The sequence below is a fragment of the Osmerus mordax genome, chromosome 10 (assembly GCF_038355195.1).
Source record: "Osmerus mordax isolate fOsmMor3 chromosome 10, fOsmMor3.pri, whole genome shotgun sequence".
Taxonomy (NCBI): Eukaryota; Metazoa; Chordata; class Actinopteri; order Osmeriformes; family Osmeridae; genus Osmerus; species Osmerus mordax.
In genome coordinates, this window is record NC_090059.1 from 6829106 (window position 1) to 6889497 (window position 60392).

A 60392-nucleotide genomic window follows, 5' to 3' on the forward strand; every position below is an offset into this window, starting at 1 on the left:
ATTGCCATCTCGCTATAAAACAGTTGTGTCATGTTGAGTACGATATATTAGAGCATCTTAGAGCTGTTTGACAAGAGTAAGCTTTGACCAGACAAAAATGTTGTATTGCATAAAAAACACTTGCAGAATGACAGGTTGAATATACCTGGGAGGAGACAGGAGACAACAATAGGAGTCAAAAACTGTATAAAATGTTTATTAGTTTCAACCCCAAAAAGTTAAATAGAGAAAACGTTTTTATTCACCTGCATATTAAAAATAATTTAAATATATTACAAATCTTATTCTATATGCAATCAGTATCCTATTGTCCCTAAGACAGAGATGCAAATACACTGTAAATCATATCACATACTCATTTATGATTTCTGGAAGAGTTGCATTCACTTCATTCAGGTAATGAACTAGGTAAGTAGCACCTAAAGTATTTGAAAGTTTTTGCTAATTGTATTTGACACAGGTCCGGTAGATGAAAAATACGCGACATACAGATTGTTATTGTGGGCTTTATGGTGCCTTAAAAAATCTTAAACAACATATTTATAGATCACTGATGTGTTGTCAGACAATTGGTCTACATTGTGAAGCACAAAACGGTTCTAGCGCCCATTTTACATTATATAGAATTAATTATTATTTTATCTAAGTATTTTTTTAATGTATTTATAATTAAATATGATTGTACATGGTTACGAAAGGATTTAAACTTCTTAGAAAATGTTGTTTGTTTAAATATTTCAACTATCTGAGTGTGAAATAAAGTAAGATATTAATTGTGAACTAGAAATGTAGTCTCTGCTACAGCAGTTTGTCAGATTGTGCACAGTTCCAAATGCACAATAACCTAATGTACTGTATGTGAGTATCACCTAATGTACTGTATGTGAGTTTCACCTAATGTACTGTATGTGAGTGCCTAAAAGCTCATAGCACATCGTTTCATCTCTCCATTTCAATCACATGGTGATTTTGTAAATAGTCAATTTGTCCAAGCCCAAGTACTTAAGTGTACTGTGCCAAATTTGAAATGGCAAAAGCTTATAGACTGATAGAGGCTTAGTGCTTCATGTGGTTCTAGTTGTAAACATCTGGCTTAGAAACTCCTCGCAGTGTATGTAAACTGTGCAGTTCTCCTCTTCAGTATCTGCAGTCAGCAGTGATGGGCCCAGGTATGAAGGATCAACTATCCCACTATGTTAACATGGGGTTAAGTTTGTTTAGCTTTGCACTTGTAATACATGCAGCTCTATTTCCACAATGGCTTAAGAGTTATTGAGAGGTGATGCTTAGTGTGTGTGTGCATGTGTTCTGTGTGCGAGTGTGTGCACATACAGTATGTGCATGCGCGTTCATGACTGCAGACTGTATGAGTGAGTTTGAGTGCTACAGAGCTGTTGCAGGGCGTTTCAGAGGGAGATGTCGGAGGACACGTGGAGCTGTTGTCCTGGCTTCCACTTAGCACTGCGCCGACCCCCGTCCGTCCGTCTGTAGGGCTGGTTTCTCAGGTCTGTGGGGAGGACGAGGCACAACAACACAACAAAGGTGTTCTGAAACATCTTCTAGGCTCATATCAACACTCTCCCATTAAATAAGAGTCTATACCTTATTATTTGGCAGGCTGCAGTCTATCGGTATGCAAGTGTTGTGCGTCCTAGTACTGTACCCACTTAGCTATCCACTTAGCTATCCATCCTCATTCAAGTGCCGCAGAGGCAAATAATACGCCCAGACTGACAGAAACAGAAGACTTGCCACAGAAGACCAGAGAAACGGACAGAGGGACCTACACATTGTCAAAGGAACTATGAAGGACTGTCGTCACTGAAGCCAGAGTCGCAGAAGAGGCGCGAGGAGCGCTTGCCAGAGCGGGCCGTGAAGGGCACAGCCTTTAAAGCTGAGAACCCCAGAGAGAAGAAGAAAGAGAGAGGGAGAAAAAGAAAGAGAGGAGTGAGAGCCGTGGGAGGAAAAAACATGAAGATATGAGAGGAGAAGGACATGCAGTAGTCACAAGTGACATACAGAAGAGAGGGCATCATTTCAGAGGGGAGGGAATGACAAGGCAAAGTGTGAAAAAAGGATGTAAAAAGAAAATGCGAAGGAATGTTTGAGGATGACAACATGAAATAGAGAGGGAGGAAGGATTATAATTTGAAAGATGTTAGGAATAAGAAGAGATGATTCACAGACTTTGCATAAAGTGAGGGGTTATTACAGACATCAACAAATTCAGAATAATGTGTATTAGTTATCTGCCCTTCCACTCCATATGGTATGATTATAATATTGTATCATCATTCATACTGCCATAAAGTTACATTACAAGAAAACTACAGTATATGAGGAAAGACATTCAGTAAAAATAGTTGACAGCACTGTATTTGTCCCAATAATGATTAGCTTTCTCCTAGTCTAACCATTGACCCCTTTTGCCACCATGCCCACCTGTGATAATGTCCTCAATGGCACCATCCTTGCCCTCGCGGACAAGTGGGGTCACCTGCCTCTTCTTCAGCTCTGCTATCAGGTCCATTTGAGGCAACTTGGGCCTCATAGGAACCTACCAGTCAAAGGCCACAAGGCATGATCATCAGAACATGATCTAGATTCAAATGATGTCTGAAAATCTTTTGAATCAATTGAGCACAGAAAATACATGGATCGATTCCAAATTGCGTTTTTTTGTTTCAGGTCAGAAAAACTTTGGGTGCATTTGAATCTTAACATTCAATCTTTCAAATTTTAATAGTTTTGCAAAAAGAAAATATATTTAAGAAATACATCTAGACATTTTTTTGTAGAAAATCACAAACGTTACAGAACAAACGTTTGAACAGAAATCCTTCTGCTCTTGAAGGTGAAGCATTTGGTTCTACACACCTTGGGGGCCATTGGATCAGGGCCAGGAGGAGCGGATGACACTCTGCCATTTCCATCATTGTTCAGAACATCCCTCTTGTTCCTCTGCTCATTGTCCTGCTCAGCTTGCTGTAAATTGATTGATTGTTATCACATGAACTGACAATCAATCAACCGGCCCACCAAATGATGATTATTATTAATGACCAAATCTATAGACTAGTCAATTAAAACAATGACACTGTTTGGGGTGTCTAACCTTATAAGCTTTGATGAACCGCACAAACGCAGGGAAGAACATGGAGGGTGGAGTGGTTTTGGGATTCTCTCCAAAGTACTCCACTGCTGAGTCATACACATCCTGGATGGAAAATGGTCACTTGTTCACTCATTATCTAACTACCTAAAAAATACAAATACATTCTTGCACAATGAACATTTGTTATATTGTACGTTATTGTCAACCAATCTATCAATCTTTTCGTTGTTGCTGTTTTCGCAAACTTGTTTATCCTCTTCAACTAAATGTCTCTGTGAAAAGATGTTTGTGATTTTAAAATAAGCAAAAGGAGGATTGACCTGGGCGGTCTTGCCATCTGTTACTATAGAGTCCAGCAAGTCGTTGTTGCGGTTGAGGAACTCTTGAAGCACAGGGTTGTCTCCTTCTATGGTAAACTCTGCTCGGGTCACTTCCATGCCCTTATTTAAGGCTCGGACATCTTGCAGAATGTTGTCCAAGGACACTGTTGGCGATATAACAGAAATCAATTTATTTCTTCTGACATTAATACAATATAATGAACATAATACTTAAGACCAAATAATCCAGCGTTTAGCTTTGAGACACCTTCCAGGCCCTATACTATGTGAAATGGCACACAAGTTTGTCAACATCGCATAAAGAGTGGGTCACTAATGTGAAGTAAACAAGTGCAAAACCCAGACACAATTCCCACTCCTTTTCTGCTCTAAAGATACAAGTTCACCGTCAGTACAGTACATACCTAGAGCAGCCTTATCCATGAAGTGCAGCTCAGTGTGGAAGGACCTCAGCTCCGGGTATTTCTTGTGAATGACACTGACAATAAAGTGCAGTAGTGTTTGTTTGCGGTCTGTAGACTTAGTGTCCAAAAGCTATTGGGAAGAATAAGGTAAAGGGAAACAAAATAAATTACATGGTTTATTTACAGTACATAATTTCTTACATGCATACTGATAGTGTACAGACAGGCTATGGCACTTTCTCCCAATGTTTTTTTACAATATATGTTGTAGACTATCATTTTCTAGATAATGTCAGGCTGAGTTATTCTATCTCTTATGATGAAAAGCCTTGTGGGTTCTCACACGAAGTATAGTTTAACTAATTACCCATCTATACAAATTTAGAATGTAATAGATTAATTAACTTAATTAACGATTAGGGTACTTCAGCATGTCTATGGTTTTGTCTGGAATTGATTGGTGTAGAGAGGCATCCCTCCTGGGTCTTGCAGTCCAGTCTGGTCAGTGACTAACGGAGAATGAACATGTCACAATTCATTGTGTCTCATTCTCCCGCTAAGGTGATGTGAAATTCAAGTAATTACTGGAGTAGAGATAACAAATTGCTGAGCGCTGGTGACATCGTTTTAGCAGTTGTAATGGAAGATAGCTAATTTTGGGGGCAGAATTTTACGTTTTAAATTGGTCAATTTGGAGCAAATACTGTTATCTTTAAAATACACGAAAGCATTTAAAGTTTCATAATATGCAATGTTTTTGCAGTGTTTACACAGCATTATCAGTAACATTTGTCCAGGGAAGTCAGTTTATTACTCTTCCTTCTTGACAGATTTTGCTCCAGTAAATTCAGGTTCGATTCCCGGCTGCGTCAAATGACGTTGTGTCCTTGGGCAAGACACTTCACCCTACTTGCCTCGGGGTAATGTCCCTGTACTTACTGTAAGTCGCTCTGGATAAGAGCGTCTGCTAAATGTAAATGTGTCCCTGATATTACAATAAGTCACATTTCCGATGCATTTTGTGTTTCATATTTGTACTGATCATTACAAATCATAACCACATTTTAAAAGCACTAATATGGTATGTATGAACAAATTTAAATGTTTTAGATGCCCCTTTACCAAGTCCAAACTCTGTAGCCGAAAACCATAGGCTGCCCCTCTTTTACTGCTGTTCATGTAGTTCCCGAACGCTAATATGATCTAGGAGGAAGACAAGGCATTAGAATCATAATCACAAATACTGTAGTTTTACTGTCTACAGGTCTGGACTAGAGTCAATACATTCTGGAAAGCAAGGAGTCTCCTACCTCGAGAATCTTCTTCAACTTGTTTGATGACTTCAATGACATTGAAGCAGCAATAATAGAATTTAGTTGCTGCAGAGAGATGGCAATAACTACGTTTATGAGAAAGCTGAACAAAAGCACTTGAAAGGGAAACTCAAATCATTCAAAGCATTCTAGTCAACAACAACATAAACTTGATGCACGTTTGAATGCGAGTCAATCCATCCCGGCAGTACCGTTTAATACGTCCCACACCATTAACCTTCTCAACGGACACTCACAGGCTGTAGAAGCTGGATGCTCTCAGGGAAGTTCCCCATGAAGGTGAGAGTGCTGATGCGCTGGGCCAGACGTGGGATCTTTCCAAAGCGCACCATGAACCGGTCCTCCTCAGACAGCTCGTCCAGGGACCTGCCGTCCCGCTCGTAGTTCTGGATGAGCTTGAGGTCGTACTCCGAGGGGATGAAACGCTCCAGCAGCTCAAGGAAGTCCAGGCTGAGGGCTTCCTGGTTATAGCTGTGGATGTATGACGTGAACAGATACTATAGGTAGATACTAAACTATATATATATACTCTAGTTATGATAGTGAAGAGTTGCTGAACTACTATAGACTTTTCCGTTTTGCACAGTTACAACTAAGTGTAGTGACATGCAAATTCTGAAAAACAGACCACCTCCCTTGCATTCTAAGTGCACCATTACTACTCTAACGTTCTGTATAAGGTAACACTACAAAACATAGCAACATTTGCAGTGCACCTAAAATACACAATTTAGTCATACAGCATGAAGGTTACTGAAATGCATAGCATGGAGAAGAACGATTGCGTACGTCTCTATGGCGATGCAAATGTCAGGGGCAGCCAGACCTCCCTTGCGTAAAGTGATGGCCAGGTTTTTGGCCCGGTTGGCCTCCAGTAGGGACACTTTGCTGGAGGTCTTTTGGGCCGCCTTCATTTTCAGGGTCCCCACGTCTGCTGGGGCAGTCTGGGCCTTGGTCTTAAACTGCTCCTCAAAAGCATCCATGTTTATCTCCTAAATAAATAGACACACCTGCTGTTATTTTTTGGTTCAAAGCAAATTGTTACAGCTTTGAGATAAACGTATAGTATACCACAATCCAAAAGAATGAGAAATATGGGTTCAACTGACATTGACGTACACTAAAGCAGACTTTCTTTTCCAAATGCAAAGATGCAAATGCTAAATATTGGAGAGACATGAGATGAAGTAGAAGTTACAGCAATGCCCAGCTGCTGGTCTCACCACTAACACTTTCTCATCATCCAGCTCGTTAAAGATTGTTCCCACCACCTGGTTGGGTTTGAGGGCCTGCCAGTTGAGCAGAGGCAAACGGTACTTGGTCTGAATGGGCTTCTTATGCCTGACACCTACAGGATCAAGGGAGAAATGCAACAACATTCATTCAGTCTATATGAGTTCTGACCTAAATGGACAATTGGCACCTTTAAAGGTTTGTGTACTGCACACAATGTTCCACTATGCTGTAGCTACTTTCGGTGAGTGAACTCACCTGAGTGTCCGTCAGACACACCTCCGAGCTGCAAGGGTGCCCCACCCCCTGGGGGAGGAGGGGGGGCCGGAGGAGCAGATCCTGGGATCAGCGGTGGAGGGGTAGGTGGAGCCGTCAAACTTGGAAGGGGAGGTGCTGGAGGAGGAGTTGGAGCCTGTCCCGTGACGGCTGGTAAGGGCGGCGCAGGTGGAGGGACTGTGGAGGTGGGAGGGGCCAAGGCGTCATCGACCGTGGTTTCTTCGATACCTGGTGAGGAAGCAAAACTGGCATATCATGTGCCATACTCTATTCTAGTCGTCAACTTTTCATCATTTAAGAGCGGAAACCATGCTGTAGAGTTGGTGTGAGCCCATCTCTGGAGCAGATTTTCCTAGTTGTATGCTATTAAATTTTTCAATCTTTGGATTATCATCAATATTACTGTGAATAATTGAATATAATATCATAAAGTTAATAAAAATAATGGATGTGGCTTGTATCTAACCTGTCTGTGAGCCGAGTGCTAGGACTGGGACCACGAGTAGCTCCAGGTGCCCTGAAGAGGTGCGCTCCATTCGGATAATTCCTTGGTCCACCAGCCCCTGAACCTTAGCCTCCAGCTCTGACAACGCCTGGGCTGAACGATCGCAATCCCTCTCTCTCTCCCTCTCTCGCTCAATTTCTCTTTCTCGCTCCCGCTGTTGTAGAATGGTCACCTGTGAGCAGGATTCTCGTAGACTCTCCTTTTAAGGGTTGGAAGTTTTGTATTTAATTTTCGATTGCACAGAATTAAATTCTTGAATTATAGATGTCTCGCGAATATATATATTTCTGCCCTAAGAGATACCCAGATGAGTAACTAGATTAGTTGAGACAATAGTTTATAAATAGACAAGCCAGTTATAAACTAAGGATGAAGACTCTGTTTGTTCATTATACCTTAAGGAGTTCCACTTCTTTGGTGGTCTGGATTAGCTGTTTTTCCAGCTCAGACACTTTCTCCATGGCTTCCCTCTCACTTTCTTGCAGTCTATTGCTTATCTGTGGTACACACGCACCAAAGAAGATTGATTTTGGTCAATAAGTTGTTCCAGTGTAATGTACTACAAGTGTAGTGTAGAGTGTGTGTGTGTGTGTGCAGTACTGTAAAGGGTAGAGGGTTGTATTCACTACTTACCTGTACATTGTGCTCTTGCAGCTCCTCCATGTGTTCCAGAAGGGCATTCTTGGTTTCTGCATCCTCCAGCAGTGCCCCAACATCAAACACATTGTCCAGATAGGCCTGTATCTGCACCAGCAGTCTGTCACTCTCCGTGAACTTTAAACTCTAAACAGGGAGAATTAAACACATAAAGAAATTAGAAATGTGTACATGGATTTATGGAAGTATTTTTACTGTATAATGATAATATTAATACTATCTGTTAATTGTATCTGTTTGGTGGGTATAAGAAGCAAATAGCATATCGCATAGATGATAAAACAGTAGGCCTACATGTTATGTATCTCCCGTCCCAGTACTTTCATACAGCACAGTATGGTCAGACAATTAAGGATCTGGGGCCAAATGTAGTGTAGTTTTTTTTAGATTTCGAAACACTGCATGCATAAATGGCATTTTTGTTTGTCTTTACATTTACTTGTGATGTCTGTTTGTCTGCCACTCTGGGCAATATCGGCCTCACTGACAATAATAACCATTGCAGACCAAGTAAATTATCATTATTCATGCCTGCACTTTCTTTGCCTTTCAGCCACATATCTCATTGACTCACAACATTGCGTATGGTGTCCAAACTCTTGCAAAGCACAGATTCTCGCACTTTGTTGTTTTTTATATACCAGTAGAAACACCCTTTGCATGTTTCGGTGGCTATTGAATGCCTACATGTCTTTATACATGTCACCCCAGGACTTGAAACTACACTCGGCACAAGTAACAACACGTCACTCACCTCCAGATAGTCATCCAAGCCATGGCAAGTGAACTCATATTGTAGGTGCACTCTGAAGTTCATGTTCTCCACTGAATGGACAACGATGTTGATGAACTGCATGCATGCCACCTGGGGGTAAAAGATAACTTGTTACTTCTGTACTGTGACGGATCTTCATTCATCAGCCATGCTGCGTTCCATATATTGCTTATATTTCTAGTATACTGCTGTTTGAGGATCCCAAGTTTCCCACACAGATTTTCCCTATGCTTTGTTGTTGAGGCTCCACTGAACACAAGGACACCCACTGGGAAGAACAAGCACTTCAACAAAATCTCCCTAGTGCCTTGTATAATCAAATGGAATGACTGAGAAATTGAACTTACCATGAAGTCAATGTTGCTGTCCTCATTGCAAAAATATTCCATGAGTTTCTCGAAGCGACTCTTCTCTCCACACACCTACAGTTATGCAAACAAAAACTGGTCATTTGGATTTTTAGAGTTTGAAGATCTAAAGGGTGTGAAGAAGTGTAAGTTACTTTTGGCCTCTTCCAGTCTTAAAATATACTTGCAAACAAAGTATTCTATTCCATATTCAATTTGAGTCTTTTCTATCATGTACTGCATGATGTGAAAATGTAAAAATACTTTTTACTATGCAATAATATTAATGAAAAGCAGCACCAGAAGTATACACATGGTGGCAGTGTGTACTTAAAGTATGAAGCTTATGTTACCCCAATTCCTAAGTCTTTATTTTTTTATCATTCCCACTCTTTTCTTATCATTTTCTACTCTCTCGTTCTCTCTGTCTCTCTCTTTCTCTCACACACACACAGAGACACAGACGTACACACATTGTATCATCCTGTGTGGCTTTCAAAATGTAGATTATGCTCTCTGGCATAAAGTACACATGTATTATTCATATTATTATTATTTGATTAAGTCTATAGAAGGAATATTAGTAAAAAAATAACCCACTGCTGATGTGCTGCAATGTGCATGCAAGTGTACTGTAGGTTGCACCTCAGCATATATGTAATCTCATTACAGCCTGGCCTATTGGCAGGTAACAAGATGAATTGGCTGGACTGTGACTAAGGACATTATATTGCTGGATTGGATCCAGAGTATCAGAATATAGTTCATGGACCAACTATTGGTGAACGGCGTGAGCTCAAATGAAAAGATTCATGACTTAATTAAACCTTCTCAGTTCTTCAATGTACTGAAATACATTTTTACGACTTCACTATGTTGTACAAAGAGATAGAAGGTATTTTGTACTAGATAGAAGGTAATACATCCCGTGTCTTGGAAATATGTGTTCAGGACTATTTATCCTAAATAAATCAATTGTGTCTGCTTTCCTTGACATCTTTACTTGACGTAGTTCATGCCGTATGCATTTGCTGTCATCTGCAAATATATGGGATGCATTCTAAGGAGTAAACACCCCTCCCCTCCTCCTGCCCACTCATGTCCACTAAATTATGTAGGGCTCCATCCTGCCGGCCTTCCGTACCCAAACAATGCACACGTTCTACCTCTGTGGGACATCTGAGGCAGTCCTGGCACAGTGCCCACGCGCCTCTACACTACTCTTCTCCTCCACTCCTCCACCATGAGCTCTTATCCTTCTATCTCTTCCCACTGTGTTCCGCCCACACAAACGCACCTTCCCTGGGCTTTACCCAAAACAAATGCCACTCACTTTGGCCCTCATGATGCCAGCTCAGTAAAAGATACCTTGTGACTGGTGTAGGATTGGCATTGCCTGGCTTGTTGGTTCTACCGTCTGGCTGGTTCTGGACACCATGGCCAACTCAAAAATGTATCATGCATCCAGCTTTCAGAATTGATATAAATATGTAAGAAATTGGCAAAAGAAAAAAAGTGTCAAAAAATAGTTCTGCTACATTTGGGGTTTCTTGTGCACATGATTACCATCAGGCCTAAAAGGTCATCTGAACAAACGGTTGAATTTTTCTATAAGTGTTGTGTACTATGCTGACTATACTTTGTCAAGAAGTCAGTACATTTTATCGACAGAATAATTTGTATTCTGTGTTTGTCACCATTTAAGGGCTTCAGAACACAGCAATGGCAGGCTATCACAAGTTTTTAGAAAGAGTGTACCATATGTGCCCTGAATGTGAGTGGCTAAAACCTTGGGATAGTAGAATTAATTTATGCATCTTTTCTTTGCAATTATTTATGACTTTTATCCAGTTGATAGTATTTTGAAAGAAAGAGGTGAAATCTGTAATCCCCAAAAACTCTAAATATTTCTAAACATTATGTGCATTGTTTAATGGATCCCTATTGGTGGGTGTCAAATGACAGACCAGTGAAGACTAACAACAATGGACATTGATACAGTTCTATGAGCTTTGGTATTTGCTATAAAATATCGTGCTTCGTCCAAAATGTGGTGATATTCCAATGTGTATTTAAAACAGTATGTTTAACCATAAAGTACATACAGTATTTGATTGGGTACCATCACTTATTTAAATACATAAATATGTATTCAGTACTCTGATTCAGTCTAATATCCAAAACCTCTAGTTAATATAAAGGGGCCACCAATTTGGAATATAAAAAATATTTTGGAACAAAACAAACATACAAAACCTTCCTGTTGTAGCTTAGCAGTGACAACAATTACTAAACAGAGTCATGTTGCTGGGGGCCAGATACTGTACTTGCCAGTGTGCTTTGAGTTTTAAATTGGCTAATGAAATAAAAATGTGTGACAATCGTCAGCAAAAGTGACTGCCTGGAAGCAAATGTGGCAAGATACGTATTCTGCTTGTGTAATTACCCTTTCCCAAAACTATTTGTACGGAAACATGAATGGAAAAAATACATAGCTAGATTCCACTATATTCCACAAACACAAGCAGTTTTACCCAACATTCTTGGGCTAGATCTTGGTTCCAGTCCACCCCTGGATACAAGAACTGCCATAAGATCAGGGCTGGCAGTCAAACTGGTCCACCAGGTGTAGAGCTGTTCAACCAGCCCTGCTAAGCCATAGCCTAGTTTTTCTGACCTTGAACCATCACTAATAATACCTAAGTCAATACCATTTTGTCTGGCTATTTGAAAGCTCCAGTCTCTATATCTGCTGGCAGCAGTTGCTGCCTCACAGATACTGTTGTGTGGAAGAGGACCACAGAAAGGTTCATCTGTCACACAGCCCCTACAAGTATTCTGAAAATGTGTGCCCCCCCATGATATTCTGTCTGTTCCCGGAACAACTGACCTCGCCAGCTGCCAGTGGGTTAGTGACTCAGGGAGTACCCCCCCCCAATACCTTCCCCCAAAATGTGATAAGATAGGTTATGGCAGTCTAAAGAACCCCTATGCATCTCAACCAAATTCAGACAGGATGTGTGTGGAGAGATATTCTGTCTGTCAAGCAATTCAATTGGAACACAATTCGGGGAGGGAGATTATACTAAAATTGTGATATTTATGAAAAATATTATTAATACCGTTATTTCCGTTTGAATTCTAAAGTGTCCATAGGTTTAGGTTCTATAATACCAACACTTTAATGTATTTATTTTGCATTTTGAAAATTTAAGTTAATTGTGAATGGCTATTATGACTTAGTTTAAGGAGGAAAGTAAAAAAGCAGTTCACTATTCAGTATTCATGCATCATGTGACATGGGAGATATGAATTATATCTGACAAAAAGATTAAGGGGGTTTGATCAGTTAAAAGTCCTCGCAGGGACCTCTCTGACCTCTTTGAAGTTGTCAAAGGCAGAAAGGATGATGTCATGGCCACCTCTCACCAGACAAACAGCAGCCAGCAGCTCTAATACTAAGGCCTTGGTTCTGTAGGGACAAAATAGATCATTTTCAGTCCAATAACACGTTGAATAGTGTACATCAGTATCCATCACAACCATTCACGAGACACATCATTTTCACCAGTATTACTGTATTTAAATTCGGTTGTTTTCACTCTCATATCCAAACATACATTATCCATACCTCTCATTTCATATCACCAGTTCATCTCATCCAAGGCCATGTCTTCATTACAGTAACATGTATAGTTGACTCCCCCTGACTGTGCAGACACAGGCCTCACCCATTACCCTTCCATCCCCAAACTGTTTCATCCTCATCCTCCTCATCCTCACCTGGGATTCCTGTTGTTGAGACTGAGTGTGATCTCGTTCACACAGCACGGATGGGTCATCACCAGGTTAAAGCCAGACTAAAAAACACAGACACAGTTTATGATTAAATTAGCTTTAAAATGTGCATCAACTCCAACAGCCTATCCCCAATGACTGACAATAAGCCAGTTCTCTAAGATGCTTAATTCAGTAATGCAAAAATATAGCGTTGCAGTCTGTCAGAAATCATGATCCACTACGATCCCTCTATTTCCTAGTGTATCTAGTCTTAAGATAATTGTGTAACATATGTGCCAGATTTCATAGTTCATAGTTCAAATTCAAACTGCTGGCTGATAAAGTTTAGCTATAAAAGAAGACCCATACCTGGTAGTTCATGATGGCACGTAAACACATGATGCAGAGGTGAACATCATCCTTTTGACTGACGATGCGTGAATTCCTCAATGCTTTCCTGTTGTGGAGAGAGTTGAATCTGCCAGGTGAGAGATGTTGCTGTTATTACCTTGTCAACACCAGTGCATAGCACCATGGTGTAATTGAATATTGTAGTTGTTATAACACTTGTTTGTGAAAGCCCCTTAAACATATTGCAATGATATGAACTGATCAATTACTGGGGAATTAAAATATATGGTATTTTACAACATGTCTAGCAATGTTTTGTTCAGTAGATCTGTGAGAAACCAATACATATACATTATTCTGATTATAGAAAATTGTAACATTAGATTATACATGTTTTATTAAACAATAAATGGACACAATAAATTGATATCTGAGAAACAAAGATGGGCTAAAGAAAGGTGACAGAAAAGATACAAATCCACTTTTAAGGCTGAAGTTGAGTTATGGTTGCAAACCGCCTGCTGAAAAGCATCAATGACACCAGTCCCAAAAAGGACTTCACTCAGGTGTCTGATGACTAGTTGGAATGTCAGCTGGTTTGAGTCAGACATTTTTCCCATTCAAGTTTACACCTTACTTTCAAACACATACGCATGTAGATCACATTGCTGATAATTAGACATGCTTCTAAGAACCCTCAACACAAGAATGTGGCTCATCCGGATTGAGTAGATTAGAGGTGTCTTCAGGTGTGTGGACCGGCTTATGTGTTCACAGTTTGTAGGAAATACATTTCAGCTTCCCTCTTTAATGATGCCGCATAGTATAGTATTCCTTTCCAGTTTTACTTGTTTTTTGTCTCTGTGTTGTTGGTATAAAACTACCACAGCGTGGAGCTATCTTCAACTGTATGTTACATACTTACTGTACATTAGGTAGATAATCTACCAAAGATCCAATTAGCTTGACCGCTCATGAATGGTTCAAAAAATCAGACCCATATCTTTATGCCAAGTGGTGTTTTTATCAGTCTGTCTCCTGTGCGTTGATCCGGTAAAATGGTGACGTCAATCACACGCATACCCACATACAGGGGATCAATCTACATCCACATCAACTCCCATGGGGAATCAACAGGGGACACAGCTGTGTGTGTGTGTGCGTGTGAGAATGTGTGTGTATACCAGTACAGCAGCAACATAGTAAGATAGAGGATGGTTGTAGGGGTTTTCAGTGGACAGTTGTGAAGCCCTTTGTGACTTTGACTTGAGAGAGAAAGACTACAGAACACAGACAACAGAGGAGTCTCTCTCCACTACCATACCTTTCACCACTGTTCCATCCTCCAGTGACACTCACCTGGTGGTAAAAGGTCGACCAGTCTTGGAGGCGCCGTGGGTGGGTGAGTTACTGGCACTTCTGCTCAGATCCTCCACAGACTTATCCAGCGGTTTGCCTTTGTCTGAAGGCGATGTCCCATTGTCCAGGCTCTCCATGTCGTACCTAGGCGGTACAGTGCAGTTCAATATACTGTCACATGATTTGTAAGGCACCTTGTTTATAGAACGGAAGGAAAGATGAATAGTGCTGAACTGTGAATACTGTGAAGACCTGGCACTCACATGACAGCACACTGGGCGAAAGACAGATAGTCTACAAGAACATCCAAACCACAGTTCTCCTCATTGAGGAACTCCTGAGCCCAGCTGGCAGAAGAAGAGAACAATTACCCAACAAAAAAGTTACAAGGTACATCAGCAGCTAGCTGTGGCAAGTCTAAAACAGCATTTGAATAGCATGCACAATTTAGGCAAAGGCTTTCATTCCCGTCATTGATCTAACCTGTTTGTTTAAAAATGTGTATAGATAAACCACATTAACATAATACAAAAACAACAAGACTAAGAACACATTACAACTCACAACTTTTCCAAAAACTGAAAGATTACAGTTTTGCTTCACTGAAGATGCATGTCATGTAACACTAAAACTACAACCTTCAAGTGTTTCCGCCATTTTCTTGTTAGGTGTAGGTGTTTCCATGTGTGCATTGAAGTGCAATCAGTTTCTATCATATCTACAGGACTGCTGATTCATGCAGAAAACTGATAGTGTCTTTCATGCAGCACAACCAAGGTAATGATGGGGAGTTGGTCTAACCCGATATGGTTGGTCCTCAGGGATATCTCCAGCTCTCTCAGAACCTGGGTGGACTCCTGGACACGCCGTTTGAACTAAGTGAACATGCAAGGTCATTGTCAGTAAAAGCCGGTGAAATGTTTAGTTAGGTGGAAAGTGTGAAATGTAGATTTTCTTTTTATACATAGAAGGGAGCAATTTCTATTATAACTTCTATTGACAGATAATGAAGATTATTACATGTCAGTGACTGATTATTATATTTCAGTGTACAGCCCCCAAGAAACCCTATTCTGCCTCACAAACCTTATTTACTGTAGAAACACATACATTTCGCTCTTAACTATGAATTGATTTGGGCACGCCTATTTTCAGCGAGCATTGGGAAAGGCCTGTGCAATGAAGGGAAGCGTTACTGTAGGAATGCACTTGTGGGCGTTGTGTATTTACTGTGTTTCTACAGTAGGTGGTTTGTTTAGAGATACATTGTGTGAAACAGACTCAAAATGCCAGTAAGCAGGAAGCTTGGGGAAGTGGTGGATGCAATCAAAGTGCATGGATTGTAATCTGTGTAATAAAATACAAGTTAGTTGCTCAAATGTTTAGCAATTCGATAATATGTATTGTCGGTGTATTGTACCTTTCGACTGACACCTCCCTGGTCAAGATAACTTTTGAGCTTCAGCAGGTAGGCAGACGGAGGATTTTTCACTTGGAACCGTTCCTGTAGGAAAGAAACCCACATGCCGACCCGCACAGACACACACATTTAAACACATGCACATACACTAATTACTGTATGCTTGAGTGCATGAATGTACTGTAGATGAGTGGGGGGGGGACTGATTACACAGCATTATATTATATTATATTAATTACATTATATTAAGCTTTATATGCATAGGGTAATGATGCTGCATGCATTGGACCTTACAGTATTTGGCTCACATTTAAGTCATTCAATCAATATGTGCTTTTGCCCTTTAAACCTTCAACCTGAATACCTTCTCATCTTGTTTTCCATTGATAATCCTACTCTTTGAATCCCAAATAAGTCTTAACATATTGATCCTAGTGTGTAAGATTTGGTAACATTTCAGTGGCAACACCTAGAAAATCCACACAAATGGATTACAGGTTTAACACAGTGTCGTGTGTGCCACATTAAAGCATGCCAAAGGTGAACCTCCAGCTCTGGGACACAGTGGGGATCCTGGGACAGTCTGTGACAGGTGTCCTCTGAGTCTGTCCCCACCGAGCCACAGGAAGTTGTGTTGGCCCTTGTCACTGTTGCCACAGCAACATGTAATATTGATGAGGTTCTCAGCAAGGTGCAGCTTGTCAGTCATTGTGTTAGTGTACTGTATCAGTAGGACAGTATTCTACCTACCAACAAAATAAGAATTCACTCTGAAACATGAACTTGACCCACACAGTAGTGGTCTGAAGTACTGATATACATATGGAAAATCTCTTGTTTCACAGAATCTTTGACTATATTGACAATTGAAAATATTCCAAACATGGAAACTGAACGTAGAGGGGTCTAATGTTGGCAGAAATTGCTTTAAGTGTAACTAAAGTAACAGGTTATTTCAACTATAGCCTATCTCTTAATATCTTTTAAAAAAGTGGGGGATGTCAATGAATATTAATGTATGGGGTTAAGGAAACGCTTTGACACCCCTAATAATGTTGATAATGCTTTGGGAAGTGGGACGTGCACATATACATGCCCTCCATTTTGTCCGCCGAATCTATTCTAATACGTTGTACTGTACCATGGTGCAATTCTACCAGAATCTTTGCAGAATTGCTGTTGCACCTTGTACATGTGCAATTACCCATTCTATATACAAATAATTTAGTAATCTATGATTCAACTAATGAAATAGAATCATTTATTGATTGGGAAATCTTAAATCCCTCAAACATATTGTATCATATCACCTGTGTTAGTTACGTTTACCTTGGAGTGTTACCAGATAGCACATTTCAGGGGCTGGCCAGTCTGTGTTCCCCACTGTCCCTTCTCTGTCACTTCTCTGTCACTTCTCTGTCACTTCTCTGTCACTTCTCTGTCACTTCTCTCCTCTCAAATGATCTGGTATTCCCTCTGCATCTAGTACTGCAGTTGTGGGTGTTCAGGTATTTTTGAGCGACTTGCAGACCCACCTGATCACAAACCAGCTCCCACTTCTTGTCATTGTCATATTGACAAAGCAGCTTCACTTTGTCGGGAGGCAGATTCATCGTATTCTAGAGAGAAAAGGAAGAGAAGGAAGGAATAAAGAGACAGGGGGAGGGGGGCAAGAAGGAGATGTTTGGTATCTCAGGACAATATCATGTTAACCATGCATTTGGTGAAAAGGAATCTGAATTAGAAAATATCATCTTTGCACAGGACACGAGAAACATTCCAATAATTGAATGACTTAAAAGGGAATCACATCAGTGACTGAATAGACGGATTAGACACAACATTTAGTGTAAAAGATGTTGAAAATAATGTTCACAAATATTTTTTGACTTTCGTTACCATGAACTTTGGTTCAAGTCTGCATATCACTTGACCAGAAACATTTTCGAGTTACTAACAAGCACATACTTTCCTTCAATGGCCCCCTCATAGCAAGACGCAATGACTAGCCTCTCAATAATGCAGTAGACTGCCAATGATTTCAATGCATGTCACTCATGGAGGACACTGCTGACTCCAATCAGCATATGACTCAGCTTGTCAACTACCATAAGCAATTCCTGTTGACAAAGGCCTGGTAATGTTACTATAGGTCTGTTGCTACAACATGGGACACTGTTTGTTGCCAAAGCAACAAGTGAGACCAATGAGAGTATGCAATCAAATGTATTTATTGTTTATTGTTTCCAAAACTTTCCAAAACTTTTAAAGGGATTCAGAAAACCAGTTATACTGTGCCTGGTTCCAATTATGTATTCCGACTTTAACCTTCCTGTAAGTGTTTTTGCTGCAAAATGTTTGCAGCAAATGGCTATTGACACAATGTAAAGTGATATGGTGTGGAATGCTGTTTCACAGCCTCAACATAACAACAACAATATAGGCCCTTAGCCTGCAAGTGGTCATGCCAGGTAAAACTCCTTTCATTTGCACAAAGAAGCTATTGTTTGTAGCTGTTAAGTACTGTACTGTAGGTTTGTCCTTCAGAATTTTAAACCCAAACTATATGTAAACAGCAAACTTGATCTCAATTGTACAATTGCAGAATTGTCACACCTGAGGCCACCACATGTAAGGCTCAGCTAACTAGCATAAACTGTATGCTAGTTAGCTGAGCCTAGCATGTAGTCTGACTTACAGTATGGTCCATTTCAAATGCCCTGCAGTGGCAATGCCACCTAAATGGACCATACTGTAAGTCAGACAGACAAACAGAAACACAAATAAACACATCCTGAATGTAAAAGTGGTGACACAGCCAACTAAACTCACACAAACCCTCACACACCCACACACAGACATCGTTCCCAAGGCTCCATGCTCATTAATACACCCACAGTGCCCTATATTATAACAATCAGGCCTCCGGCATCAGATACCCATTCTGTCCAAACTTAAATGCCTCCCTCAACACACATTCCCACACATGCATACACACACACCAGCTGCACTAATTATAGACCTTGAGTATATGGTCCTGTCACCCTGTGAAACTGGGCTAGGCAACAGGAGACTACCACTCAAGGACAACACTGTGCAATATCTCCAAAGTGCCTTACCCACTCTCTGCCCCCCCTCAGCCCAGCAGCCCTCCTGCTGTTGAGTTATTGTCACTTTGTACAAAGTTCCCCACAGACACATGGTGTTTTTACTTCACAAGGTCACTGAGAGTTGCTGAGTCAACTCTATATTTTCCTTTAAAAAGCATTCTCCGATGCTTAGCACTGCTTCTTGTTTTTCTTCAGATACATGGAACCTTCAAGATGGAAATAGTTGCACAAGTTCCAGGAAGGATTCTTGGGGGTTTGAAGACACAATGTTTATTTCATGTCCACGACTTTCACAGAGTTAACTGAAGATTTGTTTAATGTTTTATTTCATGTTATGGTGGAACAATCCTTGGAGAAGGCTGATATTACTTATCATGTGTTTTAAGTTCATTTTGAAGATAGACAATTGTTTTGCCATAACTTAGTTGGTACACTGCTGTGAACTCACAATTCACATCCTCAAATGTCTGAGTTAGTTTATTGCCTTTGTTGTGTCACTGCAGGGATAAACACATGTTTTTATTGCATTTCAAAAATGAATACCATGTCTGTGGTAGTTATGACAACACAAAACTACCAACCTACCTGCAGTGATGTCATAAAACGTTAGTGTCCCATGATGACTGCCAACTGTCATTCTACAGGGAAAAACAATTTGTTCTTTTGTTCTAATACTTTTACGTTTTCTACTTTAGAATATGACAATTTCAACTGTAACCTTTATCACCGTATTCCTTTTTTAATTTGTGTTATTGTTTGTGTCACATAAAAACGGGGGCACTACTGATACTGTACCAAAACCTAAATCAATCTGAACTTCCAATATTCTGTTAAATCAGGCTTAATGAATGATGGGGATCAATAAACTGGAATTACAGTAGGCTGGGTTGACTGAGGAGACCATACAGAAGCTAAACCTAGTTTTGCCAGGATAGGTTACGTAATAGAATAATAGAATGGAATCCAAGTACATCATAATGTACAGCAGCCCTGAGGATCATCCAGGCAATGATGACAATGACAAGGATGATGTCACATACACAACAGGCAAATATCCATGTATTGCTTTTGAGAGAGAAGGAAACCACAGTGAGGCAATCTTTTTGCATTACAATGATTGGGCTTCTCGCATTACCAAACACCTGTCTTTTTAAGAGTTCTATAAGCTTTACTCTTAGGCATTCCTAACAGGAATAGAGCATTCATTCCTAATTAGATCCTATTGATTAAAACCACACACGCCAACATGCTCACCAGAATACATGCATATGCATGCTTGCAAGCAAAAACACAAACACACACAAGAGCGCAAACAAGACCATAGCCTTGAAATCCTAAAGTAAGTGTACACTTTGTTTGAGTGACCCTGTCTTTGGGATCTTCTTAATCACTTTCTGCTTCTCATTCTTGCTTTAAACAGGCAAGACAGAGTTATCCCATACATTGTTGTCTCAATGATTAGTTTATCTGTGTTCATTGAGGCAATGTTTAGAAGAGGTTTGTTTGGGCTTATCAGGGTATTTTCTACATCAAGCAGTGGCAGCTTGGCAGTTACTGACAAGGGGATCCATGTGAAGTCTAAATTTCCCCGAATGAGGATAAGGGAAGATGAAGGTACAAGGGGGTCAAGAAAAAGACAAGTAGAGGGACATTATGAAATACATATTAAAGTTATTAACAAACTTCTTCAAGCTTTCACAATTTTGACCCTGGAGATGGTAATTGCCATAATATCATATTCAACTCGAAGGTCTCGGCTTAAATACATTATTTGTATATACAGCAGAAGAATAAATAGTTTGTGGTTGAAATAATGGTGCTAGGCTAGTTTTTAAATAAGACCCACAAGGGTTACAAGACACAAACCTTCATGCCCTCCACCATCCCTAACCACAATGGGGCATGAAAGGAATGAAAAGACAGGGAATTAATGAAGACAGAGGTAAAGAAAAAATACGTAAAGACTAGTTAGCTATCCTACACGCTAGTTAGCTAAAATTCATAGCAAATATTTGCAGAATGTCTTTCATTTTGTCTTGGAACTTGAAACTAATGACCTGCAGTAGCTAAGTGTATTTAGTCATTTTGGTCAGCAATGTCATTGCTGTTGTTCTTGTCTCCTGTTGGTGTCCTAACAACCTAACAATTGAAGACTTTTGTGACATACAAGGGTTGTCTAACACTTTTCCACCAAACTGTTGAGCCACCTCAAGCTTTATTCGCAGTCCATGCATCATTAGTCTCCAATTTCACAACCAGTCATAGGTAACAGAGCTCTCAAATAACCAAGTAACAATGTAATACTCTTAGACATTAGCACATAGGCCAAATGATCTTTATATACTGTACACAAATTCACGATGCCTTGGAAATATGCAAATGATGAACAGGCATATGCAAAGTAGTTGGGTGAGATGCTAATTTTCCATTTGAATAGGGATAATCTGTTGAGTAAAGCAGAACTTTCCCCTTTTATTGTTTTGTATGGGTATCTCACACAGTTTGATATCGTTTTGTATATTTGGTTATATTACCTTTTGAAACCCAATAATTAAGAAAGTTATCGAGAAATTAACTGAGAAGTTAATGATATGAGGTGACTCCTGTCACGATCAAGATACACCGCACACCAGCAAATGTGTAAAAAACTTAAGAAAATGGCTGTGGGTTAGGGCTATTGAGTATGTCATTGTTTCCTGGATGGTAGTTTGATTTGAGCCACCAAAGTTGATAATATCAGTAGACATGCTTGCGCTCGTATGCTAGTGCTCGTATAATGGTCAGGTAATCCTTATTGTTTTAGGATCAGTTCAAACTTGTGTGGTTAGGGGGAGGGTTGGAGGGTTACTAGTAGCCCACTAGTAACAAAAACGTTTGGGAGATTTTACCATTACAAAACTTTTTATACAAGCCTAACACTTGTCCTGCCTTGTGGAACAGTATTTGTCTTTATATAAAACATACAAACTAATTCAGTCAATCAACAAATGTTTAAAAAAGGTCCACTCTGCGTAACTGATTTCAGGTTTGATGACTCTTGATACCCGCAATTGTCTGTGTCATTTTCTTCATGCTAATGGTCTGGACACAAACACACTCCTTACACATGCACACAGATAGTTGACATCTGACACAATATCCCGTACGGATTCCAATTTGTTAGCGCTGACTCAGCCTCTGTTGGTTACAGATGGGAACCATGATAGTTTTATAGCTGCATTTTATGTCTTCATCTGTACAGGGTAGCCTGCATACCAACTAGCCTGCTCTGTATGCAGTTGTCGTACTGTCAGCCTTTTGGCACATTTTAGATTTGCTATGCTTACTCAGCAGATGTAGATAAAGAGCGGGTGGCACAAGGAGTGGGTGCAGGGGTTGGGGCAGGGAGGGTGTGTGTTAAGGAACTCTATGTTCAGTGCAACTGTGATGTAGCGAAATATTGAGAATTGGGACAAATCAGGTCCTACCAAAATAACGTAAAATTATTGTGAAACTGGTTGTTCATTTAAGACCTGTACTGTACATATTCCCCTTCTGTCTGAAGCAATATGCATTCAATCAATACTGTCAACGTCATGTAATAACTGTATACAGAATATTTGACTGCATGAAAATGCCTTTCCCATCTCTACATCGGTGAACTTCCATCTCTGCCTCTGAACTTAGGTTGTCTTAAATCTCTGCATAGTTAGCCTACTCACATCTTCCCACACACAACCCCACATTTTGAACTGTTGGACAACTGATTGGCTGTTGGCACAAGCCACTTTTCACCCACATTGTGGATGCAGTCTCACCGACTTCAGATTTAATTGCCTGAGTAAGATACCAAATTCTTGTAATTCTGTGAGCGTTACACCAGTGTCTTAGCTTGTACCCCAGAGCTTTAGCTGATACCATGGTGCCTTTGCAGGTCCTAGCTGGCACCCCTTGTCAAGCTCAAGCCATTTTTTCCTGCCTCTAAATTACGTAATTTCATTAGACATCTATGCTGCATAATGCTCACTGTATATCACTGAACACTTCAATCATGCAACAGGCTCTACACCCTATGCTATTCCCAACGTAATTTACACCTTAGCTGGTTAATATTTTGGATGCAAAGTACATTTAAGGCAGCATTTGCAAAGAATGGCATTTGATTACTGATTACACAAGCACAGGTGTGTCATTTTCTTTCAACTTCAATATGTATTTTGTTAAGGGCTAAAGAGGTGTATTAAGGCTGTACAAATACTTTTAGGTCTTGATTTGATCACCCTATGATCAGAGCAACTACTGAATCATCCCTTTTAAAGAAGCAGGGTTTATATTTGAAGGAGGTTACCATGTATCACATGATTTATACTAAACCCACACAGATTATTACTGTCTGCTGACTACAAAATACCCATATAGCACTCAAATACTGTTGTTGTGTTTCACTAAAAGTGGAAATTGATAGAAGATCTTAAACAATGTGAAACATACTTTTGCAAAGTAAAGGCTGAACAAAACAAGGTTACATGCAAAGTGTTTTAGAGTATGTCTCTAATATGTAAAGTCTCCTTCCCTTAGCTCCAGAAGGTAAACCTATGCAAATTCATGCAAATTATAAATCAAATAACTTTAAACAGGTGAGGAAAAAGGGATGATTGAAAATCTGCAGAACAGTCCCCCAATTGTTGAGTCTCTAGGCTAAAGGACTGTAGCCTGGCTCTGCCCTCCTACGTACTTCCACTCAATTTTGATTTTGCATCTGTACTAGGTCTGGGAATTCGGCACATAAGTCGGTTTTCTCAAATATTTTTTTGTAGGGCCAATCAGCGTACAGAGGGAGTGGCTGAGGACGATGACGTGTGCTAGTTTGAGTTGTAGTTCAGTAATGACAGCGGAGGAAGATGCAAGCAAAGCCATTCATTTGGTCCGTTGTGACAACGCTGCCGAATATCCAAAAGTTAAAGCCGGAGCAAGAAAAATCTTTGCTAAGTTTTGTTGGTGGCCATGAAGTTGTGGCCCTACTCCCCACGGGGTTCGGGAAACATTTTCCAGCTACGGCAGCTAGCTCCGTTACAGTAGTGGTGAAGCAGTTGGCTAAGGCGAACGCTAGCGATTGGTTATGGCAGATCAGAGTGGCTCTGGGCAGATCCAATAGTTTTAAACTTCAACAGAGTACCCGCCCTCAAGGAAGTTAACGCTTGTCAATGGAGCGATCCCAGACCCACTGTACAAATGAAATGTTCTAGGGTCTGGTTAGGACCAGGCTAAAAGGACTGGCCTATTTCCATGTTAAATGTACGTAAATGTACACCATTCCAAATTGAAAAAAACATAAACATAAATTAAAAATGTTCTTCAACTAAAACAATTTGTGATACAACCAGAACATGCATGCTATTACTGCTCTTGTCAGATGTTGGGACCATCTTGGCTGTGCGCACATGAGAGACACAAGCGATATCTCAGAGATTACAGAATGTAGTTAATGATATAGAAAGTAACTTCAACGGTAGTGAAACAAGTCAAGGTCAACAAGATATGTTGCTCAATTGGTTATCTCTGTCAACACAAAGCATGAGTTTTGTAGTCGCTACTTCTAATGACATGCCTACTACCGACCAGTGCCAGTTGGGATGTTATTAGCAGGCAGAAGGCAAGGAGTATACTTGTATATCCAGTTATAATTAGTTAAGGTATGCAAAATATGTCTTTGACCGATTGTGAAATTGCAATTCAGTGGCAGGGAAAATTAGAAAGAACACAAGGAAGAGAGAATTAACTTAGTTGTGGCCTATATTCATGTCCAATAACATTCACATTCAATACATTCAATATAATAATAACTTATTGATTTATATAGTGCCTTTCAAGAGACCTACGGATGCTTCACAAGGCAACAAAGCAGAGCAGGACATATTAGTAGCAGGGATTGAAGGGGATGGCTGAACTTATTAGAGACAATAGGCCTTGGTGAAGATATAAGTTATTAGGAGTTTAGAGCTAACATTTAGCAATGAATCAAGAATCATGCATCATTTGCCACTCTTTTCAATGTTTGAGTATTGGATTTAAAGTGATATGCAATTTGTGCTAAACAGGAGTTATATGATTATTTATTTAGAAATTAAGATAACAATATTGGATTTAGGTTAGACTGATGTAAAAACCATGAACCATGACCTGTACTTGCAAAAATAAAACAATTAATGTTGATGAGGTGTGATGGTAGTTTACCACAGTGGGCCTTTAATCACATAGTATATACCGTGTTTTTTATCCTTTTCCAACTGACCATACAATGAAACTAATGCCTCAGTAATCCAGAGAATAAAAGAGTACTTCTGTGTCACTCAGTCACATTATGTACCCTGCTCAAAGATAAGCCTGGCCTGGTGATGGGCACATTTTCAACATATTTAACATTCTTTGTTTCTTTGTATTGTTTTGTTTGTTGTGTGTGTAAAATTGCATCAATCTTCTCACTTGCTCTAGTCACGTCTGTGTGAGAGTACTTGTACTGTATGTACGTCAGTGTTTTAGGTGTGAATGTGCATGGGTTTGTGTGTGTGTGTGTGTGCTGTACGTGTATGAATGACTGTCGGTAAGCTTGACTGATCGTGTGTCTTTTTCATCTGTGTGGGTGTGAAGATATAAAGGATACATGTCTATGTATCCCGCATACAGACGTGGACAGTATACACTCACCAACACTGCATTGAAGCGCTCCTCTAACTCCTCCTCAGCTGGTATGGGGAGCTTGGGACTTGCTGGCTGCTTCTGGGGGGCCACCATCACTGGGGGGGCCGACACTGTCTTCCCCTCTTTCCCCAACTGCATGTCCATACTCCCAGCGGCATTACCCATGTTTGTCTCTAACCCTAGCTTACCGGTCCAGACACTCCACAGCTACCTCTCCGCAGACACAGAAAGGACTCCCACAGACTAGGTCCAGCTCAGCTTCACAGCACAGGACTGCATTAAAATCCAGTTCATAGGTTGGCAAGATGATACAGATCCATCTATTAGTTGTAGCTGTGCGACGAGGCTCGTTGTGGCATTGACCTTAAGTGTTTCCATGTGCCCAGGCTGATAGAAGGCAGAATGACAGGTGTTATGTACTCCTTTTGGTCATTTACCCTTTTTTCTAGCATAGGTCAAAAGAGGAATCCCTGACAGAGAGTAGGAGAAAGACAGACAGAGAGAGAAAGGTGAACTATAAACAGAAAGGGAGGAAAAGAGAAAGTAAAGTTTGATTTTGACACTTTAACCGCAGCAAGTAACGAAGCCACCACAATGCAGAAATTTAAAAAAATCCCGAAAACGATAAAAAGCTTCAGTGTCTCTCTTGCACAAAAGAGCAAACACTAACATGCCAAGTGCAGTTCTTTTCCAAATAGGCAGATGTTGCTGATAATTAAAATTAGGAGCGCTTGCAGGTAGTCTGTAGAGTCTTCAAACTGGGCTCCATGTGTGATGTTGAGGTTGGTAGGTTTGTTGGCAGCCATATCAAAAGTAACAGATTGGAGTGAAGGCAAAAGGAGGTAGAGGTTCACCACCAACTACTCTAGCTATCCAGGACAGCAGCAGCATGCAGTTCTCCTAGCAAGAGAGAAAGGGAGACCTGAGAGAGGTGGCTTCCTGGTCCTAGTGCCTTCATTAAAGCTCTCAAAGTAGTGTGTGGTGCAGAGGACAATACAATTGTCCTACATCAAAATATATCATTCCGAATTTGTAATTGACCACATTAAAATTTATATATTTACCAAATCCCCTTTTCACACCAATTTGGGCACTAGCAGTACATATAAAAAGTTACCAAAATGTTACAGTCCTTGCTTCTGAGTATCCTATTAACTAATGTATGACCTTGTGTTTTTGTACACATTAACTAATATGAAATGTGGCTACATTGGGGTTATGTTGATACCTACCTTACCTGAGGAAGAAAACAACCTTCGAATAGTTTTTGAACAAGACCAAAGCCTTATCCAAAACAGCTTATTACATCACTGAAAATCTTATAATGCCTCACGTCTGTACAAAACAAACTTGTAACTGTGAACTAATGCTGCACACCACATGCTGCAAAAACATGATCAAGCACGTAATCAGAGTCATAAGTGGTACAGGTCTGACATAACTAAGCATTGCTCAGAGCTGGCCGAAGGCTAGCTAATAAGATAACTACCTTGGACTACAGTGAACAAGTGAGTGGTGTGTTACTGAAAGGCATATTATCGGGAAGCAGGTTTTGAATAAATTATGAGTGTTATGTTAGACCCGTAGGTCTGACCACACCTGGTCAGTAGAGAATCGAAATTAGATAAAAGGAAGCTGTGTAACATAGCACTCCATACCAGAATCTATAGGAATCTATGTTAAGTAGGCTATAGGACTTAGCTTTGGTGCTAGGTAAAGATGCAGCATAAAGTTTCGCTACTATTGCAAATGTAAGCATGTTTAGAAGTTGACAGACTGGTTTAGAATGTATATAATTGGATAATTATAGTGGTATACTTTTGTGATTTCTTTTGTGAATTTACTGAATTTAAAGGTTTACTTAATTTACTTCCTGGCTAAATAGCCAAACTAAGTTAAGATATCCAGTGTAAAATGCCATTAATAGCTTGTGCACCTTACTCGAGACGAGACGTGTGGGGATTCAGTGTGTGAGGGCGTCATCTACTGGCCCTGGTATTTAACTAAAGATACAGTCAGTGTTGCCAACACATTTTTTTTGAGGGGGAGTTGCCAGACTATGGTAATGCATGAGGATGTAATTTACATTTAGTCATTTAGAAGACGCTCTTATCCAGAGCGATTTACAGTAAGTACAGGGACATTCCCCCCTGAGGCAAGTAGGGTGAAGTGCCTTGCCCAAGGACACAACGTCATTTGACACGGCCGGGAATCGAACTGGCAACCTTCAGATTACTAGCCCGATTCCCTCACCGCTCAGCCACCTGACTCATAATGACGCATTACATAAAACTGCGTCATTATGTAGAATACCCAGTGACGTAATGAGTGCTAGCATGTTACTGGTAAAGTTACTGAAGGCCTAAGATTGCTAATGCTATACATGTTTTAAGGATATGTTTTTGAACACATTCTACTGCTGCTGCAGTCAGACAACAGTGATTGCTGCTGCTGCCTGCACCTACCTGCCTATTGAACTGAGACATCACTACTATTGATGTGTACTTCTGTGTACTTGTGTACTTGTACATGAACAGTTTGATCATTCTGAACGAAGTTTTAATATGACTCAGGAGTGACAGAGTGATTTCTTAACATTCCCGTGGCTACGCATACTGACAGTTTAGAGCATTTATTTGCAGAAAACTGTTCATAATTACAAAAAAAGATGCAGTGTTGTCAGACCTGACAAATGCTGAACTTGGCTGGTTTAGATTCATCAACTATTTCTTCCTTTGGATGCGGTTGTCTGATGTTTTTGGGGAATTGACTATTGAATCCCATTACTAGTAGTCACTACTCTCACTAGTCCCTCAAAATGCACTTTTACAGCCAGCCAGAGTTGTTGTGACTGAGTGTGTAACAGAGAAAAACGTTTTTGTGTAATTTAGAGGGGAAATGCATGCTTTTTACCGACTGAGTCACTCTTCAAAAGTTGCTGTAAGTTCAAAATACAAAAAATGCCAGGGAAGTCTGAAAAATTGTTAAATCCAGAAACAAAATGTAAATTGGCATCATGGACACAGCACTGAATATATTGCAATGGGGAAGTAATATTCTGTAGTGGCATGCAATATGCATTATTGTACAGTAGAGGGTGCAAACATGTTTTGTGTGTGTGTGTGTGTGTGTGTGTGTGTGTGTGTGTGTGTGTGTGTGTGTGTGTGTGTGTGTGTGTGTGTGCGTGTGTGTGTGTGTTTATATAAAGTTTTTATAGTGTCACTTTTTTATAGAATTCATATTTCATTAGTTTGTTACTTGAATGGAAATTGTGTTGATCATGTGAGATAGATCAAAAAGTTTTGTATAATGTGCATAGTCCCTTTAAATGACAAATAAGTAAATTGTAAACAAAGCATATAATAAAGGTTGTCACTTTTATTTTATTTCCATTTTAAGCTACAGATACAGAAAACATTGTGCATTTAAACTTTTAAACGCAGAAAGCAGAAAACACAACTATGCATTATCCAGCAAGTATTAGGCCTACAAGCTACAAAAACAAACAGCCAAATTAGGCTATTTAGTTTAATTCATAATTCATAATTAAAAAGAATCATAAATTCAGATAACAAACAATGCACAATCATTATCAACACAGTTTATTCAATTAATAACACAGTATTAAAATCGTTTTTTAACTGTTAAACTGTGTACTGTACTGTACCACCTAACACAAGCGTACATTTTCCAACGTTACCCAGATTTTCAATAGACCAATGAGGATCACTTTAAATAAATAAACTCCAAATTTCAAATTACTACTCTGAGAATGATATGGCATTCCATACAATTATTGAGGAGTTGCTGAGAATGATTCAGTTTGGGATTGAAACAATCATTTGATGGGAAGGTTTTGGTGACAAGAAAGGCTTGGGCTGAAGCAGACAGGTGCCTGATTGTAAATCGGGCAGCTGCGAGGAGACACCGGAGAGAAAGCAGAGAGCATAGTGACACCCGTGGAGGTGGGGGACAAAGAGCTACAAGTATCAGGATGGGGACTCAACCCCGCCCCACATAGGCAGTTTGCATCATGGAAGAGCTTTCGCACGTCATTCCTGAAGCGTACCCCAACCAACGCATAGAGAATCGGATTAAGGCAGCAGCGGGTATATGCCAGGGTACGTGTGATGTATTCCCACAACAGGGTGCTATCATTTTGTTCACAGGTTGAAGAAGGCCCTGCCATCTTCAGGGAGAGTATCACTGTATAGGGCAGCTGGAACAGTAGAAAGACTATCACAAGTGCCATCATAAGTTTTAGGGTACGCTGGCGCTGCCAACCTCGCATTCGCCCCTTTGCACGCCCCTCACACAGGATCCAGCCTATCAGGGAGTAGCACACCACCATAATTAGGAAGGGCAGGCAGAAGCCGGCTATTTGAGCTCCTTGAATGGCCGTTTTAACCTTCCAGCTTTGCAGCTCTTTCCATATCTTCAGCCCGCAGTGTGCCTCCCCCTCCAACCCTTCCTGCACCTGTGAAAAAATGATCTCAGGCAGGCTCAGGACTATGGCAGCCAGCCACACAGCCAGAGAGGCTAGCTTCCCAATCATTAGCATGCGCTTACGTAGCCTTAGCGCCTCCTGGGCCCGTCCTACCACCAGGTAACGGTCAATGCTGATGCAGGCTAGAAGTAGTAGGCCACTGTAAGTATTGATAGCATAGATAGCCTGAGTAGCCTTGCAGAAGGCAACGCCAAACACCCATCCCTGCAGAGTGTCCCCAGCCTGGAGAGGTAAAGTGAACAGGAGGAGGAGGTCCGCCAGGGCTAGGTTGAAGAGGAAGACATCTGTCATGGAGCGTAATCGCAGGCGACGGTAGAATGCAAAGGTGGCAATCACCAAGGAGTTCCCCACTATACCCACAAGAAACACCAGAATGGACACACATGACTGGAACACTTTGATGGTGAGTTGCTGGTCCCTGGCCTCACACAGCTCCTTCAGATCATTATAAGTGGAGGTGACGTTATAATCAGAGGTGTACAAATCAAAGTCGGTGACATAGTCATAGTCATCTGTGGCAGTCATACCTGTTGAAAAATGACACGTTAGTAAATGACATTACTATAATACTGAATGCTGTACATCCCATTCAAGATTACATGACAAGACTACATTTTACAAAAAAATACCAGTGATTTATATATATTTTTGGCATAAGATTACATTGTAATGTAAGTTCTATAGCTTAATACAATTTTAACATTTACCATGTAGGCTATTTACCACTTAATTACCAGACAGGAAAAAAAGGAAATCTCAACATGTCAATGCGGAAACATTTTCATGAATACTCCATTAGTTTGGAGTGGTTTGAGTAAGCAGGTTTAATATTTCAGTCGTAACCAACCAAGTTGCATGCCACTACAGCAAGCCGTTGGTAAGAGGGAAGTCGTGGGATGACTACAGCTCTAGAAATCGCTCAGCGTCGCGTGTCAAGAGTCTTTATCAATTCCTGCCTCCACTACGTGTTCATCTTATCTCTCATACTCGTTCGCTATCGATGACATTGAGTTCCTTGCTTTTGAATAGGCATCATTACTTTGTGCTTTTACGGTTGTATTTATGGTTAATTACTGTGTAGGTATAACTTTGACTTAGGCTACCGCAAAATGGCATGGAGGATTAATCAGAAAGGTAAGAAGAAACAGAGAGCAACTGATGCTACATTTAGAAAATGTAGGCTATAGATCTTTGTTTAACTGTTGTATATTTACATTTGATTTGATTTATATTTGTATTTGATGTATTTTGTTTACTTGTTCTTTTGGTGGGTGGGGGGAATCATGTTTCTGCAAATGATCACAATCTACCGCTGTTAACACATTTTGGACGGTGGTATTGCACCAAGACCAATGTGCAAGGCATGCTGTGTTGCCAAATTAAATTTGAGTCAGTGCTTCATGTTATGCTCGTCCTGTCTACCCCCTTGTCATGTTTGTGTATTAGAAACTGCAAGTGGCAGCTCGGATCTAAGATGGATTCGAGAGACCACAGATAGAGTGCGGCTAGTTCGGTATGTTAAACGTTTATTGTTTTTGTTGATTTTATGTAAAGCACTTTGAGCTGCAATTCTTGTATGAAAAGTGCTATATAAATAAAGTCTTACTTACTTACTTACTTTTATTGTAAATTAAAACTTTAAATAACATAAGAAAATTACATTGGGGCTATATCACTAGATATATTATTGTTAGCATTTTCTGAATTAAATGAAAATAATAGTCTATATATCCTAACTTTTATTCTTCATATTTATATATTATAAAATACAGGTAGGCCTATATGTAAGTAAAAAAAACTGTTACTGAAAAGACCAAGCCTCAAATACCTTTATTAGTCACAAAGTTTATGAGAGTGCTTGGATGTCAGCCACAAAGCTAAATGAACTTGTAGGTACAAGTCAAACTCTGGTAATAGTATAACCTTTGTGTTCTTTAAGAAAGAAAAAAATTGTCCAACTTCAAAAAAATGCACGGAGAAGCCTGCTATGAGGTTTTGATATAATCGTTGGTTTATTGGTTTCACCTGTGCTTCTTTGCCCTTTTTGGTTGATATTTAATCCCTTATTCCTTAGTTTTGTTGCGAAGTCTTACTCTTTCTAAGTTTCAGTCTGAGCCTTGATCCCCAATAGTCTTGTCCGTTCTGTGTTTTTGACCCTTTGCCTGCCTGCCTTTCTGACTACGATTATAGGATACTCTACTTTTCCCTTTTAGCCAGCTATTACGAGCTTTTGCCTGTACATTAATTTCCTACTTGTGGATAATAAAGTTTACCTTGACCTTGACTTGGATTACGATTTGGATTGTCTGTATTACCCTGTCTGCCTGGATACAGAACTCTGCCTGTTCCCTGACTACCCTTTTTCTTAAAAATGTCCCTGAAAATATTTGGATTTCTTTTTTATTAACTGCATAATTTGTCATAATTACACACTGTGTAATCAGACCAGATCCCAAGAAATCCAAATATTTTAGGAAGGTAGAATACATGTAGAAAAAACCTATATAGAGTATAAAATACAAATGGCGTTAACCAGCATATAGTCCTTTCCAAGATCCGATGTGCATGCACACAATAAAATATGGTGATTACAAATGCATTTTCACATTTAAACATCCTGAAGAATGGTTTTAAATGTATATTTCTTTAAAAATTATTATTAAAAAATATATCAATTCTTTTGGAAATTGAATTCCTTCAGATTTTTGTTTTGCCATGTTCTGCATGCACACTATTTTGAAGACCAATGACTACCTGTTCCACTAGTTTAATGTTTTTTTTCTTCCGTGAAGCAGGATTAACATAATTTTCTGTAGCATCTTACCTGCTTGTTAGAGTGACAAGTTTCACCTCTTCTGTTGCTGTTATTGTGGAGGACAGAAAATGCCTCTGTGTTACACCTGCCTCTTAAACCACCTCCAGCCTATCATACAAGTTGATCACTGCTGATCTCATGTCCTGTAGATGTTTTTCCTTTGTCCCACAAGCCTCTGAGTCTCTGCTTGATATGTTTTCTCAAAACCATTTCTGGTAAATCAGAATACACGCCACTTAGAAAAATAGATAGATAGTGGGAGCTTTGCACATTAACTACTAATTGATTTAATATACAGGAAGCACACTCTTAAGTACTGTTATTGTTGAATTTAAATACTTTGGGAAGAAAATGTACTAAATATGCTTTACAATATGATTTTTTATTTGACATGTTAAGATTTTATTAATTCATTTATTTAAGTTCTGGGTTCATTCTTGGGTCATTCACCCTTGGTGCAGTACTTGTGGTGCAAGTTGTAGTAAACATGAGCTTTTTGGAGGCGTGTCTCTCTTGTTTCCCACCATGCACATTTGGGTTACTTGGGTGTTACCTGGTATGATCAAGAGTTTGCGCCCTTTTGACCTTTTTATGTCCCTAATAGCAACTTAAGGGTAGCAATTTGGTCAAATTGTCCTGATGCAGGTTATGATAATCAGCTAAATGTGACGAAGTTCATGGGTGTGAGTATGTTTTTGTTTGGTTCCATCCCGGGAAAAAGCAGGCTTGGCTCCAGAATAAATTGGATGGGGAGACATTTGGTTTCCACCAGGGAGCATTTTGTACATAGCTTTCTTATAGAAACATATAGCAAAAATAATGGAGAGGGGGGAGTGGGAGGGGCAGAGCATTCCATTTGGGGGGGGGGGGGGGGGTCCTCCCAGGGAGCTGACCCTAGCACAAAGTCATTGGAATGAGCAAAGCCTAGTTCAGGCATGGCACTCGGGCAGCGCACTTCATTACACTCATTAACTGCACCTGTGTTAGCCTGCTTCAAGCCCATTGGCCCACGTCCGGCGGCATTATAAGGCCGCATGGATACGCAGACACTGATTCCCGGTTGTTGTATTATCGTGCTGCTGCTACCCTCCACCATCCCAATCTCCGCCATGTTGGCTGTGTACTGTCCATCAGGGGGGATTATTTCTCTATTTGCTTCCTGCCTCATTCTATGTATGTTGCCCTCTAATGCTCGAGGCAGGGAGTGCTTCCCCTAACTTTCATCCACTCTGCCAAAGTCACATCTATTTCCATGTCTATGGTTATCAATAAATGCTCAAATGTAAGTGTCTTGACTGAAGTAAAATAATAGACGTACCTTTCAAATCTAGAAGTTGATCAATACATTTGATTAGGTTGGTCTGTAACACATTTACACCTTGCAACACAATAGGGCAGACAGGTTCATCCAATAATGCAACGTAAGCTGTCCCAAATTCAACTCTGCACTGAGCAAGACCGAAACCTGCCCTCATTATAGGCAGTGGCATGTGTAGCTTTCAAAATAAGAAACTGTCTAACCACAGAACCCTAATAGCTGAGGCATGAGAATATGTACTAGAACTGTTTGAAACCCTTGGGAAACCAACCAGTTTGAGTGTGTTTACACATCTGTCCCATCTGTGTTGTCTGGGTCTGATATGGTTTGACCATTCTTTTGACAAGTTAGTTCTGTGAATAAACTGCCAATCTTATACATTTTAGAATCTTTATATGCTATATTGCTACAGCAGCAATCCAGTGTGGAAACCTGATACATACAGTACAGACACATATTGATGAAGCCTTGCAGTCCTAAATCATTTAAATATTATTGTCTAAATGATGAGCATATAATGACTACGAAAGGGGAAAGAATACCAATTATATACAGGAAATGTTTTAAAGTAATCATATAGGCATTAGTGATGAAGTGCAGAGAAGCATGGTAAACACTATCTAGCTTCTTTAGCAGAGAGAAGGCAGCATGCAGACACATTATGTCACCATAATCAGTTACGGACAAGAAAGTAGCTTGAACAAGTTTCTTTCAAGGCTCAAAAGAAAAGTATTGTTTGTTGCCAAAGAAAAAAACGTGTTTTAGTTTAAGTTACATTGTAAGCTTTTCAAAATGCACTTCATAAGATTTTATAAAACCATAACTAAAAGATATTTTTAGAATGAGACCTTTTCTATGGCTGCTACCTTTAAGGTCAAAATATGAACATGGTCCAGGCGCTGTGAGCGAGCCCTTGTGAACATCATGAATTTCGTTTTCTTTGTATTTAAAACTAGTTGAAGATCAAGAAGGGAGGTTTATAAACAATTAAAAGCAACCTGTTGGCCTTCGATCACCTGAGCACGTGAGTAGGCTATATGACTGTATTGTCAGCTTAAATTAAGCCTTAATTTAAGCTGACAATACAGTCATCTTAAATTGACTTTGTGTGAGGTTGTGTGTTCTTACAGCTACAAATATAAATGACCCAAAATGACAGCTGTTATCATAACTCAAAAAGATTATCTTACAACAACAACAAAAAATTGTCTGGTATATTGATCGAACACAATGTTTTAAGTATGATGAATTTCTTACCGGGAACAATAAATAGCATTACGAACATCGTTTTGGGTCATTTATATTTGTCTAAAAATATATATATAAATATATTATTATTTTTTTATCTCTCAACAAAATGCATATTTAAGTCATGGCTAGAGGTCCTATGAATTAGTTTTTTCGAGTGGCTGATGGTGAAAAGATTTGTCTAAAGTCTCACCTTCTTCCCAATGTCTTCTCGAGATTGTTCACACGTTGAAATCTCAGTTGTGATCGCAGTTCTTTTGTTTAGCTAAATTTCTATGTTCTAATATTAAGAAATAGGCTATTTCCCCTTTTACTGTCACACGGTATTCTCGTGGGTCCCACACTGCACACCACCCACGCAGGCTTTTTACTTTGCATAAAATGATTTTTTTCTCCTACTGAAGGATGGACATCTTCTCAGGGATCATCCGTGTTCAGATTGAATCTCCGGGCCTTCTGGTGTCTCAAGGACCAATTTTTGTTGTTTATGTTAAATAATTTATTTTAAGCTTTTATCATTTGTGGTGTGATTTGGGGTAAATATTAGCCAAGGAGGTCTTTGTCTTCACATAGAGTAGATGCCTCCTCTGTGTCTACTCTATATCTTAAAGCATAGTTACTTTACATCAAAATAGAATTTTCATGCTATTCAAGAAGTTTAAGACAAAAATATCTTGAGCAACAATACTTTTCAGTTTGTTTTTGTAATCAGTGGTTATAAATGCTAATCAATGATATAAGAATTTGAATTAATGTACATTTATAAAGATTATGAACCCTATTTACGTTGACATTTTGTTCTTCATCTTTTTCCTTCTGCCTTTTTAAGCTAAACATTATGAACGGATATCTTTACGGTGATGACCCCAGAATTGTATTCATGGTCTCGTTCACATGGATGACATCTTGTCCCTTATGAATCATCTCTGGAAGAGTTGATACTTTTAATCTTCATTGAGGATTTAGATTGGAAGTCAATTGTTGACATCTAAGGGCATTTGTGAAGCCCTTTGCAGCATTGCTCATTTGAAAGGCTTTGCTCTTGCTTTGCATTTCACAACAAATGTATGTAATGTATGTTGTTAATAGTGATAAACAGCTATCTTTTAGATATTCTGTTTTATGTGCAATTTTATTTAGAACGTTTGAATGGTAAAAGGATATCATGTCTGCCCTTTGACGTCCTCAGTCACTGTTACTACCCCAACACTAGATGTTGCTGTTTCTTTAGATGCTCCTGAATGTTAGTGGAGTTCAAGTTTTCTTTTTGACTGTTATAAACTGGCTTGATGTTACTTACCATATATAAGTTATTGAGCTTTGCTGGCATTCTAATTAATAAATGATCAATCAAGTATGATCCCACTCAGGGGTACTGATATTGTTGGTTAGGAATTGTCTTCAGTGGCAATCTGACAACATGATCATTCTTTGATTTACATTAATAGTTGGTTGGGTAAAGCCTAGGTACAAAAAATAGTCACAACTGTGCTTGTGGTAAATGGGAGTGTCTGTGAACTTGGGTTATTGGTGTTAGATGGTAAGAGTTCATGGCGAGAGAACCTTTTGACCTTTCTACGTCCCTTGGAGAAATGTTAAGACACTTTAACCCCCTCTGTGAAACAATATAAAACATTAAATACTTACATAAGAATTCATTTCAGAACACAGAATAAGAATATGACATTCGGTGGCCATGCAAGTCAATTCAGAGCACAATGTCTTAAAACATTTACCAGCAGTCCCTGGATACCAAAGCAGTGCTGAGTTTCCTGCCTCCCCAGACAGATGTGTAGATAGTCTCTACTGAAAGGCCCTGACATCCTGAGCATTTAGGGCTATGGGGAATAGGAAGTGTGGACTTGCTTTTTCTTCTAAACATGAACAAATGAATATCCATCAGAACGCATACACTTTATATACTGTATTTATATTTGATCTTATGAATGCTTTAAAGGGTTCCAAGTAGTGAGGAGTGTGTATAAATGTATACATGTGTATAAAATATAAATAGTATAAATGTGAGGATGCAAATACTCACATTCAGTCTTGTTTTTACTCTATCGTGTAATGTTTATTATTAGGGGCTTTGACTACTAATCTAGACCGCGGGAGTACAATCCCATAAACCTAAAACAATTGTATCTGTATATTTGACTGCTGAGGAATTAGCTTATAAAATATTGCCAGTCTTTCAAGTTAGTCTAGCTTTCTGTTTACAGAGTGTGGCATGTTGTCATTAGGACAATTGGAAGGGAAATACCTCAAGAGCCGAAGGCAGGAAACTTCCTCTTGCAGCGTGGACCTCTTAATGGGCCCAAAACACCGGCACTCAGAAACACTCAGTCACAGGCATTGACCGTATACAGTAGGTTTACAATATTCAATATTTATGTGATTTGAGTATTTGTGCATTATTTTAACATTTAAACAACATTTTGTACTTTTCCTGCATCTGTATAATGTTATTGAACTGGTCCTCATGAATCTCTCCCTATGGCACTTGTGTTGTATATACTTATTCAAAGTACGATGAGAGGAGCTACCATAACACTGTGTTTTCATTGCCAGCATACTGTTCTGTATAGGTAATTGGTTAGTTAAAATAAATATAGCATTAAAACCCTCATTCATTTACTTCTTCTTTGTGTGTTTTAAATCCCAGTCAAATGTGTGTATGATCACCTCCCAAATGGTCATTTTTTATTATGATTTTCTGTACATTGAATAACATTCTGTATCCCCCCCCCCCACACACACACACCACCACACACACAAACACGCACACACACATATTGGGATTTGTCTTTCAACAGTGACAGGAAAAGCTGGGTTGCGCTTGCTCAATGCACTTCCCTCTCAGTGCATGAGGAGACCTACTGACACCTATAACAAGCATTCATAACTGGCCACTTTTAGTTTATTCTAGCGCCAAAGACTTTCTTCAAAATGATCCTCTTCCTACTTTTCCCAGCTCTGGTTCTAGGTATGTGTATACGTTTATTTGCAGTTCTTTTTTGAAAATATAATTTTGTGTTTGAATTTCCGGAGCGTTGAAGGTTCCCCTTTTAAGGGGGATATGTTCATGTATTGATTGCTCACTGTGGAAATGTTACAGAAATGCTCTGGAAGATAGAAATCAGAGATTAGGATTTTCACAAACTTTTTCTAACACTACTAATACTAACTAAATCTATGCAAACTTCTAGGTGAAATGGAACTGCCAACCAATATATCAGCAAATGTTATAACAGAAGAAGATGGTAAGACCTATTTTGTTGTTTTCTATTGTTACTTAAGACTTAAAGTAAGATATTGGCACAACAATAATGAGATTATGGGTAATTGACAGTGTATAACAGTTAATAATTCGTTTTTTTGATAGCTTGTTCAGAAAATAGATTATAGTCTCTGTCTAGTGTGTGTTGTATTAGGCAGACTAGATATACGGATGTGTGGTGAGCAACTTTCACTTTCAGAGAGCTTTCAGGTTGAGCAGGAGCACCATGACTTTTCCCAGTGCAATGAGACACTCTTGGAGAAAGTGGCTGATGAGTATTGTTCTTGGCCATTTGACGAGATTATGATGACCATGGACAAAGAAACGTGGTGTGACTGGGGAAAGGTTATCAGGTGAGCACTTGTATTTGCACTCAATGCTTGAGACTGGAAATCGAATTTCTTCTTAGGGAAGATTTTACTGCCGCTTTTGTGTGTCGTGTCTGTCAGGTCAGCATTTTATATTTTTTGTGACCTTAGGTCCATTTGATTAATTGTGTGAAGCTGCATAGAGACGGTTGAGATTTACAACAACACTGTTTCTATGCGTGCTTATCCTCCACACCCAGTGTTGTATGACTCATAATATGACAGCAGACTGTCATATCAGTAATGTTTTCTGTCATCCATTTTACTGCCACCTCCGTGCATATGCCACCAAAGGAACCAATCTACAAATGTATCTGAAACTGAGTTATCTATTTTTAACTTGTTCATGTATATCTGACAGCTACTGTACGTTTCATCCAGCTAGAAAAATGAAACTAATTCACTTCTTGCCTTTACTACAGTTGGTTTTTACATTATATCAACACGTTTTGACCCTTACAGTGGTTAGACCACATCCTGTTGACAGAAACAACACCTTCGCATAGTTCATTGAACTAAGTAAGGTGGACCAAAGGTTGACTGATTTAAGTAATCAGTCATAAATATGTTACATAGAGGATTCACATAACCTTTAATCTAATGAAAAAAAATAAAGTGGTATGACAACCTATCTCATCTCACTTTGTTATAGGTGACTGTAAAATAAATGACTAACTGTAAAACATAAAATAAAAACATTGAATAAATAATGAAATGATTCACCCTGAAATCAACCACTCCTGAATATCCACAATTCCCAATGTCTTCTTTGATTGATTCCCAGACCATACAACGACTTGAGTGTATGTTTGGAGACGATGGCTTCTTATATTGGCTGCCGTTACCCAAACAATGGAATCCAAGAATTGTTCTTCAAGACCCACACCCAGTACTTCCATGATTGTTATACTGAGGAAGAGGTTACCCTGGAGGCACCAAAAGGAGTCGTACTTGTTCTGACCCTCGCTCCCATCAGTCTCATGATAGTCTTGGTTTTCCTTGTGGCGTGCAAGAGAAAAAAGGACTGAGATGGAATGTGATTCAGGTGGTAATGTTGATTGGGTGTTATTGTATTTTCATGATACAATGATCTTGTGTATGGTGGGAGGTACAATTAAAATCAATCAGTATGCATGTTGACATTTCTGAAAAAATAAGCCTCCTGCTTATTTTGCGCTTCTATTCATACTGTGTATTTGTAGGGTCATCATCCAACAAGGTTTTGTAATAAATTTCTTAACCATTGTGTTATCTTCGGGTCATTCTGACCCATCAGTCATTGTGACCCACCGTCGTATTGCGACAAATTTACCTCATACAAAAACAAAGTGACGCATTTTCTTTTAACTGTCGGGCTGTCTCAGACCCTCCACATTGGAATGGTTAAAAGAAAATAATTTTTATTTGTTTTTGTATTGGGTAAAATTGGGTAAACACAACGATGGTTCGTTATGAACCTTTGGGTCATGTGACCCGAAGGCAGCACGAGGGTTAAATCTTCATCATCAGTCATAAACCCATTCTGATTCTGATATGTTTTGCATTGAAGTGTTACTTGTTAGCCTTCTAATTAGTACATTTTAAAACCATACTAAAGCATTTGTCGCATAGTTTTTGTCTATCAGAAAATATTCTATTGGAATATTCGAATCACTTGTGATGTTACGCTGTGGGACCCACATTCAAACAGTCACATATTTGTGACGCTACTCATTAATGGGTTAATCTGCTGTGCCACAGTAAAAAATGAAATGTTCCAAGTTTGAGTTTTAACAATTTACTTTATTAGTCAGTGTATTAATTTAGGTTGATAATACCGGAAAAAGAAACGGTAGTATCCTAATCAACACTTGTAAAATCAACAAAGTTAAACCTCAAATAACCTTCACATGAATTCAATATAGTTAGAACTTGAGAGTCTGCACCAGGCCCATGCAATACTTTCATAGCACCACCCTCAAACAAGTAGCCTACGTAACGCAGATAAAATATTATTAATTTAGCTATTTTAAAGCTGTTCAGACAATTCAATAAACTTTTCTGCTTCAGCATTCAGTAATACTATATAACTGGCGCCCTCTCCAGGTGGGTTTTCTGCTTTCCCTGGTCAACAACAGACCAAGAAGAATCTGAATAAAAGGTGCCTTCAACGCACAATTAACTTTAACAGTACACTTTTAAACGTTTATGTATCTAACCTTTATGCAGATGGAACTCCACTGAGAGAAGTTCCTCTTTCAAGGGAGCCAGTCACAACAATAGAACACAGTTCTATGAAACCTCTGTGACAAAATTGAACAAAAAGGAATCAAAAGATGAATAACAAATGTGAATTTAAAATAAATAAATAATAATAATTACACTCTTCAGTGACTATCCTTCTGAAATTGCTCACAGGTATCACAAAAATCTGCAGTGGGGGTATTTAATTTTTATCAATTGCTACTTGAAACTGAGATCCACTCTCCATCATAACCTAAAAAGCAATTGTATTTTTTTTTGATCAGTGGTAATTAATTTTCATGCACACTGCAAATATAACACATTCAACAAAACATTTGCTCTCAACTTATACAAAGTACTCCCATAACTGTGAACCGTGAACAGTCAACTTGGAATCAGTCCTGATTCCAGCTGAACAGGTAAACCTTGTAATGTGCCATGCAAAGACATTTCCTTACTGCATTCAGAGGGAAAATATCCAATGGGATATTAAAATGTGTATTCAAATGTGTGGCCTGATTGTCAAGAATGGAGTGAAAGTACTGTAGTGTACTTTTTTACAACACTGAATTTGTGTTGCCTTTTGACGGTGTCTTGTTTTCTTAGCATGATGTTTTTTATTTGTATTCTTAGTACCGTAGAATGGAGATGCCAAGTAATTTATAATGGGCAAAATGTCAAAGTACAGTATATGTACAAAGGCCTATTGTTTCTGTATATTCATAAACTTGAATGATATTCTTTCTGCTTTAATTATATTATGTAAAACTATAGAGGGTACCATTTCTGGGTAAATAGTAAATACTAAAAATAGTTTTACTGTATCACTTTCAAACTTATTAATCAAACGTCCAAACATTTGGAGAAAGAGTTTTCATAAGTGTACTTAAATTTTTCAACTGATGTGTCTGTGTATATATATATAAAGGATGCATACTTACTATCGAAGATTGCATAGATTAAAAAGCATACAACATACATTCGTTGCTGCTCATTTACTCTTCAAAATGCAATATACTGTGCAGGTTATAAGTCCAACATGGAGGGTCCAAGTCAAATATTTTTTTCCAAAAGATGGTTTCTGTCATTTTAGTTAGTTCTTATCACGCTGATGTCTATTCAAGTGCTAATGTTTCTGATCAGTTTATTTTTAATTTGTTATTTGACAATACAAAAAGGTGTTAGTGTGTGCTCACGATTGGGTCGGGCGAGTTTATGGGTGGGACCTCGATACCGCGGCTCCACCACCCGATCACTACTGCGCAGACTCTGGCTCCAAATTACATCACCACCGCAAGATGGCAGCCCCCATATTTTGGCTTCATCTTTGAACAGTGGGAGGAAGTGGAAACGCGTCGTCCATTTATATACAGTCTATGATCGAAATTACTATAGGGTCGTCTCTCCACTCCAATCGTTCTTATATATTGAATGGCATCGATTGCTCTACAGGACATGATCATCATTTGATACCCCTGGTGGTTTATTGTTTTAATAATCTTTCAGTCCCACCCCAATACTAGCTGAAGTTGGTTTGTTATTCTTTGTCTTTGTATTTTTTTTAATTCAGCTTTCTAATTTAAATGAATAAGGGTGGGGCTCTCCAAGTTCACAAGGGTTAAAGCACAGACACACACATCAACTATTTTGAGGCCATAACCATCAATGTCTAACATTTATAGTGACTCCTATCAGCTGTTTAGCCTGGTCCTAACCAAACCCTCGTACATTTCATTTGTACAGAGGGTCTGGGCTCGCTCCATTGACAAGCGTTAACTTCCTCGAAGGCGGGTACTCTGTTTAAGTTTAAAACTATTGGATCTGCCCAGAGCCACTCTGATCTGCCATAACCAATCGCTAGCGTTTGCCTTAGCCAACTCCTTCACCACTACTGTAACGGAACTAGCTGCCTTAGCTGGAAAATCTAACTTTTCCCGAACCCCGTGGGGAGGAGGGCCACAACATCATGGCCACCAACAAAACTTAGCAAAGAAGTTCTTGCTCCGGCTTTAACTTTTGGATATTCGGCAGCGTTGCCACAACAGACCGAATAGCTTCGCTAGCATCTTTCTCCGCCGCCATTACTGAACTACAACTCAAACGAGCACACGATATCAACGTCATCGTTCTCAGACACTCCCTCTGTTCACTGATTGGACCTACAAAAAATTGTTTCTGTAAACCGACTAATACACCAAAATCCCAGACCTAGTACAGAAGCAAAATCAAAATTGAGCGGAAGTACGTAGGCTATCAGCTGTTATCATACCGGTTGAAAGGTTCGCTGTGTTAACTGTTGAGAGATTTAGGAAAAACTGTTTGGTATTAGTAGTAGGCCTAGTATTGGTAATTATGATATTGTATTGTAACACAATTAATTGCCAGTTTCAGTGTGAAGGATTTCTGTTCCTTCCTCCCATAGATATTATATATATAGCTATGCTTCCTCCTGCCTATGCTTGATGATGTCACAATCGAGTGGGGGGGGGGGGTGTCCATGATGACATCATCATAGCAGATTGCTTGGGTACAGTTGAATGTTTGTGCAGGACTATTATAGATTTCTACAATGATCAGAAGAATGCTATCCTGAATCTGTAAGTAGCCTACCTTTTTCATGTGCTCTTGTTGTTTATGCCACTGATTCTTAGGAGTTGTGCTAAAAAAATAAGCAAATATGCTAGGCCTAGCTTAAACGTCCTGCCAAAATAATCACTTGGATATGCTGTAGATTATGTAAATTTATTGAGCTTGATAATGAAACACGGTCCTTATAACACTATCGATTTGTATACTATAGCCTTATTCTCGTATTAGGCTACTCGATTAACAGTTAATATGTTTTCAAGCACAATGTTTGAATTTAAATTCTAAACACATGGCATTTAAGGAAGAAGTCAGAGTCATCCTTGATCCTTCGGTAGGTTTCTCAGTTTTAAACTGTCTATAGCGCCTATAAACGCCATCTCTGGTTGTAATTTGCGTTATTCTATTGATTAGAAGTACTTATCAGACAACATTTCTGATTATAATTCAGAGACATTTTCCGTTACGACTTTATACCTAAATTTCGCGAATTTTGGTTTCAGATTATTGCTAATTAGCGTCAGCCTTTCTGTCAAGCTTCAGTAGGTGACAAAACCAGAAAATGATGCATGTCGGCAATACTTCGACAAAATACCAGAAAATTACTATTTAACGTTATGTCTGTTGGCCTCAGTTCTTTTGCTTTGAATAATAGTTTATTCATAACCAACTCATCCTGAAAAGTAAAAAATAAAAGATAAACGTTTTCAGAAGTCCAGTCTAAAATGGTTTCAGGGACATTTTTTGCAGTTCAGGACGGGTTTATGTTAATTAAAGGCACGTGCACCGTGTTTTTTAAATAATTTTTTTACATGAAATAGCCTGTTAGAAAAACGTCGGAGATTGAAATGTCCACCAAACGAGTCAGAAGTCTGTCCCAAATGTAACTCTATGATGTCACAAAGCAATGTGTCATTTCTGTGTATCTGCTGGTGTCTATATGACTAGCATAGGAAGATAAGTACACAGCAGTCACTTTTTTTCCAAATAACAGAACAGAGAACATGAGCGGGTTTCCAGGAAAGAAGCGTCTAGTTAAAACAAAGGAAGAACGGAAACTGGTCGTAAAAAGCGGGCCACAGATACTTGCAGAACAGAGATGGGTCCGGAAGATGCAGGCAGCACAGAAGGATGCTGAACAGAGGTTTATAATTAAAAGGTGGATAGACCTAAAAAAGACCTTACAGAAGCCGCCTCAAAAAAGGCTGGCAGAGCTAAGGGAGGCAGAGAAGAGGCTGGCAGAAGAGGGGAAGGCCATGCAGAGGCAGGAGAGGTGGAGAGAGTGGATGCAGAAGGAGCGAGTGCAGTGGGAGGCAGAGCAGAGACAGAAAGAGCAGGAGCTCAACTCCTCCAAGAAGAAACTTGAAGATCTGCAGGAGACCAAGACACCTCAGACACAGGTGCTTAAGTCTCCTACCATCTTGGAGGAGTTGAAGATGTTGGATGAACTGCTTGAGGAGGTAAGATTATTCGCCAGCATGTCATTTTTCTTTACTTCAGAAAAGTGTTCTGTGTTGGGTATTCCATTTCAGTACTAATAGTTTCCTTGTCTCCCACACAGACAGCAGATATCAAAGTTCCATCCATGTCCCCCATCCATCAGCCAGTCTCCCCAACCCCCCCACCCCTCCCACTGGGTAAAGATGCAACATACTTGGGCCTTACCTCCACCAAACCCCCTTCTCTGTTTGTGGAAATGCTTCCCCTGGCTTGTGAAGCAAGCGACGTACAGCAAAAAAGCCTGCTGTGCCTGCAGTCTGCTGCACAAGCTAAGGTGAGTCTACTGATGGTAGTATTTTCAAAGTGCACAAAGCAAGCATTTGTATAATATGTTTGATATACATGTCCAAATGAATCCTGAAAATATTTTATCATAAAAGTTTAACTCATTAAATAGTAGTTATTTTGACTTGAATCAAATATGTGATAGCTGTTCCCATCAATGTTTATCTATGTGTATTTATTTATTCTCCCCTGCTCTAATAGGCTGAGAAAGTAGATTATGGAAAGAATATTCTCAGAGATGAAAGTAAAGTGGAAGTGAAGGAGAATGCAGGATTAGAGAGTGGACTGTGGAAGATGCAAGTACTGGATGCATCCATTGAGGAAAGGTCAAACAGTGAGATACTGAAGAAAATGGAGGAGGTGGTTAAGGCTGAAAGGGGGAAAGCAGCAATGAAAGAGGAGTTCATAGAAAAGCAGAAGAAAGCAGAAAAGCTGGCACAGGAGAAGATGGAGAAGAAACAGAGGGAGCAGCTGGAGCAGGCAGAAAAAAGCAATAGGGAGATTAAAACAAAGCTGGAGAAGGAGAGACGCAAAATGAAAGATCTAGAAAGGAAAGAGATGCAAAGGTTAGCAGAAGAGCAAAGAACGGAAATGAAGAAAGAAAAGGAAGAGAAAAAGGCAGAAATGGGCTCCTTGCGAAAACGTTGTGGCTTCTTCGAGAAAATAAAAAGGGCCTTTCATTTCCACTGATAAGACAGCCTTTCCATCTACGGTAACACCAATCGTGATAAACATCAGGGACTGTACTCTTTTCTGTCATCACCATGGAAGCAAGGGTTTTTGTGCTGACTCTTCCAAACAAGTTAAACGTCTGCACCTTTGCTCAGTCATTTGGATCACTGGCACACTTACCAACTTTTAACAAGTACTCCTAAATGAAAAAAATAAAAAATACAAACACTCTCTCAAGAATAAATAAATAAAATGACAACAAATATGTTGGATGAATAGTTTATTGCTTTGGGATATCAAATTACTTGGCTCTCATTGTAGACTTCTAAAGTAAACATTGCTACTGCTTTTGCATAAAGTGCAGGATTACAGCTACAGAAGAGCACATTCTAGTACCTATGCGTGTACCATTTTGCTCACCTGGACGGTGGCTGTGCTCCTTTTTGCTCCTAGCTTCAGACCTGACCACTGGACTGGAAAGTAAACTTGTACAGCTGAGCTAACGACTGCTGTGTGGGATTGCTAGCGCTACCCAGTACGAAGGGCAAAAATACAGCCTGGAAACATAGCTAGCTACATACGATGTTATCACCCTGGCCTGTGCCAGTGGCCTTTCTGCAGCTGTATTTAGTTTTAGCTAGCTATCTCCCAGCTAGCTATATGAGAGAGAATCATAAGGCAAGCACACTCAATTATAGTCTCCACACACGGCACAGATACAGTATAAAAGAGGGTGAACTATGTTAGTTGGTATTGGGCCTTTGTGTATTTTTGCCATTTTTGCCACCCCACTGTACGTTGGGGTTCACCCCGGTGGACGAGAGGGTATTCTCCCTCCGCCTTCGGGTGGGGGGATGGGTCCTCACTGTTGTTTGTGCTTACGCACCAAACGGCAGCTCAGAGTACCCACCCTTTTTGGAGTGTCTGGAGGGGGTGCTGGAAAGCGCTCCTCCCGGAGATGCTCTCGTCCTCCTGGGGGACTTCAATGCTCATGTGAGCAATGACAGTGACCTGGAGGGGTGTGATTGGGAGGAACAACCCCCCGATCTGAACCCGAGCGGTGTTTTGTTGTTGGACTTCTGTGCTAGACACGGCTTGTCCATAACGAACACCATTTTCAAGCATAAGGGTGTCCATATGTGCACTTGGCACCAGGACACCCGAGGTTCGATGATCGACTTTGTATTCGTCAGGCCTGGTAGGCCCAAACGTAATGTGAGGGTCTGCTGGGAACGGCTGGTAGAATCCCCTGTCAGAAGGAGCTTCAACTCTCACCTCCGGGAGAGCTTCGATCATGTCTAGGGGGGGGGGGGGGGGGGGGGCGGGGACAATGAGTCCGAATGGGCCATGTTCCGGGCCTCCATTGTTGATGCGGCTGAACAGAGCTGCGGCCGCAAGGCGGTCGGTGCATGTCGCGGCGGGAACCCTCGAACCCTGTGGTGCACGCCGGAGGTGAGGGATACCGTCAAGCTGAAGAACGAGGCCTATCGGACTTTATTGGCTGGTAGGACTCCAGAGGCAGCTGATGTGTACCGGAAGGCCAAGCGGAATTGGCGGTCGCGGAGGCAAAAACCCGGGCGTGGGAGGAGTTCGGGGACATCGGGGGGGGGGCCCTTCTATCTATGGGGCTGAGGTCGCAGAGGGTCTGCGGTGGCAGGGCCCCTGGGGTGGATGAGGTCCGCCCGGAGTTCCTTAAGGCTCTAGATGTTGTAGGGCTGTCATGGGTGACACGACTCTGCAACATCGCGCGGACATCGGGGATAGTGCCTCTGGACTGGCAGACCGGGGTGGTGGTTCCCCTCTTTAAAAAGGGGGATCGGAGGGTGTGCTCCAACTTTAGGGGGATCACACTCCTCAGCCTCCCTGGGAAAGTCTATTCAGGGGTCCTGGAGAGGAGGGTCCGTCGGATTGTCGAACCTCGGATTCATGAGGAGCAATGTGGTTTTCGTGGCCGTGGAACTGTGGACCAGCTCTACATCCTTGGTCCTGGAGGGTGCATGGGAGTTCGCCCAACCAGTCTACACATGTTTTGTGGATTTGGAAAAGGCGTTCGACCGTGTCCCTCGGGGGCTCATGTGGGGTGTGCTCCAGGAGTACAGGGTACCGGATTCCCTGATCGGGGCTGTCCGGTCCCTGTACGACCGGTGTCAGAGTTTGGTCCGCATTGCCGGCAGTAAGTCGAACTTCCCGGTGAGGGTTGGACTCCGCCAGGGCTGCCCTTTGTCACCGATTCTGTTCATAACTTATATGGACAGAATTTCTAGGCGCAGCCAGGGCGTTGAGGGGGTCCGGTTTGGTGACCTCAGGATCGGGTCGCTGCTTTTTGCAGATGATGTGGTTCTGTTGGCTTCATAGGGCCGTGACCTTCAGCTCTCACTGGAGCGGTTCGCAACCGAATGCGAAGCGGCTGGGATGGGAATCAGCACCTCCAAATCTGAGGCCATGGTTATCGACCGGAAAAGGGTGGAGTGCAATCTCCGGGTCGGGGAGGAGATCTTGACCCAAGCGGAGGAGTTCAAGTATCTCGGGGTCTTGTTCACGAGTGAGGGAAGAATGGAGCGCGAGATCGACAGGCGGATCGGTGCGGCATCCGCAGTGATGCGGGCTCTGCATCGGTCCGTCGTGGTGAAGAAAGAGCTGAGTCGAAAGGCGAAGCTCTCTATTAACCAGTCGATCTACGTTCCTACCCTACCTATGGTCACGAACTGTGGGTAGTGACCGAAAGAACGAGATCACGAATACAAGCGGCCGAAATGAGTTTTCTCCGCAGGGTGTCCGGGCTCTCCCTTAGAGATGAGGGTGAGAAGCTCGGTCATCCGGGAGGGGCTCAGAGTAGAACCGCTGCTCCTCCGCGTCGAGAGGAGCCAGTTGAGGTGGCTCTGGCATCTGATCAGGATGCCTCCTGGATGCCTCCCTGGTGAGGTGTTCGGGGCCTCTTCCCCGGGGAAGACCCAGGACACACTGGAGGGACTATGTCTCTCGGCTGGCCTGGGAACGCCTCGGGGTCCCCCAGGAAGAGCTGGTGGAAGTGGCCGGGGAGAGGGAAGTCTGGGACTCCCTGTTTAGGTTGCTGCCCCCGTGACCCGACCCCCGGATAAGCGGCAGATGACGACGACGAGTTTGTTAACTGCCCTTTGGCCAAAAATTGTAACTGACTCGATTTATCTATTGCTTGATCTAGCTAAACCATTCTGTACCTCTCCAATAGGTACTGGGTAGGCAGGCCAGGGACTGGAGGAGAGCCAGATGACTGGAAGTTGAACAATCCCCAGGGGGAGGACTGTGGACACATAGACACCATAAAAGTAGAGTTCAGCTCCTGGATGGATGGATCCTGTGACATTCCCTATAGATGGATCTGTGAAAAGAGTCTTTACGTTAATGGCCATTGATTTGTTAACTGTGTGTATTGACTCTCTGTTTTAACCCTCGTGCTGCCTTCGGGTCACATGACCCAAAGGTTCATAACGAACCATCGTTGTGCTTACCCAATTTTACCCAATACAAAAACAAATAAAAATAATTTTCTTTTAACCTTCGCAATGTGGGGGGTCTGAGACAGCCCAACGGTTAAAAGAAAATGCTTCACTTTGTTTTTGTATGCGGTAAAGTTGTCGCAATACGACGGTGGGTCACAATGACTGATGGGTCAGAACAACCCGAAGATAACACAAGGGTTAAACATTTAAATATTCAGCATGCATTTTGACGTTCTCAAAATTTCTTGTATTATCTCTATTTATTTCAAGAAATTTTAACTTTTTTTGTTAATCATATACATTTAAAGAAAAAAAAGAAGCATTATGTATCGTATATTATTAATTAAATGTGTTTGGTTGAAATCCATTGACAAATGAACACATATACTATGTACCCATGTGGACAACATTTTATTTTTCCTTTACTGTGCAAATAAAATGTACAATATTTTGACAATAACAGTTTTGACATAGGCTATTTATATTCACAAGCCACAGCTACACAAAAGCTCTCATTTAACTCCAAACTGCGTAGAGATTGAGTCAGAGTAGGAGTGCATCAGAAGGTCGCTGCTCTGAGGGTAATCATTATTTCAGAGACAGAAGCTGGTAAAGGGAAATGCCTCACTGCTCAAACATAAACAACACAACTTCCCATGGGAAAGAAGGCTGGACTTGATTCACTGATGGCAGAGAAAAACTCCACAACCTGCAGTGTCTCCCAGACCTGCTACAGATGATACGATACACAGTGGACCAAAGGCTGACAACCGTAGACATCCTTAATCATTGTTGACAGAGAGTACACACTCAGGATGTTGTGAAATACAATGACTAAGCATTAGCTCTAAATTGACATGCAAGAATACAGTCCCTAGCCTAAACTTGAGTCCACACAAGGAATCGGATGCCAACTTTGGCCAAAATTCACACTTAACACTTGAATTCTTAATGTCATTTCCACATTTGAATTTTAGAGGGATCAGTCATTTCACAGTTATTTTCATATCAGAATCAACAAAAAGTAAGCCAATTGTGCTATATTTCCCAAGACAATGTTATGGAATGTGTAACCAATTCCAGTAATACCTGCAAGTAACAGTCAAGTGTTATTATACATTTAGCCTATTGTAAACACGTTTTGGATGCCACCAAGTGGTCACTGACAGAAGTGCAATTTGTGGTTAAGGGCCTGTTAGACCAACGTACTCCCAGAAGAACAGGTTTCTCAGAGACGTGAGGGGGTTTGAGAACGTCTCTGAGGTCAGCTGAGGTCTCCATCAAGCAAGCAGGAGAGCACATATCAACAGAGAGTCCATCACAAACGCCAGACCATGACACTGGGGGTGGTTGGCCCACCAGAGAACCCTGAAACCAGGAGCCCCTGGCAGATCAAACAGGGTTATCTGACAGCCTGCGAGAGCCAGCTCTGCAGCAGTGGGTCTCTCACATCATATAGTCTGTCAAGCATGGCAAAAACGCTATTCCACCTGGTGTCTACCTCCTCGATCCATTTAAGTTATTTTCTTCCCATGAATACTTGCATCTCTGACAGATTCTCCTTGGCGTTGGTGCTTGATTTAAAACGACCCACAATTCTGCGTGTCTGAGTGTGGATGTCTTCCAATTCAGGGGTTTGAAAAAGTGATATTTGTACCACCAGATGGAGGACATGGGGAAAACAAACAGTCACGCCCACGGCCGTGCCCCAGCCTTAGGCCGAATCCCAATACTACCCCTTACCCCTAGCCCTTACCCCTAGCCCTTAGTTTAGCTCTTGGCCCTCAAAACTGAGGGGTAAAGGCTACATATCCCTAAGAAATGGGACGACACTTGGTTACGGGTACGTCATCTAGCACGTATCGATATCTCCAAAGCAAGTAGTGTTATGCACTGATATCAAACGAAATTCGCTGCTAATGGAGTTTACTTAAAACTGTAGACATGCTAGTGAGAGAAATGCGGGACTGTTGACTGTTGGGACAAATCAGCACTGTAACATTAACGTAGCAAACTACCGATTTTTAGAAACGTTTCAATTAGGAAAATGGTTGCAAATATATATGTACAGGACAATGTATAGCACAAAACAGTGTCAGGTGGCTGAGCGGTTAGGGAATCGGGCTAGTAATCTGAAGGTTGCCAGTTCGATTCCTGGCTGTGGCAAATGACGTTGTGTCCCTGGGCAAGGCACTTCACCCTGCTTGCCTCGGGGGGAATGTCCCTGTACTTACTGTAAGTCGCTCTGGATAAGAGCGTCTGCTAAATGACTAAATGTAAATGTAAAACAAGACTGTCATAATTTTTTAATCAATTATTTAAGCCGAAAATATTACATTTATCGGACTCTCTGGATGATCTGGCCGCCATTGTTGCCGGTCGCGCAGTATTCACATAGCCCTAGGTTTCAAGTAAGCTTTCGTTATCACTTGGTTTTGAGGGGTGTATACCCCTTCGTCTTAGCCCTACCCCTAGCTCAAAAGGAGTATTGGGACACCACTAGCTCTCACGTGAATGCGCAAAAGTAAGGGCTAGGGGTAGTATTGGGATTTGGCCTTAGTTTGTCTGCCCTACTGTTTCCCTGTGTTCTGTGTTTATTAGTTCCACCTTTGTCTTGTTGATTGTCTTTGAGCGGTGTGGTTAGTGTTGTTGCGTTCACCTGTGTCTTGTTTGGTTCGGTGTATTAAGTCCCTGTCATTTGTTCAGTCTTCGTCAGTCTTGGTTTCGTGGAGCGTGTTTCCAGTTTGGTTTGGTGTTTCTATGCCCTGCATACTATGTACCTGTGAGAATCCCTGCTGTCTCGACGTTCTCAAGTAAAGCCTTTTGTTTCTTGACTCCTGCCTCCCCTATCTCCTTGCTGTTGGGTCTTCCCTGCACCCCACGTTACAGACACAGGTTGAGCAGGTTTGCACTGGCAATCATGTTTGCTGCACAATCTGTGAGAAGTAGAGGTAACAGTTGTGTCCTACAGGTTTGTGAGCACTAACCCTCGAGGCAACCTCCCTCTGCTGGCCTCGGGCCTCCCTCTGCTGGCCTCGGGCCTCCCTCTTCTGGCCTCGGGCCTCCCTCTGCTGGCCTAGGGCCTCCCTCTGCTGGTCTCGGGCCTCCCTCTGCTGGCCTCGGGCCTCCCTCTGCTGGCCTCGGGCCTCCCTCTGCTGGCCTTGGGCTTCCCTCTGCTGGCCTCAGACCGGATCTTCTGCTCTATCCCTTTCCATCAGGGCCATCTGCTGACCCAGTCCCACGCGCAAAGACTGAACCTCCACCTCACCTCCCCCCAACCCCCTTCCCCAACCCCACACCACCCCTTTACAAGATTTTCAAAAGATCATGAATGCGATAAGTTCAGAAAATAGCCGAGTTCTCCTTTACCCCCATGTCCTCTCTCTTGAATGAAAAAGGTAAAATGTATTATTCACAAAAAAAGATGTCAAAGAAACCAATAATAGTTGTGCAGATATCACTCACTGTTCTGTTATAATGTGTTGTCGGACATTAAATATTACTGTCAGCCTGAGGGTGGCACTGTTGTTAGGTGGAAACGTTAAAACAGCCAATACCCAGGATACATAAAGAAAATGAGATCACATGAGGACTCTATCATCTTAAGCCCATGTTGAGGTGAACAGACTCACATCCACAGTCCAAATCTCATCCTGTTCCCTGGATGCATTATGGCTCTGTAAAGCATGATGTAGTACGGTGTTGCAGCATGTGCCTTGCACTGTCGCCGTACGGCAAGAAGGTACTGGGTTCGATTCCCACGTGAGGCACTGTTTAGTTCTCAGGTGGACTAACTCCCTGGCCTTTCTGTGTGGAGTGTACATGTCCCCACCGTGCTCACATGGGTTTCCTCCGCAAAGAATCCTAATACAAACACATGCAGAACCGATCATCTCTCCCATGACCCTGGCCGAGACATGGACGAGAACCTGAACTTGGGCCACAGTCCCCTCGATAAGGCTGATCACTGTTCCTGGCTGCCCTCGGAGGAAAGACAGCAGGACGGGAGAAAAGGTGTGTGTGCGGCTGCTCGCAAGATCAACAAATGTAAGATAAATGAACTATGAAATCAAATCGTAGAAATAATCCAAACAACATTCAATGCCCACATTGACACACTAATGTAAGATACATTGAACAGAAGGTTACTGACACTAAATGAGAAGGGGAACGGGAAAGACTCAAATACTCAAAGCTTACACCAGTATGTGGTACCTGCAGGAACATGCCCCAATGTATCTCTCTAATAATGACAGGAATCTCTGTCTATTTGTGTTTTTTTTTGGTGTTTTTTACTAGTGCACAGTGCCTGTGATGCAGTCGGTGATTAAAATGTCAGTGAAATACACAAATACAGATGACTTGAACTATAGATGCACAGTGCCCGTGATCAAATCGGTGGCACACACACACACACACAAAGATTCCTGGAATTAAAGACAGGGCACAGTGCCCGCAATGATGTCGTGATACACACACATTTCTGGACTTATAGATACATAGTGCTGGTGATGACGGTTCTTCTCAGTAGCTTTGGTGAACAATTCGGGAAAATGTGTCCAAACATTTGACTGGTACTGTATATTAGTCAGATCACAATTTAAATAATCTGTCATCTCTGAAGAACTTGTTCAACCTCCCCATCATCTATTCTAGTCACTTATGCACATCATAAAATATTTTTTTCTTAAACAAACTTGCCAATGCTCTGGTACATTCATGCAAATGATAATGTAGCCTTCATAATGTAAAAGATTATGTAGCTTAAATTTTTTTCCTACGTTATCAATTGCTGAAAGATTCATATGCCAGCAGTCAGCACTACAAACCTGGCCATATAGGTTGTAAAAGCAAATTCTAAATAACAGTAGGCTACCGGTATATAGGGCACCCAAAAAAGTATTTGTGAATTGCCAATTGAAAGGTTGTCCAGCAAGTGATGATGCCCAAAGCATTGAAAATCAAATCCCTGTTGTCTTCCTTGGCTAAACCGCTGTGACTTTGTGTAGTCCAGCAACAATTGTAGCTAATAACCTTCCAGCTCTACCTACTGAAATCAACCATCCACTTTAACATGGAATCTCAAGTCCCCACGAGGGAAAGCACAAACCCCGGTTAGAATCTCCCGTCTCATCTGTTTGTTAGCTTTGCTACTATTTCCAGTGGGGCCCGGGGGAGTTCAAAAATGATAACACATCTGCATAAATTAAAAGATGTGATGACTAGACTTAGAGATGAGTCGATACGAAAGAACTTTGATCTCTCTCGTTTTATTCACGCACGATGTGGACTCATCCTGGGATAGAGATGGGATTGTCGACATCTGCATTCAGATTCCGTGTGTTGGAAGCGTCTGCTGAGTCAATGGTTTTACTATCATTGTGAAAAAGATCACAGATCAGTGTTGACAGAGAGCATGTCTGCCTTCACATCTGCACCCCCACAGTAAGAACAGTAAGCCTCTTAAATCATGGAGGTTTACGATAGAGGTTTACTTTCACCGTGACGAGTTCCCTTGGAGAGTTGCCTGGTGGCGTTTCCTGATGGTCTTGTGAAAGTTGTTTACTCTGAGAGAGAGAGAGAGAGAGAGAGAGAGAGAGAGAGAGAGAGAGAGAGAGATTAAGTATCTTTATGGTCAGATGTAACAAGCTTTGAAGACACGTAGTTGGGCTGGTTTGACTGAAGAAACTCTGTGTTCATTAAAAACTCATTGCATGCTGAACATCTCCGACTTCACAAGTTAAACATACACGCACGCACATGCACACACACATTCTGTTGGATTAGTTCTAGCAAAAACAAACGTGAACTTTTCTGTTCTGCTTCGTTCCTGAGAGACATGACTGTCAGTGAATCCTGACTCAGCATCCAGGCCTCCATGCCCTGAGGGGTGTGTGCGTGTGCGTCTGTGTGTGTGTATGAGCTTGGGTGTGTGTTTGCATATCTGTACCTGCCCTTGCCCATGTCTGTGTGTGTGTTTGTGTGCATGAGGTGGGCCGCTCAGGGCTGTTTAGCAGCAGCTGTGACAGGGTTTGTCTTCCGAGCCGAAGGCGGATTGACGTTAGAGTCCGAGTGGAAGCCCAGAGGTCCTGACCCGGAGGGGCGCTCTGCTCTGGGAGGGAAGGGGACACGGCCTGCTCAGGTTCTCTCTGACCCAGTTCTGTCTGCACCTCTTCAGGCTCTCCTCACACCTGGAGACACCAAGGAATGGAAAGAGGGAGGGAAGTGAGGAGGGGGGGATGGAGGGAGGGATGGATGGAGGGATGGAGAAGGAGTGACAGACAGAGAGGGGGGGGGTAGAGAGGGGGGATGGATGGAGTTGGGGATGGGGACAGAGTTGGGAGGAAGTGAGCGAGGTAAGGAAGGAGGGGGGGAGGGATGGAGAAAGAGGGAAGGAGGTGGGGAGAGAGGGATGGAGGGGTGAGACAGAGAATGGATGGAGGCAAGGAGGGTACGGCGGAAGAAGAAGGGAGATGGAGGATTGGAAGGGAGGGTTAAAGGGGATTCTCAAGAGGAAGGGAGAGAGAAAGGGAGCGGAGGAGAGAGAACGATGACTCAAGGACCGTTCAGTTGATGGACGGATAGACAAGTAGAGGTAGGAAGCTGTAATTTGTAGTTATTGAAAGAACACAACATCACCCAACCATCTCCATTGCCATCTCTGAATCTGCTCTGCTTGTGGACAAAGACAACATGTGGGCTGACTTAAATTTCCTTCAGGGTTAAATCAGAATCAAAATAGTGTTTAATCGCCAAGTAAGTGGTCACAAACAAGGAATTTACTTTGGTGGGCAGGTGCATGAAAAAGTGAATTGTATTAATTCATTGTATTTAAAGAAAGTTGATCACAGCAATTATATTTTAAACTCAATATACAGTGTGCAATTCCTGTATAGTACAGTGCTGGTGACACTAACTGGCTTAATACTAATCTAAAGCAACAAAAGCCCAGTGGGGAAAGCAGCACCTGGCAGTGACTGAATCACATCCACCTCCTGAGTGACATCACAGTGTTTCTGATTGGACCAGCCCTGAAGTGACTTTCTGTCTGCCCTCTTGACCTATTGGTCCAGACTGCTCCCTGATTTGCATAACAATAGAGAAGGGCATGATGGGAGGGAGATTGTTGCTGTGGCTGTGTGGAGGAGCATATGGTTCTTTCTCTGAATCTTCAGGGTGTCAGGGCAGGTGGAAGGTCTTGCTGTGTGTGTGTGTGTGTGTGTGTGTGTGTGTGTGTGTGTGTGTGTGTGTGTGTGTGTGTGTGAGTGTGGGTGTATGTATATGTGTGTGTTCTCTTGTTTCATTGTTTTTGATCCTGAGTGTACATCTCACTTGCTTTTTTATGGAGCATGTCTACCAGTTGGCAAGGAAAACATTCTGCAAAAAAAGTATTTGGTAGAATGAAGTTCTTTGTTTACTGTATAACAAAGACCCTCTCAATCCCTAGAGTGAAATAGTAAAGAATGTCTCAAATGAAGTTACCAAATGAGGAATAAAAAGGGAGCGAGAGAGAATGAGAGTACGGGCATGAAAGAGTGAGGGAGAGAGTTAGAGGGTGAGAAAGAGAGTGATATAGTGAGGGAGTGAGAAAGTGAGGGAGTGAGAGAGAGTGAGTGAGAGAGAGAGAGAGAGAGAGAGAGAGAGAGAGAGAGAGAGAGAGAGAGAGGAAGTGAGGGAGTTTGTTGTCTCCTTGAGATCTCAGCTTACGGCAATATACTTTCTTTCAAAAATAGCAGTACAGATATGCGTCTCCATGCCTTTCTGTTTGAGTTAGGAGAGTAAGTGTGTGTGTTCCATTTCAGCTCACTATTTGCCCAGCTCTGTTTAGTAGATAGGATTTACTGCAGCTGTCAAGAAAATCTGTGAGTCTCCATAAGGAGAGAGCAAAGAAGGGAAGAGGAGAGGGGAGGAAGGAAGAGGAGAAGAGAGGAGAGGAGGAGAGAAAGGGCAAGAGGAAAGGAGAGAAGGGAAGAGGCATAAGACCCACAAACATAGACACAGACAAAAAGACACACCAACTGGTCAGACACGCACACACACCTGCGTGGGTAACAATGGCTGTCCTGTGTCCTGACACTGGAACAAGAACACGTGCCACCCTCACCATCAGAGAGCAGCTGGTCACACCGTCAAACATTCATGAGGGGAGAAGCAGGGGGAGGGCGAGAGCAGGGTGCAGCAAAGGACCATGTAGTAAGACTGAAGGCTAAAGAGAGAGGGTGACAGACAAACAAAAACACGACAGACGAAATGGAAAAACAATCCTACAGAAGCAGGCCCACACATAGCTTGCCCTGTCACATTTCAGTCGGCAAAAAATGACTGAAACCTGAAGCCTGAGATGTAACAGGTTGGAAAAAGGCCTCAGCCGGGTCGTGTGTGTGCGCGCGTCTGCATGTGCATCCGTGCGTGTCGCATGTGCGTCCGCATGTGTGCACTTGTGTCTGTGTGTGTGTGTTTACCTCGGAGTGGAGGTAGGTTGAAGTGAGCTGCTATTGAATTTCTGTCAGCAGGAAGCCAGTGTTCCAGCCAACTGAAGCTGGTCTACTGAACACTAGCAGGCAGACAGAGAAATCATCCTGCACTTGCTCCAGCACGAGTCAAGAGAAGAGACCCTCACATAGAACAGTAGTTATGTAGAGGCAGATGAGGCAGAAAGGCTATAGTTTCTCTGATGAACAGTACTGGTATAGAGGCAGATGAGGCAGAAAGGCCAGAGTCCCTGGAGATGACTGGAGCCCTTCACTTAGAAGGGGGTGGCTGTGTAGCTTCTTACATCGCCCAAGAGGTGATTGGCCGAGTATTAATAGTTGTTCTAATGGGAGAGGCCTTACTAAAAATACACACACACTCACAGACAAATAGATGTGCACACACACACAGACAAATACATGTGCACACACACACACACACACAATGATTGTATACTGACCCATAGGCCCACAGAAAAAGGATTAGGGTCAGTTTAGCATGTGTATGTGTGTGTGTGTGTGTGTGTCCATCAAAAGGAAGAACATCTTAGAAAGTGAGGCGATTAGCCTGGTTACCGTCTGTGCTAATGCCGGCCTATATATTCTACAGATCACTGGCATGGCCATATGCTCCTGTAGAGAAGGGCCTGACCAGGGGGCCTGTTGCAGTGATCCACCCCTCCTGGACACCCTGCTGGCTCAGAGGGGTATTTCAAGAAACACCTGGCTGTTTGTGGTGTGGTGGGCAGCTTGTCCATGTATGCAGGACACTGGAGGAGTGTTACTGGTGTATCCTACGCGCGGCTTACTGGGCTGTCTCTCTCCTCGGTTGCCTGCTTTCTCCTCTCCTCCTCTCCTCTCCTCCTCTCCTCCTCTCCCCCTCCCCTCCCCTCCCCTCCCCTCCCCTCCCCTCCCCTCTCCTCTCCTCTCCTCTCCTCTCCTCTCCTCTCCTCTCTCCTCTCCTCCCCTCCCCTCCCCTCCCCTCCCCTCCCCTCCCCTCCCCTCCCCTCCCGTCCCCTCCCCTCCCCTCCCCTCCCCTCCCCTCCCCTCTCCTCTCCTCCCCTCCCCTCCCCTCCCCTCCCCCCCCCTCCCCTCCCCTCCCCTCCCCTCCCCCACCCCCTCTCCTCAGCACCAGCCAGCTGGTGTGCAGCAGCAGGGATATTAGACCAGGGAGACTGGGGAAGTTCAGTAATTAAGACACAAAATGGACTCGGTGTGTCCCAGGAGGCAGCAGACAGCCAGCTCCAGTACGGCACCAGCATGACCCTGATCCCACTGTACTCCAGTCCTCCGCAGAGAAAACCTCCAGCGAACACAAAGCTCTCAGCACTGAGAACAAATACACTTCATGCAGTATTTTCTTCCATGCTCTATTTTTTTTTCTCATCTCCCATACTCCATAATGAGTGGTATGAGTCATACCCAGCAGTAGAACACACATCCACTCACACATCCCATCTCTGTTAAAAGAGGGATGTATCTGGTTCAGTGGTTGGCTGCAGATAGGCAGGTAGGCTGCGAGAGATCGCAGGTTTAAATCCCCAACTCTGTACACTGCTTTGGATAAAACAGTCTGCTTAGTGAATACTGTGTATTTTGATTGTTTTCTTAAAGAGTTTTTCTCATGTACAAGCTCAAGCCCCCCTGTGTTTGACCCCCCCCCCGACTTGTACAGAAGCACCTGGTCTGATGCCTTGATCCCCCTCCTGCTACACAGTTTCATGTCCAGCCCAGTGGCACTACAGGATGTCAACCCCTGAACCACAGCTCCAGAGACGCTGTTAGAGCAGTTACCTTCCACTACAGGGTGGTAGTAGGGCGACCAGACGTCCGGATTTCCCCGGACAGTCCGGTTTTCCAGCCCTTTGTCTGGACCGCTATTGCGTGTCCTCCTTTTCGCCCTTTCCTCCTCCTTTTTGACCCTTCCTGCCCACGGCAATTTAGCAGTCGCGTGT

The 60392-nt window shown here is 41.5% G+C and overlaps 3 protein-coding genes across 5 annotated transcripts; 1 reads left to right on the plus strand and 2 right to left on the minus strand.

Moving 5' to 3' along the window:
- Positions 1-216: 216 nt before the first annotated feature.
- LOC136950542 (formin-like protein 1) lies at positions 217-26531 on the minus strand. 2 transcript variants are annotated; one of them, XM_067244944.1, is made up of 26 exons: positions 25692-26531; positions 17433-17516; positions 15898-15981; positions 15279-15352; positions 14741-14824; positions 14478-14621; positions 13137-13245; positions 12771-12847; positions 12366-12459; positions 8988-9062; positions 8620-8730; positions 7842-7991; positions 7604-7705; positions 7170-7407; positions 6707-6931; positions 6418-6542; positions 5984-6186; positions 5431-5665; positions 5171-5239; positions 4983-5063; positions 3861-3990; positions 3436-3599; positions 3116-3217; positions 2878-2985; positions 2443-2557; positions 217-1507 (listed from the first exon to the last, which is right to left on the minus strand). In XM_067244944.1, the coding sequence occupies exons 1-26, from the start codon at positions 25848-25850 to the stop codon at positions 1407-1409; spliced, it is 3243 nt and encodes a 1080-aa protein (XP_067101045.1). In that variant the 5' UTR covers positions 25851-26531; the 3' UTR covers positions 217-1406. The 2 variants fall into 2 exon arrangements, with proteins under 2 accessions (XP_067101045.1, XP_067101044.1); XM_067244943.1 differs by having other exon boundaries at positions 6686-6931.
- Positions 26532-29115: 2584 nt separating this feature from the next.
- ccr10 (chemokine (C-C motif) receptor 10) lies at positions 29116-30717 on the minus strand. Its single transcript, XM_067245276.1, has one exon. It carries the CDS (start codon positions 30715-30717, stop codon positions 29524-29526), a length of 1194 nt encoding a protein of 397 aa, XP_067101377.1. The 3' UTR covers positions 29116-29523.
- Positions 30718-37871: 7154 nt separating this feature from the next.
- Positions 37872-40736, plus strand: LOC136950606 (receptor activity-modifying protein 1-like). Of its 2 annotated transcripts, XR_010877498.1 has the most exons (6): positions 37872-37941; positions 38390-38559; positions 38783-38836; positions 39053-39206; positions 40006-40445; positions 40701-40736. XR_010877498.1 is itself a non-coding variant. In XM_067245045.1 (5 exons), the coding sequence occupies exons 2-5, from the start codon at positions 38523-38525 to the stop codon at positions 40247-40249; spliced, it is 489 nt and encodes a 162-aa protein (XP_067101146.1). In that variant the 5' UTR covers positions 37872-37941; positions 38390-38522; the 3' UTR covers positions 40250-40473. The 2 variants fall into 2 exon arrangements, 1 of the variants encoding a protein (XP_067101146.1); XM_067245045.1 differs by lacking the exon at positions 40701-40736 and having other exon boundaries at positions 40006-40473.
- The last annotated feature ends 19656 nt before the right edge of the window (positions 40737-60392 follow it).

Coding starts and splice junctions, on each gene's coding strand:
- LOC136950542 (XM_067244943.1), bottom strand. CDS start 25,850: ATGGGTAATGCCGCTGGGAGTATGGACATGCAGTTGGGGAAAGAGGGG. Junction 9,063..12,365: donor CCTTTGACAACTTCAAAGAG/GTCAGAGAGGTC, acceptor GCATAACTGTAG/GTGTGTGGAGAGAAGAGTCG. Junction 7,992..8,619: donor GCTTGGATGACTATCTGGAG/GTGAGTGACGTG, acceptor CTCCCTGTTTAG/AGTTTAAAGTTCACGGAGAG.
- ccr10 (XM_067245276.1), bottom strand. CDS start 30,717: ATGACTGCCACAGATGACTATGACTATGTCACCGACTTTGATTTGTAC.
- LOC136950606 (XM_067245045.1), top strand. CDS start 38,523: ATGATCCTCTTCCTACTTTTCCCAGCTCTGGTTCTAG. Junction 38,837..39,052: donor TGTTATAACAGAAGAAGATG/GTAAGACCTATT, acceptor TTTCACTTTCAG/AGAGCTTTCAGGTTGAGCAG. Junction 39,207..40,005: donor GACTGGGGAAAGGTTATCAG/GTGAGCACTTGT, acceptor ATTGATTCCCAG/ACCATACAACGACTTGAGTG.